General features: G+C 36.1%; 2 protein-coding genes across 2 annotated transcripts; both read left to right on the top strand.

Moving 5' to 3' along the window:
• The first annotated feature begins 28667 nt into the window (after positions 1-28667).
• On the top strand, positions 28668-30251 carry LOC141910314 (uncharacterized). Its single transcript, XM_074801048.1, has one exon. The coding sequence runs from the start codon at positions 28668-28670 to the stop codon at positions 30249-30251; it is 1584 nt and encodes a 527-aa protein (XP_074657149.1).
• Positions 30252-31048: 797 nt separating this feature from the next.
• Positions 31049-31792, top strand: LOC141910313 (uncharacterized). Its single transcript, XM_074801047.1, has one exon. It carries the CDS (start codon positions 31049-31051, stop codon positions 31790-31792), a length of 744 nt encoding a protein of 247 aa, XP_074657148.1.
• Positions 31793-70612: the final 38820 nt, after the last annotated feature.

The following is a 70612-nucleotide window of genomic DNA, read 5'->3' as shown; positions in this document are numbered from 1 at the left end:
CGAATGACTTGCCTAGAAGGAGACCTTTAATTAGATACCAAACATGACATACTTTTTTAAAATTGACTCTCCGATAAATTTCGACGCAAAACAAGATGGCCGCCATTCCTCGAGCCTCAATTTGAGATATCATGATATAGATATTTCATGGGTAAATCTGTTAGGGCCTAGGGATCTCTAAAGAAAAACAAAGGCTTTTCCATTCATTTCAATTTGATTTAATTTCGGAAAACCATGTAGTACGTAGATCTCTTCAACGCTTTTTCCTATTCTTCTGCGGCAAGTGAGTATCTGAAATATAATGATATTATTAGTGTCTTTTATTTCAGAAGGCTTTAAAACATTGAACTTATCCACTAAGATTAGTTATTTCAAATAATAAAGGTCTATAAGGCCATATCGAATCAACTAAATACATTAAAGATGTAGTTAATTAGATTCAAGATGGCCGCCTTGATACTTACCTTATGGTTACCGTGGTAATCGGTATCACCCTGATGCACGATATCTTCGGTATATCATCTCAAAATTGATATTCCATGTCTTAAGTATCATTTATCTTGAGAAATAAACTATAGTATTGCGTGTTAATGGTTATAGAAGTGGGTATTAATTAGATAATTAGTATGCAAATTAGCCTAATTTACATATTTGTGCAATTACTTACATGAATCTAAACAAACTTTGTATAGACAACATACTGACCAAGTTTGGTTTTAAACAGAAAAAAATTCTCGGAGTTATATTGGTTTTAATGTTGAATTTAATTCCTTTATGTGGCTTAAAAGCAGCAAAACCTAGACACTTCCTGTCTGTTACTTTCATTGGAAATGAACTAAAGTGTATTGCGCAATCGAATGACAAAAATACCCCAAATTTCCACCCTTAGATTGCTTATAACTTTTGAACCGCTTGACCAATTTTGATTCTGTAAAGTGCTGTATGCTTATGCTATCCCCTTCTTCATTTTAAGCTATTAGAAAGACACATAGGAAACATAGAAATTTTCAACCTGAAATCCCTATAAATTACACCAATCAATCATTTTCAAGTCGTCGAAGTTTTCCACCCACGCTAGCTCGCCGACGGCCATCGCACTTTCCTACTCGTAAAATTCAAACAATCCATATTTCGGCAACATAATGAAGCGTGTATCTTACTACAAAAATAAAACGAATAACAATTCAAACACGAATATCAAACGACGATTTCTTGTTGAGCGCACAATAATCCTTTCAAGAATTGACAAAGGAAGCCACAATGCATCCGCGAGAGACCGATTAAATTCAACTCAATGGAACGATGCGACAATGAAGTTCGAACCCCACTCCGCGCCGTCTATTTTTGCAAGGTACAATCATGCGATACAACAACATTTTAAAGTATATTTCAATTAAACTAGAAAAATGATATGATGAAAATTATTATTTGATTATTAGGCCCAATTGATATCAGTGTTTTTATTTTTTTTTAAATCAGCGCCATCTTTCTTCATTCGCACACACTACACAGTGCGCTACTCGGAGCAGGCCGTCCACCGAGTTTCTGTTCATGTGTTAGTCGCCGTTAACTTTTCGGTTGTTTCTCTGCAGAAAATCACCTTTCAAGTTGGCTCTTCATTGGAAAAATAAGCACAGGTAAGAATCGGGCGATACGAGTTTGGAGTGAATCGTTAGTTCGAAGATATTGTTTTCAGGAATTTAGCCTGTAGGCCTACTACATAATTCAATTCAAATTCCAACAAAGTTTTATTTAGGTCATTATTTCCACAACTGATACAACAACGCTTGACTTATTCGCCAGCTATTATTCAGTGGAATACTATCATCATCTTCAAGAAATGTTGATAATAAAGACCGGAATAATGCTTCCTCAATCTGGCCGCCATACAAGGCTAAAAATTTGGTCCTGTCAATTGTTTCCCTCATCGCTCTCGCCTGAAAATTCAGCTGATATTTAAACTAGCAATCCTGAAGTTCGAAGATGTTTATAGATATTTCTGAACGCTTTCTGTTATTTTGAATTATAATTATCACGTTTGATTATAGTAGGCCTACTTCCTTAGTCTTGATGAAAAATTTTGAATTTGGCTGTCAAGTTTTGTGTTGAAAATAATGAATGATAAGTGGATTAATGATTATTTTTAGATTCTATGATATATATTTGAGATGTCTCACAAGAAACCAAGAGGACCTTACAAACGTTTCATCGAGCCTCGAAATGAAACTTTACTTGATGTCCCTCTGTCAACAAAGTATCAACGTTCACATGATCTTATGAATTCACAAATTGAGGATGCAGACGATCAATCATTCCATTTTGAATTTCATGAGCAGAATGATATATTACTGGATGCAGGTGGTCATTCATCGGTAAGTTTTCAAATTCTGTTCTAGGCCTATTCACTGAGGGATTGTTGTTTAATGCTGTTTTTATGTTGTTATAGTGTGAAATTGACATGGACAATTCAGCTGGTGAACCTACAGACAATAACCTCATGGATGAATGGGAAAATCACGTAAGTTTAGTAAAGACCCCCAGAAAATCAGATTTCTCTGTCCAGAACTAGATCTGTGTACAAACATTTCTGTTTTGTCTGGAATTTTCTATCTGTTGGAGGGTACATCACATCTTTGAGTTCCAGAAATTTCTGTCCAGAATTTCAGTCACCATTTTTAAACCTTAACCTTCAGGACGCTTAACACTAAACCCAACAACAGTTACCGGCACAATACATTGTTTACTAAAATCTACCATAACTTAAAAAGAGATGTTATATGCTAGAATAATGATCAAAGAAATGCTAGAATTCTTTGATCCTAGTTTAATTGTTTTATTTCATTTATTTTTCAGGTTTTACAAACCAGTCATTTGCATGCGCCGAATGAAATTAATGACAATTCAGAGAATAGTGATATTGAAGTAGGCTAATATGACAAGGCTCTTATAAAAACCATATACGTGTCAAGTTAATTCTATTTCTATTATAAAAAACCCTTATTCATGTCTGCAGTTTGAAAATGAAATCAAAAGTACTGATGGTGAAGAGCCTGGGATTGCAAATCTGACTGATTCTGAAGACGATACTGATGCTGAGCCAATAATCGAAGGACAGGAAAATCCTCTTCATAACATACGTGAGGTAAATCGAGAATATTGAATACATTTTGTCTATTTATGTTGGTACTTTTGAAAAATTCTATATGTTAAGTTAAGGTTTTTTATTTTTGTTTTTCAGGTTGATGGCCTCAACATTGAAAACGCTAATGATCCTCTTTTCAATGATTCAATGATTACACGCGGTGAAAGCATGATACTCACTTTATCATTTGCTTTGCGACATGGTTTAACTGGTAAAGCGATTATTGATCTGTTGCAGTTAATTGATGCACACCTACCAAGGGGTAATACTTTACCCACCACTACTTATTCATTCTTCAAGGCAATGCAAGTGGATAGTTTAGTGTCAGGAGGAACTGAAATACATTATTTCTGCCCACAATGTGACTCGATTGTGAAAACCGAGAACGTTAATGAATGAGAACATTGTGGACATGCCCTCGATAGAAAGCAGCTATATAAGGATGGCTTCTTCTTTCTGTATGTTCCGATCAAACCTCAATTGAAAAAATTATTCGAAAATGAGTCTCTCAACGCAAAATTGAGGTTTACAAAATGTGAAAATGGAGTATATGCTGATATCGTTGATGGGAAACTTCATTGGTCAAATGGTTTGCTTGGAGATTCCATTTCCCAGAATATTTCATTAACATGGTCAACCGATGGTATTCCTGTGTTCAAATCATCAAACTATAGTATCTGGCCCAATCATATGTATCGAAAATGAACTGCCATTTGAAGAACGCCAGAAAAATTCCATTCTAGCTGGTTTATGGTTTGGCAATAGAGCGCCAAACATGCATGGAAATTTCTTGTATCCCTTTGTTCGTGAAATGAGGGATCTTGAGTTGAATGGAGTGGAATGGAATTCAGCCACGGGCATAAAGACCTCAAAAATTGTTAATTTGTCGTGCGTCTGTGACTCGCCTGCATGGAGTAAACTGCAAAACTTTAAGCAGTTTAATGGCGAATATGGTTGGCCAGCTTGCAAGCATCCTGGGCATTGCATGGCTGCGGGAAATCTTGTTTATCCTATGGAAGTCCCATTACCAGCACTTTGTAATCACGCGCAGACAATTCGCTATGCAAGACGAACAATTGATACAAATGAAGCTTGCATTTGTGTGAAAGGCTTAAGCGATCTTATGCTTCTCCCTTCATTTGATATAATTCATAGTTTTACTGGCGAATATCTCCATAATGTGTGTCTAGGGGTCGTTCGTAGGGTCGTTTGGCATTGGTGTGATGATACTAGGTCACCATATTACATTGGAAATAAGATCGACCAGATTTATCACAGACTGAAAGGAATTAAAACACCTTGCGAAATAACCAGAAAACCGAGATCTCTTTCTGTTAGGAAATTTTGGAAAGGAAATCAATGGAATTCTTTTTAATCATTTCGCCAATTGTACTATCAGGAATATTACCAGTGAAATACATGAATCACTGGCTACTATTGTCGAGTGCCATTTATGAACTATTACTTCCTGTGGTTACAGAGGAAAAGCCGAAGTCGATCGATTTGAAGTTGAAGAAATTTGTGTTTGAAATGCAAGACATGTATGGTATCGAAAACTGTACATATAATTCCCATCTGTTATTGCATTTAGTCGAAAGCGTAAGAAATTGTGGTCCTTAATGGGCTTCATCGGCATTCATTTTTGAAGATGAAGGACGGAAACTAAAAGAATTGATAAATGGCACACGTGGTGTACCGAGCCAAGTCGCACGATCATTTCTTTTGCTGAAACATGTAAAGAGCTTGTCTGACAGTATAATCAATGAAAATACATCTTATCGTGTAAAGAATTTATTTGATTGTCTTGCAAGAGGTTTTCCATTAACCAAAAATGTAACTGCTATTGAAGATGGGAATTTCTTTGGTGCTGGGTTCAAACGCCCATTATCTGTAGTTGAGACTCGGGCCATTCAGAATCTGATTGCAGCAAATGATTTTATTGTAGATAACTGTTATCATAAAATGAATCCATGAGTCTAAGACCTTTGACACATATAGCTATAGTGAAAAATATTCTAGGTGTAACTGTTTCTTTTATGATGGGCATTATGTAAGAAAGATAATTTATTTAGTAGGGATTAAAACTAACTGTCAGTGTCAAATGGAATGTACCTGTCAAACAAGAGCATCATCAGACTTCTTGTAAACAATTGATAAATCTGTGGTTCCTTTTAAATATCGCAGCACACGTTTAGCCGCTGTCAGATGCGCATCTGACGGATCACCACAATATTTACTAATAGTGCTCACAGATTGAGCTATATCCGGACGCGTAGCTATGGCGGCGTAAAGCAAACTTCCAACTATCGATTGATACATAATTTTATCCACAGGTTTACTCACACCATCATTTTTAACTAACTTGACATTTATGTCAGCAGGTGTTGAAACAGGATATGCATCACACATTCTGAACTTTTCAAGCATACGTTGGATATATTGCTTTTGATTAAGCTTAATAACTCCGTTTTCCTGAACAACACTTATTCCAAGGATGAAATGCAATTCACCCATATCTTTCATTTGAAAGCGATTTGAAAGATTACCTTTCAAACTATCTAACTCACGCATAACACGCGAGACGATTATAAGATCATCAACATAGACGGCCACTATAAGTAATCCCACATCGGTAAACTTTATAAACACACAGGGATCAGCAGCACTCTGCTGAAAACCCAACGATGCTATATAACGTTTAAATTCGGTATTCCAACACATGGGCGATTGCTTTAATCCATACAAAGATTTTTTAAGTTTACAAACACGATTATCTCCAGGTTGCGCATATCCATCAGGTTGTTGCATATATCTCGTCATTTAAGGTACCATTTAGAAACGCTGTCACGACATCCATCTGGTAGACAAATAATCCCTCCTGAGCTGCAAAAGCTAGCAAAGTTCTTATAGAAGAGAACTTAGCAACAGGGGAGAAAGTTTCTTCGTAATCTATCCCATATTGTTGAGCGAATCCTTTCGCGACCAGACGAGCTTTATACCGATCTACAGCTCCGTCTTCACCAATTTTCGCTTTAAACACCCATTTACAGCCAATTGCTTTTCGACCTTGTGGTAAATCAACTAGATCCCACGTGTCATTATCAATTAGCGATTTAAATTCTGAATCTGCGGCCATTTTCCACTCAGTGGCTTCATCACTTTCCATGGCCTCTTTTAAGCTTGTCGGTTCAAAAACATTAAGAGCCATGTGCTCCCACTCATTAGATTCGAGCGCCAAATCGGCAAAGTCATCAATCATAAACTGCGAAACGGGTTTCCGGTTTCTATTGCTTCTTCTTGGTTTCAACCACCGTTGGTTGATCACATGATTCAGTTTCATTCTCGATGACTGTGGTTTCATCTAACACCTGTTCAGCAGACTGTCCAAAGTCATATTCATTGAAGGCTACGTCACGCCGTTTGTATATTTTCCCATTATTGTCGATCAGGCGGTATCCCTTTGATTCCCGATCGTAACCAACAAAACGAAGTTTCACAGCCTTACAATTGAGTTTTTTACGATGCTTATCTGGTAAAATAGCATAAGCAATACACCCGAACACTTTCACGTGACTCAGGTCTGGTTTGCGGTCGTACCAGAGTTCATATGGAGTTCTATCCCCATTTAAAGACCTGGTTGGTAGTCGATTTTTCAAATACGCGGCGGTGGCGATCGCTTCAGCCCAATACGATTTAGATAATCCAGCATGAGCAACCATTGAACGCGCTTTTTCACAGAGAGTACGATTCAATCTCTCAGCTATGCCATTTTGCTCGGGATTGTGCGGGAGAGAAGGCTCATGGCGTATGCCCTTCTCTTTTAAGTACGCAAGAAATTCGTTAGACATGTAGCGTTTCGTAGTTAGAATACATTAAGAATTTAGCATGTTTCTTCATCCACATAGTACCTGAAAATACTCACCGGGCGAGTGTGTGCACTCACTCGCACCAGAGTCGATCATAGCGGTAGCGTGATCCCCTTATATGTCCTCAGAGTGTATATATGTAAATGTGTACTTATGTAATAGATGTATGTAAAATGGCGCCGCTACAAAGGGTCCGCCTGTGTCACGTAAACAACGGGAAAGATGTTTATGAAGGGGTCTACGACCACCACAGGAAGTTATGTTTGTGTGTAGAATAATAAATGACTCTCAGGCTTAACTCGACCTAGCACACGAGTAAGCAATTCCCGCAACACCGGGTGTAGATTGCTGATAGATCCAGGAACGTAACGACTGGGTCGATTCGAAAACTATCCTCCGGGAACTAAGGATCGGGCCCAACCCTATGTTAGAACCTACAGATAGCGATGCGCACCCTTCTGTTCACCCAATAACATACGACCTCGTAGTTATACATGAACCCGAATCGACCGTATCACACACCACGTCACCCACCCCCGACGTGGAATTTCCTCGCTTGAGCCTAAATTGGATAGCGGAATAAACAGAAACCGCCCGTCACCCGAACGGGATTGCACTACGTTCCGCTGGACTCTACCATTTCCGAGAGTAAGCCTCTATACAGACCATGGACGCTCCGACCAACTCCACGGTTTTACTACCCAACATCTATTACTAAATCGTTAATACCATTACGTGCTGCGACAGCAGCTTTTATTCGTCTATCAGAAACTGACATACGTCATGCTCAAATACAAGACAGGTTCATACTCCACAAATGCTTACATACTTACAAAGGGAAAAGATAATGCGATTGACACATGCTGTTACGCTTCAAACTAATACAACGAACATATAGACCGCGAACATTATACCTATATAAAATTTATTGAAACTTAAAGATACGCGCCTGAAAGCTGGTCTTAAGGACCTATACCACACATACATGAAGGCAGAATAATAGTTTGATAAAGCTATAAGCACAAGTAATGGTCAAACCCGTCTCTATATACTTAAGTATAAACGGGGAGAAACACAAGAACCCAAGGCCTGGTATCAAGAATCCATACCTAATACATAAGTATTGACGGATTATATATAGTTCAACGATCCTAAGGACAAACGAGAAACACAGGGCCCGTCAATAATACATAAGTATGGACGGTAAACGTAATGCCCAATGGCTTATGGCCATAGGTGAGGAAATCGTACTATGATTTTGCCGTAGCTTAATGCTTAACAAAGAGTAATACTCAAGACTAGTAACGTATTTACAGTAAGGGGGATTCTGTGGGCCTAAGGCCCTTAATTTCTAACTCAGAAAGAAGGAACAGAGACGAACGGGTACAAGTCCCGAAACGCCGCCAGGCGGCGCTGTCCCGGACCGACTTACATCTTAAAGACGTTCTCCGAGTAACTAACTGAAAGAGAAAAACTGCGCGCCTTATATTCTGATATTGCCGACTCCGATGTGTTGCATCTTCACTCCGCGTCACTTCACTGGTCGCTCAACAATGGCCGCCCCGTCGGATGTGCTTCCTAGGATTCTTCCGAGCCGCTTTGCTGCTGAACTACGTTGTCTTCTTATCGAAGTAATATACCATTAAAAAGGTTGGAACTTGTACTTTCCGATGATATGAAATTCGTGTCAGATAGTTCGGTCGTAAAGACAAGTGAGGTCCCGAAAGGCTGTCGTCATGCGTGACCGCGTTCGAGATCGCAGGTTTAACCGTCGAATACTCATTAGCTTTAAGGCACGAAGGTGCCGAAATCATCTTCTAGATTTGTAATAATGATAATTATCTAAGAACTTAATTTATGTGACTAAATACTAAGGTGATATGTTATGGTGACAGTAACAAGACGTCATCGTAGAAACTTTAACTCTCCCGCTTATCGAGCGGATCATGTGGCCGGACCGGAAGTAAACAAACCGGCGAAATCGGTTCATCTACCAAACTACAACTCGTGTCGCCTAAAAAAAACGATGACATTAGTAGATGCTTTCACCGAGTCAAGACTTTATAATCCTCTTTCAAACGGTATCGTACATGATGACTTTCGATAATTATTTAGTGTGTAAAAGGCGAGATAAATACAGCGGCGGTACTATTTACCACCGGGAACAATTTCGGGACTAAGGAGCCGCGGGTTATCGCCGGAGTTGGAGGAAGGGGAAATGTATCTTCTGCACGGTCGCTGATAACCAAGGGGATAGAGGTATCTGTCTTGAGAAATGAAATTTTGTTACAGACATATACTCCACGCCATTATCGGATCGTAGGGTGCCTATACGTTCACCACTATCATTACACGCGACCGACTCGAACTCTTTAAACTTTCCGAAAAACCTCAGATTTTTCACGAATGAAGTACACAGCCGAGCATCGACTGTAATCATCGGTAAATGACACAAAATACCATTTTCCTCCGAGGGATTCCGTGCTCATCGATTCCGTGCTCATCGGACCACACACATCACTATGCACAATTTGCATCTTTCTTTTCGACTTTATTCCACTCGAGGATTTAAATGGTTTTCGCGCCATTTTTCCTTTTACACAACCCTCTCAGAATGACGTCAGGGGCCCGGGTTTAGCAACGTGTACCCCTTTAACAAGATCATATTTTACCACAAGCATGAGTAATTGAGGATTGACATGAGCGAGTCTTTGGTGCCATAGTTCCATCTCTTTGTTTACACCATTGACCGCAACAGCTGCACTTTCATCACCAGCGGTAATGTACTGTAGTTCAACCAACTTATCAGATAATAAACCAATGCCTTTCACACATCCGGTATTATCCTCAATTATACATTTTGTATTTTTGAACTCAACAGTTAACCCCTTCTTTATCACGGCGCGCACTGAGAAAAGATTACAGGCCAGGTCTGGTACATAGAGAACATATCCCATGACCTCACTCTAACTGGCTCCATCTTCCAGAAGAGTAGTCAGTCGTACCTTTCCGTGACCTTGGGCACATATCGGTCGTCCATCACCAAGACCTACTCGCTGTGGCTCATCAAATGCTACATAATCCAATAGAATGTTTCTATTCCACGTCATGTGGCTCGAAGCACCGGAATCAATCAGCCATTTGCTGTGTTTCTCATTCGCACTTTTGCCCACTCGAAACGCATGATCCTCTACATGAGGCATAGCCGCTGCCTTTGCCACGTGACCAGTTTTCTTCGAAGATCCACGATACGGAGATACAGGACAATCCCGGTGGAAGTGTCCTCGCTCACCACACCCAAAACACTTGGCTGGTGGTTTCAATATCCCTGGATGCCTATGACCATTCTTGTTTTCGGCTCCCAGTAACGCTGCAGCCTTATTGTTGGCTGTCGGCGTCGCATTGGTCTCCTTAAGCTTCATCTCCTCATGGATGAGAGCTTGCTGAACAGACGACAATTTCAGCTGGTCATTGCGCGCTTCAAGAGCATAACTTCAACCGGACTATTTATAGCTGCTAGCCTATCAGTTAAAAGTTTCATTTCTTTTAAGTGATCCTCAACCGACGTTCCCTCCTTCATTTCCATTCTAAAATACTTCTTTTTTAGTTGACCACCGGTCACACAACTATATCTGTACTTCATATCCCCTGTTTCACTCCGGGCAGGTGTGGTATGTTTGTAAGGGACAATAAATCAAAAAAGCTGAAGAAATTTACCAGCCAAATGGAACAATAGGGTCGATCTCTATTTTAAGATTAATTTAAGAAATTTGTTATTAATATTATAATTACACTTTATTTTCTCATTTCAATTGTATTTAACATTTAATTCGTAGTTAAGCAATGAGATAAATAAGAATACTTGATCCCATAATCTAATTACAAAATGTTGAAGTTAGTTCCTTTTCTTTTGTTCTAACCGGAAAATTATTGCATTCTGGCCATCTACAGGAGACATACTTGGAAGAGCTTGGTTGCGAGGGATATTTTTCTAGAAATCTTGTTTCTGAGGAAATACGTTTTATATTGGAAACATGCTTTGGAAATGTGTTTTATTTTGATCTAAAACATGTTTCGTATTTTGGAAACATGCTTTTGTAAAAACATGTTCTCCAAACGTGTTTATTATCAGAGAAAAATACATTTTTGGACGTAAAAACATGTTTTCATTTAAAACATATTTTTAAACGTGTTTTTATTTGGAGCAAAACCCATTTTCAGACACAGAAACATGTTTTCTGCAGGTAAAAATATGTTTTCCTACTGAAAACATGTTTTTTCACCTGAAAAAACATGTTTTATTTTTTAAGGGTCATGGTCAGGTCTAGACATGATTTATGAATCACTGCCACACCGCCCCCGGTATCACGAGGGTGTCTTTTGGTGCGTGGAACATGTTTCATGTCATAGCCAGTTGGAATAATTTCAGATACACAGTGCTGGTCAACTTCTGATCCCAGCCATGTCTCAGTAATAGCGAAAATGCCAAAGTCACCTGATACTATATAATCCTTGAAAGGCAAAGTCTTGTTTTTGATGGAACGTGCATTTAGACAGCAGATTATGAGTTTTTCAGGATCGGTTGGTTTGCTGTTCATAGTATTTATCACAATCAAATTGTCGGAAATTACACTACGACCTTGGGGTTTGTTGACAAACATTGCCCCACTGCATGACCTCCATTGATCTCTGTCTGTAGTCCTTGCTATTATTGGCCTCCTAAGTCCCTTTCCGGCTCGACAACCACGGCTTGTTGGCCTTTTGACACTGATTCCAAGCTGAACTAATTTGTTGAACAGTTCTCGAGGTAGCTGATTACAGCCATGCTTGGATGCCTGCCTGAGAGTGCTGAATGTATATCCAAACATTATAAATTTAAAATGTCAGTCCATCAGAAATAAATTCACCAATGAATATCACTTAGCTGTTTCATTTAAGATCTTGAAAAGTCCACCTTTGTAATCCAGACACATTCATAGACTATCTAGTCCAAAATTTCTGACACAAGTAGTGAAGATGGTGGTATAAAATGACTTATTCCAGGAGCTTAAATATAGGTGCTGCCACTATGCGCGACATTACAACTTATTTCCCCTGCAATGTCCAGAAATGCTTTGTCTGTCATTAGCCAATGCCATTGTAATTACAGAATAAAAGCACAAAGCACAAAATTTCGATAAGACACATTAATCTTGTAAATTACAATAATTAGAATTACAACAATTAGTAGACTGTTTAGTGCACCCATTATTCCCATGCACCTAAAGGCTATGAAAATCTATGAAAAAGAAGGAAGATCATTCGCCATATAGTGAGAAAGTGGGCTACTTCTCATAGTTAAGCAGCTATAATCTATATAGGAGAGATTCCATTTCCAATGAGTCAAACGATACCAAAATTGTATTCTAAAGTTGAAAAGTAAATCTGTCACAGAATCTCAAACAAAGGGAAAATAACCTATTTTTCGAGTTGAACATTTTTAGTCTTTATGAATTTTTGATGTTTGCTATATCTTAGAATGACTGAATTTTCAATTCTTGGAGTATCCAAGAGTGCATAACTTTTTTATACACAGTTTTCAAGTTGTCAGGTGTGTTTTGATGGTCCAAGATTTAAAACATATCACACAGCTGGAGAGGCAAATAAATAAGTAAAATGTATGAATATCACTTCAGGTGAAACACGATATTTGTTGTTACTTCAATACAAATAAATCAATCTACAATAAATCCAATTCCAAGCGCATTGATGTCATCATCATTGTCCATCTCCCAGTATTCACCCCAATCACTGTCCTCTGATATGAGATTGATCTGAGAAATCACTATCGTCTCCGAGGTTGATAACAAATTGTTCGGTGACATGGTGTCACGAGACATGGCATCAATTAAAAGTAAATATACATCATCCAGCTTAAAGGTTTTATTGTTCGCAGCCATGTATCCTTCGATGTTGGCCCATACCATTTCAATGGGACTCAGTTCACAATGGAATGGGGGCAACCTCAAAACTGAATGGCCATTTTATTCCGCCATAACATCCACTTTGTGCGAAAGATAACGCGGTTTGTGCTGAACAATTAAACTATATAGCACCTGTTTGCCATGACAGTTGACCAAAATATGCTTTTCTGGCTCAACCAGACCTGCATATCCTCTTTCAGCGAATTTGAAGTTGAAAACTTCAAAAAAGTGTAATAAGTGCTGATTTCGACGAAGAAACAATGGCCGCCAGTCACCCATCTTCATTCTGATAGAGCCAGTTTTTGGGCTGAAGATGTATCTAAGGGTAAATACATGTAAAAACCAAGTATCAAAACAATTCCTTGAAGCGCCTTCAAAACTTCCCAAAATAACTGGTTTCTGTCTACGGACAAACAGACGAATAGCGATTAAAGTACTTCAAGAGAATCAAGTACTTTTTTTCTTTAACACCCTCAACCCATTGAGCGCCACGCAGGGCATTATTAGCGGGTTCGATGTTTCTTTTTCCCAACTAAGGGAAGAGAGATTCGACCAGGAAACTCTGTCGCCACCAGGATTCGAACCCACGAATCCTGGATTGACGAGAGACCAGTGACCGGCGGCTTAACCACTCGGCCAACTGCGCCTCTCCTAATCAAGAGAATCAAGTACGTTAACAGCAATCTTTTTCAAATTCAATCGTATGATATCTTTTACTTCAGATTTTAATGTTTTGACCTATTATTCTTTAAAAATAAATGATTGGACCTAAATGAATTTAAATGAAAACAACGATCAACAAACCTTACTAGTAATCAATGCACTAGTAATTCAAAAAAATTTGAGTAATTTACGGTAAGTTATGTACTATCATTAAAAAGTCCAGGAAAAGGAAAATGTAAATTGATAAACCGGGTTATATCGAATGGTCTTAACCCTAATTAATATCCATATGCAAGTGTTAGGTAATAATCAACAAGCAGAAACTATATGTTCAAGAATCAAGCTATATGTCAAGAATCATTCAAATTATCATACATAGGTCGGGTTGTGGGAACATGACCATGACCATATTTCCACACAATAAAATTGTCCATATTTCCTATTTTACTGCTGGTGTCGGGGTTGGAATAATACCTATTCAATCTTTCCTATATTCATATCGATTTTGCCTGGTGGTAATTTTTTTTTCGAAATTGGAAAGATCTTTTCTATCTACCGACTGATGTCGGGTTGTGGGAACATTATGGCTGCATATTCAAGCAGTAAAACCGTCAACATTTTGTATCTTCTAACTGAGTACGGGTTGTGAGAACATGATTTTTATCCTTAATGTACAATGTTATTCTTTACTATGGTCTTAACTGAAAATGGGTTATGGGAACATTAAGCCCATGTGTTTCCCAAATTGTAAAATCTTCAATGTTTCCTATCTACCGACTGAGTTCGGATTGTGGGAACATTATATAGGCCTATGTCGATTTCTTCACAGTAAAATTCTCAATCTTTCCTATCTTCCTAATAATGATTTTTGGGTTATGGGAACATTGTATATCACCCAAATTTTAATATATTCAATATATCACATCTACACGTTGAGGATGGATTATTGGAACATCAAGTCTACTGATGTCAGATTGTGGGAACATAACATAAGTCCAAACAGAAAAATATTCAAAAATATCCCCTATATTCTTATATTCTTGTTTATGGACGGGTAGTGGGAACATTAATGATATGTGCTACCATCTACAAGATTCTTTCCTATCTACCATCTCAGGTCGGGTCATGGGAACATTTCATTAGATATTTCCAAACAGTAAAATGTTTAATCTTCCGTAATATTCTCAATCTTCGAATTATGGCAACATTATTTATAGGCCTATATAGACGTATTCCCAAACTGTACTACATGTACGTCAAATCTTTTTTACCTACCTACTGATGTCAAGTTGTGGGAACATCTTATTACTTACTACAAGTTAAGGGAACATTATAATGTATATCCCCAAATGTACAATCTACAATCTTTTCTATCTACCTACTAAGGTTAGGCTGTGGAAACATAACATATTTTATGACAAACTTGATTCTTATATAACTGACAGACTTCCAAGAGATTATGGAATGTAGGAACATTAAATGATTCCTGAATTGTTAATAAGCAATCTCTTTTATCTTCCTACTGAGGTCAGGTAATGGGGACATTATGCATCCCAAACTGTACTACATGAATGTTTAATTTACTCTTAACTATCTCCCTCCTTAATGATATTAGATTGCGAGAACATCACATACTTCTACACAGTAAAAGCTTTAATCTTTCCTATCTTAATGATTTTAGGGTTATGGGAACATTGTTTGTTAGTTATGAAATCTACCTACGGTTAGATTGTGAGAGGATTACACGGGCCAATTAAAAAACAGTAAAATCTTCAATCATCCTTATCTTCGTAACTGAATGTTTTTGGAGCAATGGGAACATAATGTTTCTAGAATATTCAATATTTCATATCTACCCTCAGAGGTTGGGTTTTGGGAACATTATGAATATCCCAAATCGTACTAAATGTATGTTTAAATTCTTCTATCTACCTAACCTTTTTCAAATTAGAAACATACGTACATCCATTTTGAAACAGTAAAATGTCCAATCTATCCTATCTCCTTAGTATGATTAGGTTCTTATTTAGGATGGTTTGTCGACTTTCAATCTTTCCGATCATCTTACTAAGTATGAATTGTGGTAATATTATCTTTACCGAAAAGTAAAATCTCCAATTCGCTCTATTTACTTATTGCCCACTGGCTATGGGAAAACTACTTCTCCAAATTGTAAAAGTTCAATATGTTCTATCTACCCTCCCTGAGGGTGGGTTATGGGAGCATACTCCCCAAATTATAAAATATTTAATGTTGAATGAGGTGAGACCATTGTATACGCCTATTTCTAATCAGTAAAATCGTCAATTTTTCTATCCTTACTGAATGTTGTTGGGGTTACGGGAACATAATTTTATATGCAATCATGTCGGATCGCTAGAACATTTTTCTTAACAGTAAAATTTTGATTTTCATATTTAGTTAGGGTTATGGTAACATTATACAGGCGTATCCCCAAACTATACAAGGATCAGTTGTGGGGACAAATTATATTTTCAAAGAGTAAAATGGTACTTTTTTACGTTTTTAAATACTATTTGTAATGCATGTTTTATATTTCATTGAACCATAGATGGATTTTGACAGTTTTAGCAACATTCAAATCATGTGGATCTCTTAGTTTTCATTTGCATTCTATGGCTACTTAACTGCAGCGAGTGTATTGTCAGTCACAGTTTTTTCGTTGATGTGACAGTGAAATTACGCGTACTCACGGGGTAAAACCTGGGTCTCGTACATAGAAAGCAAATATATGTATATATAAATAGAACTAGTCCACCAAGCCAGTGGTTATACAGCTTGTCATATAGCATGCGTAACACTATTCTCTGAGGTCAAGTTATGATAATATGCATATATAATCCAACTGTACTACCTAAATGTTTTCCCCATCTACCTACTGATGTCAGATTGTGGGAACATAACATATGTCAAAACAGAAAAATATACAAAAATATTCCGTATATTCTTATATTCTTACTTATTGACGGGTAGTGGGAACATTAACGATATGTGCTACCATCTACAAGATTCTTTCCTAACCGTCTCAGGTCGGTTTGTGGGAACATTTCATTACGGTAGATTTTCCCAAACAGTACTATGTACAATCTTTTCGATCTAACAACTAAGGTTTGGCTCTGGAAACATAACATATTTTTTTTTCATAACGACCTTGATTCTTATATGGCCGGACAGATGGATGAACGGAAGAAGAGTGAATGCAAAAAAGACACTTATAAGCGAGATATACGTACACATCATAAGCCAAAAATATATTCAACCATGGTCAATTCAATAATTCACTTCATAAATGTTTTTTTTTACCTCTCTCCATGTATTTGCCACTGCGTAATCATAGCGCAACTCAGTGTTTGACAATATGTCTCTGGTTTCATAGAACACAATGTGTGGGTCCCCATTGACAACCAGAGTTTTGGGTTTGCAGTTTTGGAATCCACCCCAACCATCATTTATAAGCCGTCCATAGCTACCTATAGTCATCTTCGGTAGAATCAACACTGTAAATCAGGAAAAATGTCAATATTATTTCAATAAATAGAAAAAGTAATCGCTTTAAAACTGTTTGATGGAGAATGTGAGGATGCAAGAGGCATACACTTGGATTACATAAGCCAAATCTACATTTCCTCAGCTTCTTGCGCAACTCACCAAATTGAGTTAAATTCTCTCTACAAAGAAGAAAATATAGGTGTTGTCTGACAATCCATCAAAATTATCTACAGTGGAGATCTTTCCTTTGTACTCTAGAAGGAAATCACCCTTTTGAAATGGCTTCTATGTAAAAACACCTCTGCCTATAGAAAATGAAATATAGGGATCAAAATTAGCGATTCAAATAATACAAAACACAAAACAAAGTACACTCTGTACCTCCAAATGTTACGAAATAAGTTTTAATTTAATATCCCAGATTCTCAAAAATTATATTCCAGCAATAGACCACATGAGTATGAGAGTGTTTGTTTGTCAGACAGTTTTAATTGAGTGTACTGAACAGCTTTTGAGGTAGCTGTAGGTAATTAATATCATAATCGTTTTGACTGACTTTGATTTTTAATTTGTTTGTCTGACTTGTCAAAGTTTGGATTAATTAGTTGTTAAGAATAAGCAGATTAAGTAATCACAGAGAGAAGTATTGGGACTATCTGGGAGTTGTGAGCACTGGATTAATTATTGTGGTGTTCACGCAAAATAATGGGCTTAGGAAGTACCGTACGTCTTATTTGGTGCCGAATTTGCCAGAACCCACGCTTACAGAAATTTAATAGGCCTACTTACCAATTTGCTCATCCACTAACTTCACAAAGAACCAATCAGGATCTTCCCCCAAATTCACCACCTCCTTCGCTACCATCTCTTGACTTTTTCTTCTTGGCATTTTACGCTGAAAAATGTTTAATAAAAAAATTGAAATATAATTTTCAAGTTCATTTTGAACCGCATCCCCTCATGAAAAGATATGCCATGGCGGTTTTTATCATCCTCCCGCGAACCTGATGGTGGGAGACTCGGCACCATACCACAACCCTGCCACATTAGACCGGGTGCGCAGCTTAGATTCATTATAAGCTTACCAGACATCCTGTTTCATTTTAGCCCAGGTTTTTCCACTTATAGGCCTAGCTTATCCTTGAAATTAGTCCCATCAGTTACAACGGGTAATCTGATAGGTGCTGCAAGTTTTTTTGCTGCAATCAGCGCATGTACCAGCACACCAGGTCTTGTGTGTCAGGGTTTCGTACCGTGGCTGAGTCTACCAATGCCATCAGGTTCGAATCCATGCGGGGAAGATGGTTTTTATGAGAAATGTGTGTATTCTTCGAAAGAGAAATGTTACAGTAGACTCCGCTCAACTTGAATTCATTGGGACCAGAAAAAAATCAACGAGAGCGGAGTTGGGGTTTTTTGAAAAAATTGGCCAAAAATTATTAAGAAATTAAACCTCAAAAAACGATTCAGTATCGTTCCTACATGGTTTGTTTGACGATTAGATGCTAAATAAGAATTGCATCAAAAATAAGTTTTTAGCAAAGCTTCTTTTGTCTCTTGTTTACCCCCAAAAAATTACTTGGTGAGAAGACAAAGGAACGATCATAAAATGCGGCTTGAATTATATTACCGTGAACTTTTTTGGTGCGGAAAAAAGTAGACAAAATGAACGTAACAATGCTAACATTCAATGATAGAAAATCGATAAACATGTGTTACGCGCACAGGCTGTTAATTTTCGGGTTTTTTTATGCTAGCCCTGTTGGAGATTGTGTATGTACTGAAAGTCTCCTTGAGGGATGTATTATCTTAATTTGTAGCGCGGATCTACTACTGGTAGCCTTACTAAGCAGTAAACACGCGCATGTTTTTATTCGTTACTTCGTGTTTGCAGCCGGGAGGTCGTTCAGATATTCGAGTTGAGAGGAGTTTGGACGTAGTTTTGGTAAAAAATAGTTGAGTTGAACGATTATTTAAGTAGAGTGAATTTAAATGTATGGTTAAACATAGGAGACAGAAAAAAAATTTCAACATATGCTGAGTTGAAGGGATTTTCGACTTAATAGGATTCGAGTTCAGAGGAGTCTACTGACTGTAGGGCCAACACGGTTTCTACAAATAACATACTGACATGTACTGGTACGCATAAACGTACAGTACAACCCATCAAAACAAACTAAACATTTTGATAGATTTTAGTTTTATCATTTTCAGGTTCAGCTGGCTGCCCTGGCCTACATTTAGCCTACCTATCTAATGTTAGTTGAACAGATATTATATATTTACCAGTATTATTAATGACCTAATTAACAATAGGCCTAAACAATATGTTACATTCCCATTACCCATTCATTCCCATTCAAATTTTCTTTTCCGAGAGTTGTAAAAAAAGATCATTACGGTAGGTACCAATCACCGAGTGCCATAAAAAATGAAATTGAAATATCTAATCGTTTTCACAATGAACTGAATCAGTTTTGAAGTCTTTTTGTATTCAAGAGTGAATATTTTTGCAAGCTACCAAGGTCAATGTTACATTAGAAAGTGTCACGCCATAACTAATTTCCAAATTGAAACATTATATTTTATGGAAGACCTCAGACGACATACGAGATATGAGATATAACATACGAGATATGAGATGCAACATACGAGATACGACATATGACATACGAGATACGACTTATTTACAGTCCGTCCGCTAGCGCCACCGCAGTGTATATTTTTCAACATCTACTCGGCGTTGCGGCGTATACTACGACACGCAGGCAGTGGCGTATACATTAACTATGAATATCAATATGCGAAAAACGTTTCATTATATATATATATATATATATATATATATATATATATATATATATATATATATATATATATATATATATATATATATGCTTACTTCATCCAGGTTTATGAAGCATTACGAAATATTCGTGACAATAGATTCTCGAACACTCAGTCTGTTTGAAGCAAGAGGGTAAAATCGTGCAATTTCGGAACGGTAAGGATTGCATGATGCGGGACTAGATCGTGTTATCTGTCACTGGGAAGGCACCTTCCCTGGGAAAATGACCTGAGTGACCCTGGTGCAGACCATTTAAGCTAAGCTGTGCATTCGAACAATGAAATCAGCAAGCAGACGAACTCGAAGAAAAGTCAAAGGAGATTGTACTGAGAGTGACTTTTATGAGAACTCGACAGGGTTCTGCTAAAATTAACAAACCGAGAATGTAAATTCTGTGGGTATCAGCATGATTTTGATTGTGGAAATACCCAGCATGGCAGGAAGACGTGCAATAATTGTCTGAATGCTGTAATAACTCGTTGCAGATCAAAACAGCCAACAGCCAATTTTGGCTATTTGCATTTCCAAGCCTTTCCTTTACTCTGCGCACCTCGACTTTTTCTTTTACATGGTTTTCATACATCTCCTTTAGGTTTGCTTTAAATTCGTCGTCACTGGAACGATTTGTATTGCACGCGTCCTCTTAAGGGAATTCCAGGTTCTGTGATTTGAAGACTTTATTTTAAAAAGAAAAGACACAGGCGTATTCGTTGAATCGGAGCTGTAGAGTTCAAACATCTTGTTCACTGTTAAATCAGGAGAAAGATTTCTGCAATTATTGGCTTCAGTTCGGAAATAGCGGTCGACATGGGCAAGGACAGCATTATTTTCAGAGCATCTTCATTGGCCAATCAATACTAGCCTTGTTTCTTTCATTCCACGAACAAGGTTGCAAGGACATGCCGCTAATAACAGAAGGACACTTAACAACCAAGCTCTAGGTTTAATTACATATAATGAAACAATTTTTAAAACATCTTTAATGCAGAACAGATGTTTAAATGAGGTTTTTTGCTATTGCGATCCATTTCAATGATTTGCTCACCAGATGCACCCAAAATACAGAAATTGCACCAAAAATTGCCGTATACTTTGACTTGAATATTTCTGATGTTGTCTATCTTAGAAGCAACTAACTTAAGCCTCAAACACTTGCATACCTTCTGGGCATCAAACTGCCTTAAACTGAAAAGTAATTTAACAAATACATTCTAATTATCGTAACTATGTGCATGTATTAGTAGCATGTTTTGAACACTAAGTATTTTTTACCTCTTCATCGTACATGACCTGTGACCAGTCTTATGCAGGGAGGTCTTGCTCCTCAAACTGCGGTGTGTCTTCTAGAGATCCATTTAACAAATTCAATATTGTAAGCCATCCCATCACCATCACCAAGGTGCCCAATTTATTAATGATGCCTACAAACTCGGCTTGTCACTACCTGGAAAATAATATACAGTAATAATTGCCTTCAGCAATAAAAAGAAATGGAGAAGAAAACAGAAATCCGCAGACATCACTCATATAAAAATCATAGCAAATGCCGCCTTTGAGAAATCCAGCTGACACTACCTCATTACCAAGAGCAGAATAAAATCTGTCCAACTGGGCAGCCTTCAAATGGAGTTAAGTCACTCGCTAAAACATATATACCAACATACTTTAATCTTCCAATCGTGAATATTGCATTCATTGATTGAATGGCAGCATACCATTTAATTTAAACAAAATCTTTTTACAAACATTAAATGCTAATATGGCAGCGTAATCTCCACGCAGTACACATGAAAAGTTAAAACTATGATCACATAGTGCATCAAAGTGTAAGTACGGATTTAGGTGTAAAAAGTTCTGATCATGCAAGGTAGCATCCAACATGTCTTCGATCATTGATCTAACCCTTCCCATGGTTCTGAAAAAACAGTTCTTGGAAAAATGTGCACGATTATTATCATTGATTGGTCCAGCCAAATATCAATGTTGCATATTACCTTCAAGCCTGAGCGAAGCATTAGACTTATTCTTACAGTCTTAAGGGCTGAAATTATGTACCCCGTCGGCATATTTCTGGTATCTATAAGATACCGGTACCACAATCTTGACACTTTTTGACATATACCATTACATCTAAAAAAATAGAACGATGGGCCTAAATAAGTTCCTTCATAGAAAAATATATATGTAATAGTACACGAAGTACACGGATGTCAATTAATATACCTTTCTTGTATTGTGGTTATATATCTACACAATTCCCATTCACCGAATACAACAACTCACATAGATTTTTTGAACCGCATGTGCAATGCGTTTCTTTAAGCCTAGATTCCAACATCCTGGTTCTGTACTTGTACTGGAAACAATTTGCTGGCACTACTTTTCTTTCTTGGTCGATATGTAATCAACCATTGCGCGGATGTCACTCGAAGGATATGTCAAGTCAATACCTGTATTTCGCGCATCAGTTGTATCAGGTTCAGCGGTATGAGTAATGCCCGCTTCCTCGAAATACCACTAGGCAACAGTCTTATAAACGCAAGCTCTGCTTACTGAGAAGCACTTACACGTAATCCCTTTTTCCATGACATCGTAGTGCACCATACACCTACCAAAACAAGCCCAATTGTGAATCGTTCCATTATTGACGGACATGAATATATACGTATATCGGTCATTTGGTCTCCTTAAATTTAAAAACAGGATTTTGTTCTTCAATTGTAGCGCCAAATCTTAACCGAGTTGATTTATTTTATTTCATTTTTTTGACGCCTTATAAAACGTTACCATTATGAAACCAAACAATGATAACCATTCAGCGTCATTTTACAAACGACAACCGTAAATCGATGTGCAAAACGTCACAGGTTTATGTGTACACATACAAGCTATTTTGCAAAATATTATTGATAAAGATGTAGAATGGCTCCCTGGGATTATATAATGACCTCTATTTGAACGTCGAAATGTTATATCGCATCGAATATCACGAGAAGACTTATTGTAATAGTAAAGGATGTATGATTATATCAGGAGCGGCAGGGATAAATAGAGATGATAAGTAAATCGGAGTATTCGGTTAAATGGCGGATGTATACACGATTTGGAAGTCTGATATAAAAGTCAGACCCTGACATGGGGATGCTAGTGGAATGACGAAGCTATCTACGATCTGAGTTGGGCCGGCGTGAATTTCATCGGCGGCTACAAGCGGTCTATATAAAAACGTGTAAACATATAATTTCAATATTCAAATGTTTTAGAAAATATGTTCGATATTAGACGTATGCAGGTTTCATGAGATTAGCAATTTATAATAGCATAGCTGTCATATACGGCTCCGCGTCCTCTGATGGCATGTGTATAAGGTGACAATTAAATTCAATACTTTATTGATCCTTATTACATTGAAATTCCGGGATAAAATTCCAAAAATCAATACATTTACAAATTTTAAAATAAGAAAATACAAGACACACGGGTAATTCATACAGAATAACATGAATAAGTTAGTTAAATGACAATGTCTACTTCAACCCAGACTCAAGTCTAGGATATCAAGTGACAGCCAGACCGGGCCCCAGGACCGGGCTGGCTGGCTACACGATATGCTCAAAGTCATGATGAAGCAGACATCAGAAGAGCTCTTTCTTCAACCATGGAGGCAATGAAGTTGCAGACCAGCTTAGAGGCAAAAGTGAATCGAAGTCACAAGTTGACAATTATTTTTTAAATTAGACCAGTCGAAGACTGTATCATCTACCCAATCGCCAAATCTCATAATTCCCGAAATTTCTTTAAACTTCGATTTCAAATTTACAATTCCACATTAGCTTATACCAGAAATTCTACATTTTTTCGCAGGCGTCCAATAATTTATAAAAGTTAATTTTCTTGTTTTCTATTTATTTCCCTGTTCATCGATTCTTACAAATGGATATTATGTAAGCCGATTTGTAAGCCATGTTGGTGCGTCATCTTGAATATAGCGTGTGCCTTGCATGTGAGGGTATTGATAGGTCCGCTTTCTGCCTCTTTTGCTGGAAGCTGCCGTAGTTTGGCCGTTCTCGCTTTCACATTTGAGTAACGCTGTTGATGTTGTCTTAAACTGTACATGCCTTAAGAAAAATAATCTCTGTACGATTGATGCAGAACTCTTCACCTGATGGTAGGAGTTCTCCAGTTCTCTACACACCGCTACATCATTTAGCTTCAGCTTAATACCTGATGCTTTTCCCGAGGGAAGAACAACGTGGATATGACTCTGGTTAGCTGTAAAAATTTCATATCTTATTCAACCTCGATGCTGTGGGACCCACCACTAAATCACAGAGATGCAAAATTTAAATGATAATCCATCTTTTGAGTGTTTCCACCTGACCATAATACATCTAGTTTCTTTTGAAGAATTCGTAATTCGTTTATACTTCTTGTCTTACTTTTCCGTAGGCCATACGGAGTCTATTGACTACTTCCGTCGTGTTTTGGCCACCTAAATAAGGTAAAGGTTCACGAATGACGGGCATCAGGTTTTCATGAGACAAGTGAGCTCTTATAAATCACGAATCAGCATAGCTATCAATGAATTCAAACAGGACTTACCGAATGCGGATTTGATCCCTGATCCCTGAACTAGAGTAGACCTACCTACATTATCTATATCAATATCGAACCCATAGTGAATATCTAGTAACCAGTATCAATAAATGAAAATATTTATGTTGGTGAAAGTTTAATGATAATGATATTGTTAATGCAGATTGTTACAGCCACTTGAAACTAAATGAGATTTCATATTCTTATTCTAGAAGGCTACCTAAAGTAAGTATTAAAATAAGTATCAGTTTACCATCTCCTACTAAAACTAAACATAGTCATGCATAGTTCTAGTTATATAAGAGTTATATCATAGTCTCACCACATTTCCATGCAACCCTTATGTTATTAAGAGGCAAGTAACGTTACTTGCCTCAGGCAAAAAACAAGCACTACAGCAAAAGAAATATTAAGAAAAATACACTGACCTTTTCAATAACAACTTCCACCACGTATTGCCACCATATTGAAAATCTACGGGGTTCACAGGGAAATTGCATTTCATGGCAAGTAGCCAATGAATACACAGCATTTCATGAATGGGGCGTTTGGATTGGTTATTGTTGAAATTAATGCATCAGTGAGCACTAGATGTCACTACCTCCACATGCAGCAATGCACCATGGTTGAAATGTGTCCATGGACATCTGACGTCCTTCATTAACCATTGCATGTCAATCAATGTCCATTAGAATTATGAGGTGAGTTGTGATGACTGTTACACCCAAAAGGTGATATTTTTTGTCCAACCACTGTGTCAATAATTAGGTGCACCTCTCAGTGAAAATTCACCCCATTCTTGCGCGTCGCCCCACTAGTGTTGAGGCGTGAGAACGGACGGACTAACGAAATGCACCATATGTGACTGCTGACCTATGTGGCTAAAAGGCTTATGTGTCTAGACATTCTTGTGTCATTAAAAACTTATCTCACAAAAAGCACCTCACGCAGCTTGATATCCAAATTTCACACAGAAATAATGACACTAACATATTTATCAATGACATCAGGGCTGCCTTTTTGAAACAACCATTCTGCTGTCTGTACGGGAGAATATCACTAGTCCAGTTTTAAAATGGGACAGGATCAATACTGATCATTGGTCAATCAGTGGTAATGGGTGAACGGTGGACAAGCTATTATTTGGCCTCTAGTATTTCGATATTGGACAAAAATGAGTTGTGATCGTAGACCACATGGCCTACATCCTCGCTTGCCAGGGTTTGATTGCCGCTAGCCAAGGCCATGTCGACCAAACCCTGGCCGTAAAGTCTTCATTGGTCTATTTTATCGCCCTAGATTTTTTGGGCATTAGTCTATTTTATTGCCCAAGATTTTTTGGGCAGACAGGTTCCTGCTCAGCACCTATATATCTAGCCAATCAGATGCATGGTTAAAGAGCGAACCTGCTGGTAGAAACAACACATCCAATTGACTTAATTCATAGACTGGTTGGCACCGAGAGAAAGACTGTACAGACACCAATTATAGCCACATATGTGAATTTTTCAAGGGCCCCTTATGTAGAGAGTAAGCATCGTCTGACAATTGCTAAAACAACAATGAATTAAAATTCACTTTTTTTATTTCATCATCACAAATTTCACAAATAGAACATTTCCATACTTGTGAAGGGGACAAAATACTTCTCGTTTTAGAATATCGCCTCAGTATTATTAAGTTGCGAATGCGCATAAAATTACTTTTTAATTTTTGTTAGAGGTACGAATAGCTCATCGAGAGCCTCATCGCGAGTTACGTGTAACAACGAAATCTAGGATGAGAACTTTTGTAGATACAACAAGCGACACGTCGATTCTTTTTAGAGATTAGATTTCATGCAATTAAACGAGTATTTAGGAGAATATATTGGTCAAAAACATGTAAGTTTAACCAGTTAATTTGTATTCTATTATATTTGATAATGAATGCTTTAAATAGGAAATTAATCAAAGATCAGTGTTCAAATTTATTTAAGATCAGAGTTTAAATTCTATATGTTATTAATTTCAGATCAGCATTTTATCATTTCATGTTCGTTATGTCTCGATATTAAAATCCAATATGAATCCTAAAGAAAGGTCTTCTTCACATTAATGGAGCCAACTACACTGATATGTTTTCGAACAGAAGAAGACTGCTGTATGTATACGGATTGGACCTTGAACCACGAACCCATTAGAAAATAAACGTCGAAGAACTGTGAGTAAAGTTTATTACTTTACACACCATCAACTAGAACACCCAGTTACATAATTTCGGGAGCACTACGTGAGGCCTCCAAAGGGTGATATAAATTTAATCATGAGCAACACTGAACACAGTGAGCAGTCAAGATGCTGACAGAGAAATTGAAACCGATGAAAATGAAGATCCAGCATTAATCGTGAGCCCTTCCACTAGTGATGGGAGGCCAACCAGACGAGTGGCGACAAGCAAATTAGACAAAGAAAAAGATATAAAGCAGTTGAAACACAGTCGGTCTGTGTTAACCGGGCGCATTACCGCAAAGAAAAACTTGCTTCAAAGATTAATGGAAACATGTATTGATACAAAAAGAGTCGAACACGAATTAAATAAGTACGACGAACTAGTTGAGAAATTTCTCGAGTGTCACACAAACTACCAACTCGAAGCTATGCTAACCATAAAACAACGCGAAACTGACCAGGAATATTGTGACTCTAGAACTGATGGCTATGAGCAGTTTCGAGCAGAGGTCACAGGTTGGATTGAGTCGATGGCGGAAATGGAAGGTGATATGATTATAGAACTACCACAGAGAAGTGAACTTCATCCAGACGCAGTCCCATTTCTACCAAAATAAATAACTTCAATGCCTACCAATACGTCTACACCCAGAGCTGAGAACATCACAGACAGAGTAGCAGACATAGAAAGGGAGACTTCACCACCGGAGTCATCACCACCAGAAATGACAAGGGTTGAAGGTATATCTGACCTACCATCAGCAGTGACACAACAAGTTGAGTCATTAACTAGAGAGACCACCCGAGCTGAGGCGGTGCCAAGAAATGGCAGAACCGATTACCATAACGTAGCTGTAGACGTCAGCGGATCATCCTACGCTACAACCATGACACAGGCTACTGAATGGGCACTTTCGGCCATTGCAGACACCCAACGAGACTTACAAAGCAGATGCGTCTTCCGAAATCCGAACCAGAGAAATTTAACGGTGATGAAACAAGGTTTCGAGAATTCCTGATTGATTTTGAAGAATATGTAGCGAAATGGACGGACACCAACGGAGAGAGGTTGACACAGTTAAGAGCCTTTACAACTGGTACTCCACATGAACTCGTACGTGGCTGTGTTCACCTATCACCAAATGAAGGTTACAATGAGGCAATGAGACTGTTGGAAGCCAGATATGGCGCTCCATATGACACAAGTCGAGCATACGTAAAAAAGTTGAAAGCCTGGCCTAGACTATCTATGAAAGCGCCAGTCGAGATGGACAGATATGCTATTCTTCTAAGAGATAGCTTCAACGCACTAAAGGGGCTAGGGCGGTTAACAGAGCTAGAACACCCAACAGCAATGAACCAGATTGTTGACAAGTTACCAGATTGCCTACGATATAAATGGATCAGACCGGATACGGATATCTTCAGTAAGACTGGATATCCAGCAAGATACGAAGACTTGGTAACATTTGTTGAGATTGAGGCCAAAGTGGTCTCAAATCCTCGATATGGTTCTAGACCGAACCAAGAAGATGAAGCTAAATCAACATGGAAGAATAAGCGACCAAATCTCAGACCCGTATATAACGTAGCGTCCAATGAACGAAATGAATACTGCCATCACTGCAAGGGAGATCACTTGTTCCAGGAGTGTTGGAAATTGAAGCGATTGACAAGAACTGATCGAAATGAAATTTTGAAGAAATTAGGCCGATGTTACAAGTGCCTAGAACGAGGGAACATGATTGTCCGGTAATGAAGAAACAAGAAAATAGCAAAGTAGAACCAACGAAGCATGGCCTACAAGCGGCACGCGATGCACCTGAACCTGTTAACTCAAGAAGAGTTGGGTCTCAAGGGACTATAGCTATGGCTGTATTACCGGTGAGACTTCTTAGTCTGGACAATGGTGTCGAGATTACTACGAACGCGTTCCTTGATACTGGGGCCGGGGCCAGCTTTATCACTGATGCTTTGGCTAAGAAGATGGGGCTAAGAGGACAAGCCACGACCTTAGATGTGTCTACCATGTTACAGACACGCAGCAAAATTGAAGCAAGAAAGATCCGAAACTTGGAAGTACGAGGCCTAGCAGGAGGGAATTGGGTCAAACTCCACGAGCTCTACACCCATCCCACTGTAGCTATTAACTGGAAGGAAATTCCAACCGTAAAGGATGTCTCGAAGTATCATCAGTTGAGAAACGTCGATTTGAAATTTGTAGACGCTCCAGTCGGATTACTCTTAGGCGCGAACGTACCGGAAGCAATACGACCAATTGAGATGATTCCCACAGAACGAGAAGGACCGTATGCTATGCGAACTGCAATTGGCTGGACACTACTTGGGCCAGTCCATAGGGGTCAGTCGGCGTACAGATCCACCTCAGTCAATAAAATGTCAATAGTTGATCTAAACAAGAACATTAATGCACATTTCTCCCGAGAGTTCAATGACGGACCGCTTGGTGAAGAGATTCAAATCTCTCCAGAAGAAAAACGCTTTATGCAAACAATTGAAGCTGTCACGAACTACACTGGTGACCGATATGAAGTAGGTATACCGCTAAAGAGGCCATTGCCACCTATACCCAATAGTAGATGGATGGCTGAAAGGAGACTGATAGGAGTAATTAAACGAATGAATAGGACTGAAAAATTCAGTGAAGAGTACCACGAGCAGATGAAAGAACTCAAGAAAAAGGGATACACCGAGAGGGTCCCGAACGAAGAAATTGCAATAAGAGAAAAGTGGTATTTACCTCACCATGGAGTATCGAACCAAAACCGCAATTCCAAACTACGGATTGTTTTTGACGGATCAGCGCAGCAAAATGGCATCTCCTTGAATGACCTTCTGATGAAAGGACCTAAACTCACCAACAGACTGGATGGAGTACTGATAAGATTCAGGGAATATCCAGTGGCTGTAAGCAGTAACATTCAGGGAATGTTTCATCAAATTCAAGTTGCCCCTAAAGATCGGAATTGGTACAGACTCTTATGGATAGACGAATTAGGAAATACCGAAGAGTGGAGATGGACAGTACATCCATTTGGATCTAGACCGTCACCAGCAATCGCGTGCCACGTACTAAGACGCGGCTTAGTAGAACAGTCGCGCCATGAAGATAAAGAGATCTGTAAAGCAGCAACCCAGGCATTCTACGTCGACGATAATTTGAATTCATGGACAGATGCACAGAGCGCACAAAAAGAAGTAACGGTTGTTCATGAAACATCCGATTGCTGCGGCTTTCCGTTGAGAAAGTACGCAAGTACACGTCCAGAAGTGTTGGACGATATACCCGAGGATCGAAAAGCTGTTACAGGAAGCGACATAAACGTAGGAAAGGAAGACTCCAGCGAACTCCCCACCCTGGGAATGAAACCACAAACCGACAAACTTACCTATCGAGCACCAGATTTGAAGACCGTTAAGACAAGAAGATAACTAATATCAAATATGACAAAACTATTTGATCCATTAGGGCTAGTATCACCATGGATACTTAATTGTCGAATACTAGCACAGAACCTCTGCAAGCTGAAGCTGACTTGGGACGACCCGATTCCCGATGAACAACTCAAACAGTGGATGACATGGAGAGACGGGACTCGAGCCGTAACTGAGATTGAATTTGAAAGATGCATCACCAGTCACAGTCCACATACTAGTGACACATACCAGCTTCATGTGTTCAGCGATGCATCAGAAAAGGCACACGGAGCTGTCGCTTATATCCGAACCAAAAACACGAACAAAACAGAAGTCAAGCTGTTTTATGCAAGATCGAGGGTAAATCCTCCCAAAGGCGAAACCATACAAAGAGCAGAGCTTGTAGCAGCAGTTCTAACAGAAAAGATCAAGAAAGAACTACGACTACCACTACAGAAAAGCACCAATTGGACGGACAGTAGAATTGTCCTGGATTACTTAAGAAGTGACACCATTAGAACGTCAGTCTTCGTCAGGAACCGAATTGGAAAGATCTTAACACTTACCCATGTCGAAGACTGGAAACATGTGCCAGGAAAGGAAAATCCTGCGGCCAGAGGAGGTAACGCGAAAGAACTAGCTGGTACTCTGTGGCAACAAGGACCAAAATACTTAGCGTTACCGGAAACAGATTTGCCAGTTGAAGAAACGTCTGTACAGCCGACGCTTTATCGCATCATCACGGATGAGCAACCAACGACCGATATTGAAGGCGTCGAAGCCACAATCGAAATATTGAATCGAATATCTGAATGGGAGAAGATCCTTACTTTTTTGAGATTGTGGTAGGAAAGAAATCCTCCGACGGACAAAGTCCTGTGAATATAAGACGGGAGGCTAAACTAGCAGTTATTCGAGCCATTCAACGAAAATACTTTACGAATGAATTGAAAGCGTTAAACCGACAACAACCCGTATCGAAGAGTAGCCCCCTAAGAAAGCTATGCCCCGAGATCGACGAATGTGGCTTCCTACGAGTTGGTGGAAGATTGAATGATAGTTTGCTCCCACACGAGGGTAAACACCCGATTATACTGCCTAGATCAGAGCCGTTGGTCAACAAACTTATCCGTAGAACCCATTGTATGGAAGGTCATGTTGGAAGGATCCATACTATTTCGAAATTGAGAGAGCAGTATTGGATAATTGGCCTGACGAATGTCGTAAGAAAACTCCTAAAAGATTGCGTCACATGTAGAAAATACCAGGCACGCTTAGAGACGCAAAAGATGGGAGTCTTACCAAAAGACCGAACATCTGCTACGCACGCATTCGAAAATTCGGGTATCGACTACTTTGGACCATTGCGCTTGACAATCGGACGGCGTGAAGAGAAGCGGTATGGAGTGTTGTTCTCATGCAATTTTACGAGAGCAATTCACATTGAGTTAGCGCGTAGATTGGATACCCAGTCGTGTTTACTAGCCATAAGTAGATTTGTTAAGAGAAGAGGCAGTTTAATAATAGAAAGTTTGGATAGATGTATTCCTCAGTAACTTTCGGTAGTTCTAGCTAAGACAACTACAAACGCAAGACCCTGTAATTTGACGAAGAGCAGACGATTAAAATATACACAGATTTATTCCTTAAAGCGAGGTTCATCATAAAGTGCCATTAATAGATATGTGATGATATATGAGTATAAATGATACAGATTAAATATAAAACGTGTTTATCTTAATGATTAGTATACTGTCGACTTATTTCATAATACTTAAATACGAAACTAATGTTCTCTGATATCGAGCATATTCTGGCCGTAATTCTCATTGATTACTTGCCAAAAATGGCGGCCAAGTTAATTGAAATAGAACATAACTGCTCAAGAACATCTAACCTATTTAAACACATACTATTGCTCTAGTATAATTGATTAATATTATTTCAACTATTATATTAAAACACCATGTATTCGGCCATACTTAATAAGTAATATTATTAAATAAAGTACATCCTAGGCCTAGTCAATATTTCCATAGAATATGACTTAATAAAATATTATAAAACTTATTACACATACCTGTAATTTGACGAAGAGCAGACGATTAAAATATACACAGATTTATTCCTTAAAGCGAGGTTCATCATAAAGTGACCTCAGCTGCCCTTCGTCCACTATTTATACCTCAAAAATACCATAACCCTGATTGGTCTGTTCCGTGACTTTGCCCACGGTAACTAAGGTTTGGATCACCCTTGTTGGTGGTAACCAATGCCAAACCTGCTAATTGTTGGTACAAACTTGTTAATTACACATTGTTATAAATTATAAATAATTACTCAGAACGACAGATTGTCGATCTCAAGAAATGACAAGTTCGCTTGTTTGCGATACCCTTGACTGGTCATACCTGCCAGGAAGGTAACAGCTTGCATGAACATGTTAATACTCCAATAGGTTCAGACAATATTTTAGTTAATAAAAAAAAACACAAACATATTGATTTATAAAACTTATAATACTTGAATATAAATACAAAATTCAGAATCGCAAGATTCTGTCGATTATTTTGATACCCATTTTTCAATATCTATTTTAGAGCTTAGCTGTCAGATTAGTGTTGCTAAATCCTCACACACTATGGTTGGCTTTTGTCCTCAAAAGCAAAATGAAACCCTACCTTATGGGTAAGAGATATAAAATAATACCAGCAAAACGTAATTACCTACACAAATATAGTTGGTGATACAATCAAATATAAAGAAATATAGTTACATACATGTATAATGTTCCGTGATAGCTTATAGTTACACAACATTCGTAAACATGCAAAAGTTACATACATTTAAAACGTACTTTTTTAATGTACGATATCTTAAAGTTACATAATATTCATAATGTACAAAATCGTAGCATATAAAAAGGAAAACAACGAATTATTCGTTGGTAATAGGGAGTAGTTGTCCATGATTGGAAGTAACACGTGGACCTGGCGCTATAGCTGGGCTCTCCAAAATATAAAATCGATCATGGTGAACTAAAGCAAAATGTATGGTAAATGACAAGGGACAGTTTAATGCACATCGTGCTGCCCTTGCTTGTGCCAGCGATAAGTTAACAGAAGTCGGTACTAGCCAAGATTGTTGACTTAACCTATTGGTTACTCTAAAATTGTCCCATTTTCCTATCAATTTGGGAAAGCAGTGACCTTCAACATCTACATCATCAACTTTACTAGGTATCGAAACCAACAAATGCACTGGGCACAATTGAAAATTCATTAAGGGAATTTGCACGCAACTAACAGAATCAGAGAGCTCAATGACTAAAGTAGAATGAGGAGTAAAGCGGAAGCGTCGATACAATAAATAGATTAAGGTGCAAATGCCTAATAACGTAAAGGTTACGACAAGAGATGACGTTATGTAGCTAATAAGAGGTTCCCATCCGAGTGGCCCAGTCTTGGTTGCCAAGGTAGGACCCACGTAACGAAATTCCGGTGGTATAGTAGCTGCTGAAGCAGAGTGAATATTTTGTAAAATTGCAACTAGACCCGCTAACTTAGTGATACGGTACTGTTGAATAATTATTAAAGCTAACAAGGTACTCGCTAAAATAAGGGCCAGTAACGAAACTAAGTCCCTGTTGCTGGGCCATGACTCGTTAATGGCTACTTCTCCTGCCATTACAGATTCAGAAAGAGTTCTAAATATACGACTATCATTTTTAATTGCAGAAGTTACGCGCTTCAAACTTAAACTATGCTTCTCGTCATCCGCAATAAGACTGTTCATGGAATGATTATAGATATCAAACGAAGGTGGTATCACTTTAACTGGTCTTTCTAAGACTAACCCACTAGAAATAGCTTCATGCGTAGATATATCAAAAAATGACTGTATAACGGCTAGATTTACTGGGTGAATTGTCGTAATATTCTTACCCTGACTACATGAATTTAAACGCGGACTTAATTTTAAACCGGGTGCGCTGACTTGACAGAAACAAGGAATGTGTTTAATACAAAAGGAACAACCCTCGACGTACTTTTCCGAAAGGCCACATTTCAAAGCAATTCTTGGTACGTTATACAAAACTAAAGTGGATGGTTCCAATTCGACAATTTTCGAACGTACTGAATCCAGATTGACTCTAAAATCGCAAAACTTTATAATATTATCTTTATCTCCTAAGTATAAAGCAAGTATACAAGATTTACTAGATGCCGTCGACAAGGCTTGATTAAATGGGCAAAGCCAATGCTTATAATAATGCCGACATTCGGCCACGTCAGATACTGTAAAAGCTGAATAATACTGAGCATCCGCTGATACAATTAGATACGTTGGTAAATTCCCAATTGTGGTCGAGTGCTTCGAAGTGTCATGGACAGGCATAGGGAATGAATTCACCCGAAACATATGAAGTGGAGCCGCTAAGGGCGTAATTAAAAACTTAACCGAAACAAATATTTCTGGTCCTTTCCTAGACATCAAAAGCCTTCCATGGTCATAATAAAATGTGGGTGCTACTTTGACTAATTTGAAATTATGATGTTTCGTAATAAGAACTGCGCTTATCTGGTTCATGGCGTCTTGTAGGACCTGGATAGGAATGAGACTTGGTGATAATTTCCCACGTAATAATTGAGCTACCGACGCTTTAAACTCAGATAAGTGCAGTTCTGCTTCTAAGCTAGTTTCCGCGTAAGTCGCGTAAATTTTGTCAATGCTAGCTGAAGCTGCTATAATATCATTGGTGGTTGCTTGAAATTGCGTATATAAATCCGATATCGCTCTATGGTTCGCCTTTATACCCTTGAACGCCTTATCAGTTCTTTTAAGCATGTTCCTCGTATATGAGGACAAATGATCGCCATGCTGCGTTAAAGCAGTAGCTAATTCTGACGAACGTTGCTGCAAAGCATTGATATGCGAGGCTAAAAGTTCCACGTCATCCATTGTCGCGGTACCAAATAGAGTTTTTGAAAGACTGCCAATGAAGCCTAAAGGGGCTCCGCGGCGACTTCTAGATTTATTTAAGCTGACGTGTTCCGGAATTAAATCGTGAACATACTGGTTAACGTAGCGGACATGAGTATTTAGTCGCGTTTGTAACTCGTTTAGGTGAATAGCTGTTTTGCGTCGCAATACGCATATAGGACTCTGGTCGTGGCAATCGCCGAATTGGGCCACGTTCATTTCTCGAGGCAATACAATACAGAATGTATGTAGCCAATATTCGTTGGACTGACTTACTGTGCCCACTTTTCCGAAAGTTACACCATAATTGATGGGCTGATTCAAAGCGGCGGCTGCGGGTATTAATGAAAACACCGTTAACAAAGCAACTATTATGAGGCAGTGCCCAACTTGAGAAGATTCGCCTACAGGAGAAAAGAAGAAGAGAGGCCAAAATTTAGTATTGATAAGTAAAAGAGGTCCCGGCCGGTGACCCATAGCACAGAAACTTTCAACATAAAATTAAGTTCTGATCTAAATTGCTCCCAAGCGGAGTTGAAATGAGGCGATTGCAATGTTGCAACAAAGATGCTCGAATGACACCTAGCGCCGCGATTTGAAAACTGATTGTCTTTTTCTTTTTCGGCCTGTGCCTTTTCTGGTGTGGGTTTCAAAATATTTGTCGATTGCGAGTTGAGTGACATCGTCCTCATTGACCCATGAGTTTGTTGAGTTTTTGTCTGACCATTGAACTTTGAATACTCTTACATTATTTTTGAATTTCGTGCCTAATATTTTGTCAATTTTGTACATTTTGCCATCTTTCGCAGTGACATTAGTGTTGGGCCTGGCCTGAACTTTGTTGCTGCTAGGTGCAGGGATACTATTGGTATTATCGGTTTGTGGCTTATCCCCATCCGCTGCGGTTTTTCGCAAATGTGGAAATTTTCCACTATCAACATATGGTTTCAGCAGTGATGCATTAAGTGGCGACTTATAAGGTGCATCATCTTCGCAAGAGCGCAATTGATACGTGAAATTCTTACCATACTGAGAAATATAGTATGGCCCTTTATATTTCGTAGTAAATTTCTTGGATTTACCTCTCCCCACTTTATTATTCTTAAGCAATACTTTATCATGTAATTTAAACGTAGGTGTGGCTGATTTCTTATCATGTAAGTTTTTGTTTCGTAATTGTGCGGTCTCATTTTGGGATTTAGCTATATCCTTAACAATAGACAAGCGATCTTTCAATTGATTTATATGGTCCGTGACCGTGGTAGGGAGGTTATCCTTGGGTATTAATGAGGTATCAATAGGTAGGTTCATTTCTTTGCCAAATAACACCTGAAAGGGGGAAAATCCCGTCGATTGGCTAGCTGACGACCTAAGACCCATAAGAACACTCGACAACACGTCGGGCCAATCTGTTTGATCTTCTTTGACGTAAGTGCGGAACATCTGAGCGATGGTTCTATTGGTCCGTTCACAGGTAGAATTTGTTTGAGGATGGTAAGCTGATGTACGAGTACGTGTGACTTGGAACAGCTCACAAACTGCTGTTACCAGTTTGGATAGAAAGTTTGCACCTCGATCTGAAACTAATGCACCTGGTGCACCGTATCGAGCGAATATCTGATCGTACAAAACTTTGGCTACTTCTGAAGCTTCCTGAGTTTTAAGCGCAAAGGCTTCGGGCCACCTAGAGAAACTATCTACGACTAATAAGATATGCTTCTCACCAGTTGGTCCCTCCGGAAGTGGACCGAGGAAATCCATATGCCATCTTGCAAATGTGTCGGTTATAGGCATGTTAGTGAGAGGTGGTGATTTTTGGTGAGTAGGAGCTTTAGCTTTCTGACATAACATACATGAAGAAACATATTGAGTAATATCTCGGTACATATTTTTCCAGTAATACTTTTGCCTCATAGCATCGTATACTTTCTGGATACCGACATGGCCTCCTCCAGCCCTGCAATCATGATACGCGAACAGCACGTCTGGTCTCAAGCTTATCGGTACTACTAGCTGAGTAACCGAAGGTAGACCTCTAGGAGACTGGTTACGCTGATAACTACGGTAAAGCGCTCCTTTGTACATGTGAAAGCATTGAGACGACCATTGCACTTTGATGGCCAACTTCCGATCCTGGGGTAAGATGTCATGCTCCAAATATTGAATGATAGGCGAGCAATCTGAACAAGAACGCTGAGTGGTAGCGATATCTAAATCATCCACTACACAAACAGGAACCTCAGCTTCCATATCGTCTCGTGTACTTTCAGTCTCGCAACCCTTAGTATCGTACTGAAACTCAGCTTGCCGCCATCCATACGATGTATGGTTACCGGCCGGCGGTGATTCACCTGTATCCTTTTGAAACAGATCTGCGAATAGTTCATGTACTCCTGGCGACACTACATCAATAGGCGCCGGGAAGTCGTCATGTTCACTAGTATCAATGACAGTAGGGTATTCGCGTCTAGATAGGCTATCCGCATTATCATTTTTCTTGCCTTGGCGATGTATTATGTCAAATTCATAATTTTGTAACTTTGTTGCCCACCTAGCAACTTTCGTGGTCATATCCTTAGCATTATCTAAGAAAGTCAAGGACTGGTGATCAGTATAAATAGTAAACTTTTTAGGGGCCAAATATTCCCTATATGCGTCTACTCCTAGCACAATAGCTAGACCTTCTTTTTCCCTAGTATCCCAACGACGTTGTTGGGCAGAAAGAGCACGACCGCCATAACAAATAACGCGCTCGCGACCATTATCGTCGCGCTGAGCCAGTATATAACCTACCGCTGTATCAGACGCATCAGTGCAGAGTAAGTATTCTTTATCATTATCAGGATAGGCTAAAATGGGTGGCGATAATAGGCACTCTTTCAATTGTAGAAATGCTTCCTGATGCTCATCAGTCCAAATAAATTTGGATTCTTTCTGTAACAATGGAGTCAATTTAGTAGCGATATGCGAATAATTCCAGACGAAACGGCGATAGAAGTTACACAAGCCCAAGAATGAGCGCAGTTCTTTCACGTTTCTAGGAACTGGGAACGTTTGTACTGCCTGACATTTCGACGGATCTGCTTTTACACCATCTTTGGTGAAAATATATCCCAAATATGGGGCACTGCTTTGAGCAAAGTGACATTTGGACGGCTTCAATGTCATATTAGCTTGTCGTAAACGGTTAAAAACCAGTTGCAAATGCTGTAAATGTTCTGTAAAGTCTCTACTGTATACCAAAATGTCGTCTACATACACTAAGCAAAATTTCCAATGATAGCCACGGAGGACTTCATTCATGGTCATTTGGAATGCCATGGGTGAATTCTTAAGACCAAATGGTAGTCTTTTAAACATGTAGGCGCCATTTTGAGTAACAAAGGTAGACTTATGCATAGTAGCCGGATCTAACTTAATTTGCCAGAAACCGGAGGTCATATCGAGAGTTGTAAATAATTTTGCTTTAGACTCTGCTACGGAGTCAACAACGTCGGCAATTCGTGGTAGTGGGTAAGAAACCGATTTAGTAATAGCATTTAATTTACGATAGTCCACCGCGAAGCGATATTCGCCTGACTTTTTCTTTACCATCACAACAGGTGAATTAAACGGTGAGTTTGATGTAGTTATAACATCGGCTTTGAGCATTTCGTCTATCTGACGATCTTGCTCTTCTCTAATTATCCCATTACAGCGATATGGCCTCTGGCAAACCGGGGGACTATCCCCAGTATCAATAGTATGTTCGTATATGGAAGTATGCCCTAATTCATTCAAGTTGGAAGAAAATCTATCACGATTCCTATGAAGGAAAGCTAGTAACAATTCTTTTTGTTCATTATTTAGATCCGAATTAGATAAGTCAAATTGTAAATCTTCAACTTTTGGAGTGTGTCCCGTAGGAGGGAACTTCATAGCTTCGCTAGTATCATAATCCGGTGTTTCATCATTAATATTATTTACAGAAACAGTTTCTTCTGCGTCAAGTGACATAATTGATGACTCTTTAACATCCGATATATATGCTATAGATTGCCCTTTTGGAATTTTTATAACTGATTTAGTTGGGTTCAATAATCTCATTACTGCTCTACCATTATTAACTGTTACTAAGCAACGGGCACCTGTATAATTCATAGCCATCAATTCTTGTATTGGTGACAAAAGTACCGTTTGTTTATCAAGAGTTTTAGAAACTTTCACAGGAATTTGAAGTTCTGATTTAGCTTTCAATTTGATTGGTTTAATCGTGCGTGCAAACTTAGTATGGATCTCCATGCTCAAAACTTTATCCTCAACACTCGTCATACTAAATACTTTATTGGGTATATCAATTATTACCTGCTTCTCCGTTATGAAATCTAAACCTAGTAAAAGGGGTTGATGAAGATGTTGAAATACATGAAATTTTTGCTCGACTGGCGTCTTTATACCCGGGAAGATTAAGGGCAGGTTTACCGTACCTAGGACCGACAACTTACTTCCACTCACGCCAACTACTTCTTTTATCTCAGGCGCTGACAACGTTTCATTAGCAAATTTAGTTTTGTTCAGACATGACAATGATATACAAGAAATACCAGCACCTGTGTCAAGCAATGCGTTAATTCTGTGCCCCGACACAAATACTGTGGCAACATTTTTCTCTAATGTCGCCAGGAACGCAACTTCAACCTTCGGGTGCCCGTCCATAGTTGGATTCTCTTGGACAGGCTCGCACCCCTATTTCTGACCTGAGTTCGGACAATTTCGAGATATATGACCTGGGGTATTGCATGTATAACATAATGGAACCCGTTTACCTGAATTGTTTTGTCCATTTGGCTGCGACCATTGATTTCTCCTATTGCTGTTCCCTCTATGCCGCTGGTGTCCCCTGTAGTGCTGTTGCCGGAACTGCTGCTGTTGGAACTGCTGCTGCTGCTGCTGGAACTGCGGCTGTTGGAACTGCTGCTGCTGCTGCTGCTGCTGCTGGAACTGCGGCTGCTGGAATTGCTGCTGCTGCTGGAACTGCGGCTGCTGGAAATGCGGTTGCTGGAACTGCGGCTGATGTTGTGGCGCCCAAAACTGCTGCTGCGGCCAAAACTGTTGTGGCTGTGGCACGAATTGAGGAGACCAGGACTGTTGTTGTTGTTGATGCGTTTGATAATTCTGTCTATTCGCATAATTAAATCCATTGTCACTTTTACTATCGGTTATCGCGTTTACTTGACATGCACACACCTTATTGTCCGGTCGCAATTGTACATTTTCCAAATGACTAGTTAGTTTGTCGACCGCTGTGGTGAGACTACAAGTCGCAGTAATTTTACCCCCTGCTGCTGATTCTGCGTTCATTGCAATTTTCCTTAATTTATCAAATGTATCAGGGCAATGAGTTGCGACCAAAGGTTTAATAGAGTCGTTTAGGCAATCTATGGCCTGTTCGATAGCACATGTCAACGTAAATTCTGACTGGCTAGCTGCCCTTTCTACTCGGTCCATGTACGCCTGTACGGACTCGCCTGCTTGTTGTTTATCTAGACCTCTCATTGGGTCTCTTATAGGTTTAAATTTATTTTCCAAGCATTTTTTTACTTCCTCCAAATCGTTCTGTTGTTCGAGAGTCAATGTATCTATGGCGGATCTGGAGGAACCAGATAAACGCAGTATTAGGGCTGTGGTTTGCTGCTCGAGCGGTATATTTGTCGCTTGGACCCAACGGTCAAAGTCATTCAGCCAACTTTTGATAGGCCGACTGTGGTCGTAACCCGGAAGGTCGAGTTTATAAGGCATGTTACCCTCTAGGTTTTCGTTAATGTCTATACCGTTATCCACCTGGTCGATTTCTGCCAGATGTACCTCCTCGTCCTCCTCGCGAACTACAATTTGTCGAATATCTCTCGGCGGCTCGTATAGCGGAATCAATACTGGGTTTTCAACGTTTTGCCGAACTTGGTTCGTTTGTTGTCTTGTTACGATCGTACGGTAGTTAGATGGTTGTGGCATCGGTATTCGAAGCTGGGTTCTCCACCATTTTAATAATAGAAAGTTTGGATAGATGTATTCCTCAGTAACTTTCGGTAGTTCTAGCTAAGACAACTACAAACGCAAGACCCTGTAATTTGACGAAGAGCAGACGATTAAAATATACACAGATTTATTCCTTAAAGCGAGGTTCATCATAAAGTGCCATTAATAGATATGTGATGATATATGAGTATAAATGATACAGATTAAATATAAAACGTGTTTATCTTAATGATTAGTATACTGTCGACTTATTTCATAATACTTAAATACGAAACTAATGTTCTCTGATATCGAGCATATTCTGGCCGTAATTCTCATTGATTACTTGCCAAAAATGGCGGCCAAGTTAATTGAAATAGAACATAACTGCTCAAGAACATCTAACCTATTTAAACACATACTATTGCTCTAGTATAATTGATTAATATTATTTCAACTATTATATTAAAACACCATGTATTCGGCCATACTTAATAAGTAATATTATTAAATAAAGTACATCCTAGGCCTAGTCAATATTTCCATAGAATATGACTTAATAAAATATTATAAAACTTATTACACATACCTGTAATTTGACGAAGAGCAGACGATTAAAATATACACAGATTTATTCCTTAAAGCGAGGTTCATCATAAAGTGACCTCAGCTGCCCTTCGTCCACTATTTATACCTCAAAAATACCATAACCCTGATTGGTCTGTTCCGTGACTTTGCCCACGGTAACTAAGGTTTGGATCACCCTTGTTGGTGGTAACCAATGCCAAACCTGCTAATTGTTGGTACAAACTTGTTAATTACACATTGTTATAAATTATAAATAATTACTCAGAACGACAGATTGTCGATCTCAAGAAATGACAAGTTCGCTTGTTTGCGATACCCTTGACTGGTCATACCTGCCAGGAAGGTAACAGCTTGCATGAACATGTTAATACTCCAATAGGTTCAGACAATATTTTAGTTAATAAAAAAAAACACAAACATATTGATTTATAAAACTTATAATACTTGAATATAAATACAAAATTCAGAATCGCAAGATTCTGTCGATTATTTTGATACCCATTTTTCAATATCTATTTTAGAGCTTAGCTGTCAGATTAGTGTTGCTAAATCCTCACACACTATGGTTGGCTTTTGTCCTCAAAAGCAAAATGAAACCCTACCTTATGGGTAAGAGATATAAAATAATACCAGCAAAACGTAATTACCTACACAAATATAGTTGGTGATACAATCAAATATAAAGAAATATAGTTACATACATGTATAATGTTCCGTGATAGCTTATAGTTACACAACATTCGTAAACATGCAAAAGTTACATACATTTAAAACGTACTTTTTTAATGTACGATATCTTAAAGTTACATAATATTCATAATGTACAAAATCGTAGCATATAAAAAGGAAAACAACGAATTATTCGTTGGTAATAGGGAGTAGTTGTCCATGATTGGAAGTAACACGTGGACCTGGCGCTATAGCTGGGCTCTCCAAAATATAAAATCGATCATGGTGAACTAAAGCAAAATGTATGGTAAATGACAAGGGACAGTTTAATGCACATCGTGCTGCCCTTGCTTGTGCCAGCGATAAGTTAACAGAAGTCGGTACTAGCCAAGATTGTTGACTTAACCTATTGGTTACTCTAAAATTGTCCCATTTTCCTATCAATTTGGGAAAGCAGTGACCTTCAACATCTACATCATCAACTTTACTAGGTATCGAAACCAACAAATGCACTGGGCACAATTGAAAATTCATTAAGGGAATTTGCACGCAACTAACAGAATCAGAGAGCTCAATGACTAAAGTAGAATGAGGAGTAAAGCGGAAGCGTCGATACAATAAATAGATTAAGGTGCAAATGCCTAATAACGTAAAGGTTACGACAAGAGATGACGTTATGTAGCTAATAAGAGGTTCCCATCCGAGTGGCCCAGTCTTGGTTGCCAAGGTAGGACCCACGTAACGAAATTCCGGTGGTATAGTAGCTGCTGAAGCAGAGTGAATATTTTGTAAAATTGCAACTAGACCCGCTAACTTAGTGATACGGTACTGTTGAATAATTATTAAAGCTAACAAGGTACTCGCTAAAATAAGGGCCAGTAACGAAACTAAGTCCCTGTTGCTGGGCCATGACTCGTTAATGGCTACTTCTCCTGCCATTACAGATTCAGAAAGAGTTCTAAATATACGACTATCATTTTTAATTGCAGAAGTTACGCGCTTCAAACTTAAACTATGCTTCTCGTCATCCGCAATAAGACTGTTCATGGAATGATTATAGATATCAAACGAAGGTGGTATCACTTTAACTGGTCTTTCTAAGACTAACCCACTAGAAATAGCTTCATGCGTAGATATATCAAAAAATGACTGTATAACGGCTAGATTTACTGGGTGAATTGTCGTAATATTCTTACCCTGACTACATGAATTTAAACGCGGACTTAATTTTAAACCGGGTGCGCTGACTTGACAGAAACAAGGAATGTGTTTAATACAAAAGGAACAACCCTCGACGTACTTTTCCGAAAGGCCACATTTCAAAGCAATTCTTGGTACGTTATACAAAACTAAAGTGGATGGTTCCAATTCGACAATTTTCGAACGTACTGAATCCAGATTGACTCTAAAATCGCAAAACTTTATAATATTATCTTTATCTCCTAAGTATAAAGCAAGTATACAAGATTTACTAGATGCCGTCGACAAGGCTTGATTAAATGGGCAAAGCCAATGCTTATAATAATGCCGACATTCGGCCACGTCAGATACTGTAAAAGCTGAATAATACTGAGCATCCGCTGATACAATTAGATACGTTGGTAAATTCCCAATTGTGGTCGAGTGCTTCGAAGTGTCATGGACAGGCATAGGGAATGAATTCACCCGAAACATATGAAGTGGAGCCGCTAAGGGCGTAATTAAAAACTTAACCGAAACAAATATTTCTGGTCCTTTCCTAGACATCAAAAGCCTTCCATGGTCATAATAAAATGTGGGTGCTACTTTGACTAATTTGAAATTATGATGTTTCGTAATAAGAACTGCGCTTATCTGGTTCATGGCGTCTTGTAGGACCTGGATAGGAATGAGACTTGGTGATAATTTCCCACGTAATAATTGAGCTACCGACGCTTTAAACTCAGATAAGTGCAGTTCTGCTTCTAAGCTAGTTTCCGCGTAAGTCGCGTAAATTTTGTCAATGCTAGCTGAAGCTGCTATAATATCATTGGTGGTTGCTTGAAATTGCGTATATAAATCCGATATCGCTCTATGGTTCGCCTTTATACCCTTGAACGCCTTATCAGTTCTTTTAAGCATGTTCCTCGTATATGAGGACAAATGATCGCCATGCTGCGTTAAAGCAGTAGCTAATTCTGACGAACGTTGCTGCAAAGCATTGATATGCGAGGCTAAAAGTTCCACGTCATCCATTGTCGCGGTACCAAATAGAGTTTTTGAAAGACTGCCAATGAAGCCTAAAGGGGCTCCGCGGCGACTTCTAGATTTATTTAAGCTGACGTGTTCCGGAATTAAATCGTGAACATACTGGTTAACGTAGCGGACATGAGTATTTAGTCGCGTTTGTAACTCGTTTAGGTGAATAGCTGTTTTGCGTCGCAATACGCATATAGGACTCTGGTCGTGGCAATCGCCGAATTGGGCCACGTTCATTTCTCGAGGCAATACAATACAGAATGTATGTAGCCAATATTCGTTGGACTGACTTACTGTGCCCACTTTTCCGAAAGTTACACCATAATTGATGGGCTGATTCAAAGCGGCGGCTGCGGGTATTAATGAAAACACCGTTAACAAAGCAACTATTATGAGGCAGTGCCCAACTTGAGAAGATTCGCCTACAGGAGAAAAGAAGAAGAGAGGCCAAAATTTAGTATTGATAAGTAAAAGAGGTCCCGGCCGGTGACCCATAGCACAGAAACTTTCAACATAAAATTAAGTTCTGATCTAAATTGCTCCCAAGCGGAGTTGAAATGAGGCGATTGCAATGTTGCAACAAAGATGCTCGAATGACACCTAGCGCCGCGATTTGAAAACTGATTGTCTTTTTCTTTTTCGGCCTGTGCCTTTTCTGGTGTGGGTTTCAAAATATTTGTCGATTGCGAGTTGAGTGACATCGTCCTCATTGACCCATGAGTTTGTTGAGTTTTTGTCTGACCATTGAACTTTGAATACTCTTACATTATTTTTGAATTTCGTGCCTAATATTTTGTCAATTTTGTACATTTTGCCATCTTTCGCAGTGACATTAGTGTTGGGCCTGGCCTGAACTTTGTTGCTGCTAGGTGCAGGGATACTATTGGTATTATCGGTTTGTGGCTTATCCCCATCCGCTGCGGTTTTTCGCAAATGTGGAAATTTTCCACTATCAACATATGGTTTCAGCAGTGATGCATTAAGTGGCGACTTATAAGGTGCATCATCTTCGCAAGAGCGCAATTGATACGTGAAATTCTTACCATACTGAGAAATATAGTATGGCCCTTTATATTTCGTAGTAAATTTCTTGGATTTACCTCTCCCCACTTTATTATTCTTAAGCAATACTTTATCATGTAATTTAAACGTAGGTGTGGCTGATTTCTTATCATGTAAGTTTTTGTTTCGTAATTGTGCGGTCTCATTTTGGGATTTAGCTATATCCTTAACAATAGACAAGCGATCTTTCAATTGATTTATATGGTCCGTGACCGTGGTAGGGAGGTTATCCTTGGGTATTAATGAGGTATCAATAGGTAGGTTCATTTCTTTGCCAAATAACACCTGAAAGGGGGAAAATCCCGTCGATTGGCTAGCTGACGACCTAAGACCCATAAGAACACTCGACAACACGTCGGGCCAATCTGTTTGATCTTCTTTGACGTAAGTGCGGAACATCTGAGCGATGGTTCTATTGGTCCGTTCACAGGTAGAATTTGTTTGAGGATGGTAAGCTGATGTACGAGTACGTGTGACTTGGAACAGCTCACAAACTGCTGTTACCAGTTTGGATAGAAAGTTTGCACCTCGATCTGAAACTAATGCACCTGGTGCACCGTATCGAGCGAATATCTGATCGTACAAAACTTTGGCTACTTCTGAAGCTTCCTGAGTTTTAAGCGCAAAGGCTTCGGGCCACCTAGAGAAACTATCTACGACTAATAAGATATGCTTCTCACCAGTTGGTCCCTCCGGAAGTGGACCGAGGAAATCCATATGCCATCTTGCAAATGTGTCGGTTATAGGCATGTTAGTGAGAGGTGGTGATTTTTGGTGAGTAGGAGCTTTAGCTTTCTGACATAACATACATGAAGAAACATATTGAGTAATATCTCGGTACATATTTTTCCAGTAATACTTTTGCCTCATAGCATCGTATACTTTCTGGATACCGACATGGCCTCCTCCAGCCCTGCAATCATGATACGCGAACAGCACGTCTGGTCTCAAGCTTATCGGTACTACTAGCTGAGTAACCGAAGGTAGACCTCTAGGAGACTGGTTACGCTGATAACTACGGTAAAGCGCTCCTTTGTACATGTGAAAGCATTGAGACGACCATTGCACTTTGATGGCCAACTTCCGATCCTGGGGTAAGATGTCATGCTCCAAATATTGAATGATAGGCGAGCAATCTGAACAAGAACGCTGAGTGGTAGCGATATCTAAATCATCCACTACACAAACAGGAACCTCAGCTTCCATATCGTCTCGTGTACTTTCAGTCTCGCAACCCTTAGTATCGTACTGAAACTCAGCTTGCCGCCATCCATACGATGTATGGTTACCGGCCGGCGGTGATTCACCTGTATCCTTTTGAAACAGATCTGCGAATAGTTCATGTACTCCTGGCGACACTACATCAATAGGCGCCGGGAAGTCGTCATGTTCACTAGTATCAATGACAGTAGGGTATTCGCGTCTAGATAGGCTATCCGCATTATCATTTTTCTTGCCTTGGCGATGTATTATGTCAAATTCATAATTTTGTAACTTTGTTGCCCACCTAGCAACTTTCGTGGTCATATCCTTAGCATTATCTAAGAAAGTCAAGGACTGGTGATCAGTATAAATAGTAAACTTTTTAGGGGCCAAATATTCCCTATATGCGTCTACTCCTAGCACAATAGCTAGACCTTCTTTTTCCCTAGTATCCCAACGACGTTGTTGGGCAGAAAGAGCACGACCGCCATAACAAATAACGCGCTCGCGACCATTATCGTCGCGCTGAGCCAGTATATAACCTACCGCTGTATCAGACGCATCAGTGCAGAGTAAGTATTCTTTATCATTATCAGGATAGGCTAAAATGGGTGGCGATAATAGGCACTCTTTCAATTGTAGAAATGCTTCCTGATGCTCATCAGTCCAAATAAATTTGGATTCTTTCTGTAACAATGGAGTCAATTTAGTAGCGATATGCGAATAATTCCAGACGAAACGGCGATAGAAGTTACACAAGCCCAAGAATGAGCGCAGTTCTTTCACGTTTCTAGGAACTGGGAACGTTTGTACTGCCTGACATTTCGACGGATCTGCTTTTACACCATCTTTGGTGAAAATATATCCCAAATATGGGGCACTGCTTTGAGCAAAGTGACATTTGGACGGCTTCAATGTCATATTAGCTTGTCGTAAACGGTTAAAAACCAGTTGCAAATGCTGTAAATGTTCTGTAAAGTCTCTACTGTATACCAAAATGTCGTCTACATACACTAAGCAAAATTTCCAATGATAGCCACGGAGGACTTCATTCATGGTCATTTGGAATGCCATGGGTGAATTCTTAAGACCAAATGGTAGTCTTTTAAACATGTAGGCGCCATTTTGAGTAACAAAGGTAGACTTATGCATAGTAGCCGGATCTAACTTAATTTGCCAGAAACCGGAGGTCATATCGAGAGTTGTAAATAATTTTGCTTTAGACTCTGCTACGGAGTCAACAACGTCGGCAATTCGTGGTAGTGGGTAAGAAACCGATTTAGTAATAGCATTTAATTTACGATAGTCCACCGCGAAGCGATATTCGCCTGACTTTTTCTTTACCATCACAACAGGTGAATTAAACGGTGAGTTTGATGTAGTTATAACATCGGCTTTGAGCATTTCGTCTATCTGACGATCTTGCTCTTCTCTAATTATCCCATTACAGCGATATGGCCTCTGGCAAACCGGGGGACTATCCCCAGTATCAATAGTATGTTCGTATATGGAAGTATGCCCTAATTCATTCAAGTTGGAAGAAAATCTATCACGATTCCTATGAAGGAAAGCTAGTAACAATTCTTTTTGTTCATTATTTAGATCCGAATTAGATAAGTCAAATTGTAAATCTTCAACTTTTGGAGTGTGTCCCGTAGGAGGGAACTTCATAGCTTCGCTAGTATCATAATCCGGTGTTTCATCATTAATATTATTTACAGAAACAGTTTCTTCTGCGTCAAGTGACATAATTGATGACTCTTTAACATCCGATATATATGCTATAGATTGCCCTTTTGGAATTTTTATAACTGATTTAGTTGGGTTCAATAATCTCATTACTGCTCTACCATTATTAACTGTTACTAAGCAACGGGCACCTGTATAATTCATAGCCATCAATTCTTGTATTGGTGACAAAAGTACCGTTTGTTTATCAAGAGTTTTAGAAACTTTCACAGGAATTTGAAGTTCTGATTTAGCTTTCAATTTGATTGGTTTAATCGTGCGTGCAAACTTAGTATGGATCTCCATGCTCAAAACTTTATCCTCAACACTCGTCATACTAAATACTTTATTGGGTATATCAATTATTACCTGCTTCTCCGTTATGAAATCTAAACCTAGTAAAAGGGGTTGATGAAGATGTTGAAATACATGAAATTTTTGCTCGACTGGCGTCTTTATACCCGGGAAGATTAAGGGCAGGTTTACCGTACCTAGGACCGACAACTTACTTCCACTCACGCCAACTACTTCTTTTATCTCAGGCGCTGACAACGTTTCATTAGCAAATTTAGTTTTGTTCAGACATGACAATGATATACAAGAAATACCAGCACCTGTGTCAAGCAATGCGTTAATTCTGTGCCCCGACACAAATACTGTGGCAACATTTTTCTCTAATGTCGCCAGGAACGCAACTTCAACCTTCGGGTGCCCGTCCATAGTTGGATTCTCTTGGACAGGCTCGCACCCCTATTTCTGACCTGAGTTCGGACAATTTCGAGATATATGACCTGGGGTATTGCATGTATAACATAATGGAACCCGTTTACCTGAATTGTTTTGTCCATTTGGCTGCGACCATTGATTTCTCCTATTGCTGTTCCCTCTATGCCGCTGGTGTCCCCTGTAGTGCTGTTGCCGGAACTGCTGCTGTTGGAACTGCTGCTGCTGCTGCTGGAACTGCGGCTGTTGGAACTGCTGCTGCTGCTGCTGCTGCTGCTGGAACTGCGGCTGCTGGAATTGCTGCTGCTGCTGGAACTGCGGCTGCTGGAAATGCGGTTGCTGGAACTGCGGCTGATGTTGTGGCGCCCAAAACTGCTGCTGCGGCCAAAACTGTTGTGGCTGTGGCACGAATTGAGGAGACCAGGACTGTTGTTGTTGTTGATGCGTTTGATAATTCTGTCTATTCGCATAATTAAATCCATTGTCACTTTTACTATCGGTTATCGCGTTTACTTGACATGCACACACCTTATTGTCCGGTCGCAATTGTACATTTTCCAAATGACTAGTTAGTTTGTCGACCGCTGTGGTGAGACTACAAGTCGCAGTAATTTTACCCCCTGCTGCTGATTCTGCGTTCATTGCAATTTTCCTTAATTTATCAAATGTATCAGGGCAATGAGTTGCGACCAAAGGTTTAATAGAGTCGTTTAGGCAATCTATGGCCTGTTCGATAGCACATGTCAACGTAAATTCTGACTGGCTAGCTGCCCTTTCTACTCGGTCCATGTACGCCTGTACGGACTCGCCTGCTTGTTGTTTATCTAGACCTCTCATTGGGTCTCTTATAGGTTTAAATTTATTTTCCAAGCATTTTTTTACTTCCTCCAAATCGTTCTGTTGTTCGAGAGTCAATGTATCTATGGCGGATCTGGAGGAACCAGATAAACGCAGTATTAGGGCTGTGGTTTGCTGCTCGAGCGGTATATTTGTCGCTTGGACCCAACGGTCAAAGTCATTCAGCCAACTTTTGATAGGCCGACTGTGGTCGTAACCCGGAAGGTCGAGTTTATAAGGCATGTTACCCTCTAGGTTTTCGTTAATGTCTATACCGTTATCCACCTGGTCGATTTCTGCCAGATGTACCTCCTCGTCCTCCTCGCGAACTACAATTTGTCGAATATCTCTCGGCGGCTCGTATAGCGGAATCAATACTGGGTTTTCAACGTTTTGCCGAACTTGGTTCGTTTGTTGTCTTGTTACGATCGTACGGTAGTTAGATGGTTGTGGCATCGGTATTCGAAGCTGGGTTCTCCACCATTTTAATAATAGAAAGTTTGGATAGATGTATTCCTCAGTAACTTTCGGTAGTTCTAGCTAAGACAACTACAAACGCAAGACCCTGTAATTTGACGAAGAGCAGACGATTAAAATATACACAGATTTATTCCTTAAAGCGAGGTTCATCATAAAGTGCCATTAATAGATATGTGATGATATATGAGTATAAATGATACAGATTAAATATAAAACGTGTTTATCTTAATGATTAGTATACTGTCGACTTATTTCATAATACTTAAATACGAAACTAATGTTCTCTGATATCGAGCATATTCTGGCCGTAATTCTCATTGATTACTTGCCAAAAATGGCGGCCAAGTTAATTGAAATAGAACATAACTGCTCAAGAACATCTAACCTATTTAAACACATACTATTGCTCTAGTATAATTGATTAATATTATTTCAACTATTATATTAAAACACCATGTATTCGGCCATACTTAATAAGTAATATTATTAAATAAAGTACATCCTAGGCCTAGTCAATATTTCCATAGAATATGACTTAATAAAATATTATAAAACTTATTACACATACCTGTAATTTGACGAAGAGCAGACGATTAAAATATACACAGATTTATTCCTTAAAGCGAGGTTCATCATAAAGTGACCTCAGCTGCCCTTCGTCCACTATTTATACCTCAAAAATACCATAACCCTGATTGGTCTGTTCCGTGACTTTGCCCACGGTAACTAAGGTTTGGATCACCCTTGTTGGTGGTAACCAATGCCAAACCTGCTAATTGTTGGTACAAACTTGTTAATTACACATTGTTATAAATTATAAATAATTACTCAGAACGACAGATTGTCGATCTCAAGAAATGACAAGTTCGCTTGTTTGCGATACCCTTGACTGGTCATACCTGCCAGGAAGGTAACAGCTTGCATGAAAATGTTAATACTCCAATAGGTTCAGACAATATTTTAGTTAATAAAAAAAAACACAAACATATTGATTTATAAAACTTATAATACTTGAATATAAATACAAAATTCAGAATCGCAAGATTCTGTCGATTATTTTGATACCCATTTCTCAATATCTATTTTAGAGCTTAGCTGTCAGATTAGTGTTGCTAAAGCAGACCGAAAATATTACGGTCCGACAATGATACAAACTTGATCGGAGCGTGTAAAGAAATGCGAAAAGACTTACTTGAAATGAACAAGCAGTTACTCATTGAAGAAAAATTGACAAAAGATGACATAGAATGGAAATTTAATCCACCGTTGTCTAGTCACATGGGAGGTCACTACGAGAGACAAATCAGGTCTGTACGAAAGATTATGTACGGACTGATAAATAGACAGACACTATCTGAAGAAGAGCTGAGAAGCGTTCTTGTCAAAGTAGAATGGATAATGAACAGCCGACCACTGACCGCATCGTCATGTGAAGACACAACAGTAGTTGCCATTACCCCGAATCATTTAATGGGTTTAACTACGGTTGAAACCGACACAAGCTTAACGACCGAAAATGATATCTATAGAGGTCGATGGAAAAGAGTAAATTTCGTCACTGAACAAGTGTGGAAGTACTTCCACAAGCTATATATTACTCGTTTACAGGAAAGATCAAAGTGGCAACATCAGAATCCTGACATACAGGTAGGAGATATCGTCGTTGTTCAAGATACCAGCGTTGGACGAGCTTACTGGCCGTATGGGAGAATCTTGAAGGTTGAAACGAGTCGCGATGGTCGAACCAGGTCATGCCACGTAAAGACACAAAATGGAACTCACGTGAGACCCATCACCAAATTAGCTAGGCTTATTGAGTCGGAGAACGATATTTGAATTGATAAATTAAGAATGTTATGCATAAGTTGAATGGTATCATTAGAAGTTTAGTTTAAGTAGTTGTTAAATCTAGAAGTAGTATGAATCAATTAAATTTCGAAGCATTGGAAATTTATGGGGCCGGTGTTAGAGGTACGCATAGCTCATCGAGAGCCTCATCACGAGTTACGTGTAACAACGAAATCTAGGATGAGAACTTTTGTAGATACAACGAGCGACACGTCGATTCTTTTTAGAGATCAGATTTCATGCAATTAAACGAGTATTTAGGAGAATATATTGGTCAAAAACATGTAAGTTTAACCAGTTAATTTGTATTCTATTATATTTGATAATGAATGCTTAAAATAGGAAATTAATCAAAGATCAGTGTTCAAATTTATTTTAGATCAGAGTTTAAATTCTATATGTTATTAATTTTAGATCAGCATTTCATCATTTCATGTTCGTTATGTCTCGATATTAAAATCCAATATAAATCCTAAAGAAAGGTCTTCTTCACATTAATGGAGCCAACTACATTTTTGAAAGATTGCCTTTTTGTTACGTCCATGTTGCGTATTTTCTTTATGATAAGGTGACTGCCTTAAATGCAACTCACCATCATTGGCTTTACTAAGCTTTTTAGCTTTTTCACATGCAAATGTGTCTGGAGCGATTACACTCTCGAGATATTTAACAAAATATTTCTTTTTTTCATTGAGTTTTTTCAACGACAACTTGTGTCGTGTGCTTTTTCGTTTCACTCCCTTTTTCAGGTCAACTGGTTCCTGCAACTGTTCACTGTCAATGTCATTACTATCGTTATCACGGTCATCTTGATCACCATCTTCATCTTTATTACCACTGAACACAACGGCTTCATCGGCATCAACGTCTGCGCTATCATTGATTTCACTGTAAGAATTAATTTGATAGGCTTCTCAATATCAAAGTTCAAAGAACCTCAACATAGATGCGTAAAGGAACCTGGCGCTACAATACCAATACAAAAATTTGATGGCAACATACTTCTGTAGCGTTTCGTAGTTAGTATACATTAAAACTCTGGCATGTCTCTGCATCTACATGGTACTTACCGGACGAGCGTGTGCACTCGCTCGTACCAGGTTCAATCATCGTGGTAGCGTGATCCTCTTTTGTATCCTCAGATTATATATATGTGTGTGTGTGTGCGTGTGCGTGTGTGTGCGCGTGCGCGTGCGTAAACGTGTACGTATGTAATAATGTATGTAAAATGGCGTCGCTACTAAGGGTTCGCCTGCGTCGCGTAAACAACGGGAGGGATGCTTATGAAGGGGTAAACGACCACCACAGGAAGATATGTTGGAGGGATGCTTATGAAGGGGTAAACGACCACCACAGGAAGATATGTTTGTGTGTAGAATAACAAATGGCTTTCGGGCTTAACTCGACCTAACACACGAGTAAGCATTTCCCGCAATCCCGGGTGTAGATTGCTGATAGATCCAGGAACGTAACGACTGGGCCAACTCGAAACTACCCTCCGGGAACTAAGGATCGGGCCCAACCCTATATTAGAACCTACGGATAGCGATGCGCACCCTTCTGTCCACCCAATAACTCACGATCTCGTGGTTATACATGGACCCGAGTCGACCCGTAAAACACACCACGTCACCCACCCCCCGACGTGGAATTTCCTCGCTTGAGCCTAAATTGGATAACGGAATAAACGGACACCGCCCGTCACCCGAACGGGATTGCACTACGTTCCGCTGGACTCCGTTCCGAGAGCGAGCCTCTACGCAGACCATGGACGCATGGACCAAATCCACGGTTTTAATACCCAACATACTCATACGAAATCGTTGATATAATTTCACGTACTGCGACAGCAGCTTTTATTTAACCACAAGAAATCAACATACGTCGCAAATGCTTACATACTTACAAAAGGGACAAGACTATGCGATTGACACTTGCTAACCCCACACAACGAACACATATAGACCGCGGACATTACATAACCTTAAGGGTTACCTATATGAATTTCATTTAAACTTAAGTACGCACACATAGAAACTGGTCTTGGAGGCCTATGATAAAAACGACAACGAAGACGACAATATCTTATAATGATATCAAGAGCAAACGATTATTAGACCCGTGTTTAATACTTATATTCTCATATATATGCTCATTTAATACTTATATATTTTATACTTATATCTTATACTTATTATAAGTATGAACGGGGATAGAAGAAAAGACTTAATACATAACGATACGAATCAATCCGTCTCTAATACATAAGTATTGACGGACTATAGTTCAAAGATCCTATAGCCGAAATAGAAACACAACCAAAACCCGTCTGTAATACATAAGTATGGACGGGAGCTATAATGCTTAAAGCTTAAGGCTTACGGCCATATATATATATATACACAATAAACAGTAATTGAATTCGCCGTAATACATAAGTATTAGCGAATAATAACGCGTAGGCTAATAACGTATTTACAATAGGAGGGATTCTGTGGGCTTAAGGCCCTTGATTTTTTTCTCGGAAGGAAGGAACAGAGACGAACGGGTACAAGACCCGAAGAGCGATTTTAGAGCATTTCGGATAAAAACTATGTTCCTGATTCTAACCAGGAAATAGACAATCAATTTGTTCAGTGAGGAATTCGCATTCAGAAATATACAACAATTTTCACTAAAGTTGTTTTTGTTTTCATTTATGAGCGATAGTTTACTCAGCATACGCTCGCGTAATGCTGAAAAATCCGCTCCGCGGACGTTCGTAAACATTACAGTGACGTCATCACCCGCTCATTAGCATAACAAAATACAGTAGGTGGCGCCACGTGACGGGCCATAAAAGCGGTTTTTCAGCATTACGCGAGCGTTAACTATCGCTGATAGAAGAAAACACAAACAAATCTATGCCAGTTCATGATTTATTTCTGAATGCAAATTCCTTACTGAACAAATTGATGCATAATATTTACAGATCAACCGATTATTAACGAAGAGCATGTGTGACAGACAGTAAGACTCATCTGTAAGAAGGATGCCGATTGGTCAGCGCGAGTTGGATCACAACGACAGACAGCAGATTCTAATCCCACCATCATTCCTCAGCGATTTTGATAAAAATTCCAGCTGAACATTTATTGAACTAAAAGATAATACACAATACGAATGAACGGAAAGTCCGAGAAGTAGGCCTACAGTTAGGCTAGTTCTTTTTCAGCTTTTTCGCCAGTTCTTCCAACACTCTCGCCCTACTTTTTCCTTTCTGGGCTTTGATGTGTATTTCACGTGCTCTTTTTGCGGCTTCCTGGCATTTAACTTTTTGTGTCTTTTTTGTTTCGAGATTTCTCTTCTTTATTGTGGGTAGTTTTTCTCTGTTTTCTTTTGCCTCTTAGCTCTTTCAGCTCATTTCTGTAAATCCGCGAAGAATTCTGTATGTTTGTTGCAACTAGCTGAGGAGCATTTCTGAAGAATTCTATTGCCGTTTTTTCACGAGAACGAAGGCGATATTTTATTGCTTGATAGGCAGCATACGTGCGTATACAAGTGTTACTGGCCTTGCTGTGTAAAATGTCACCAATAATATTAAAGCTGGACTCGACCTACGGTAGAAATAAAATTGAATTAGATTTCGTACAATGACTTTGTTAGTAGCAGTTATTCATGGAATGAAATTAAATGTTAAACTCACCTGTGGTCCGTGGAATATAGACAACAGAGTAGTTGCCATCTTGCAAAGTGTTGGATACTTCGACCGATCTACCATTCCCCACCATACATCCGCTCTCATAGTTGGTTTTCCAGTTTTTTCATCGATCTTATATAACGGCAAAGACTTGTCAACCAGAAACCTTTCAAAATAAAAACATCGGGAATACTCATCTATTAAAAATACATAGACCCAGGACAAGGATACAAATTATTTCTTTTTAAATTGGCATCAAAGCTCACGTAAAAATAGTTATAGATGTACACGTATAATTAATTTACCTTCGCACTTCAAGGTCGTACTGTTCAAGTTCCGACTCTTCCAGAATGCCAACCAAATTCTTCAGCTGTAAGAGGCAATTCATCGTGGCGTGGTGCTTTGGGCATGCCGGGTCTATGGCTGAAACTGCCATTAGGAATTAATTTTGTAATGGTCACTTCCTCTGTAGTGTTTTTCCACACTCTACATATGCCGTCTCAGTGTTGGCCAGAAACTCCGTGACCACGGAGTCACGACCGTGGTCTTTTACTACATAAGTGTTTTTTTCACCAACGAAAAACTCTTTCCTCGGTAAGCGTGAGCTACTTTCATCCAAATCCATGGATTTCAGCTGATTGACGTCTGCATCAATGATTTCTTCTTGTTTCACAAAACATGATAGAAGTTCTCTAAACAGTTCTTCGATTTTATCATGAAGTACATGAATGAGAGGATCCGATCCCTGGAACAACTTTACGTACTTGGATAACAACGGATAAACCGATATATACAAGTTGATGATTAACTTCGTTTCCTTCGGCTTAAACAATAATTTATCGACGATTCGTTTCTTACGCTGTTTGCCATCGTCGGTCAGCTTTTTGGCTTTAATTCGCAACTCTTCCCAAATGGATTTGATACGAGCTCTTGCCTCTACACTAGTGCCGCGTTTACGGAACATACTCAATATCATATCTGTATATGTGGCCGTTTCAGACGCTAAAAATGCGTAGTAGAAAACTACGAAGGCATCCCACATTTTAATCGTAGAAATAGCGCAGTCATAAGCCGACAGCCATCTATGACTGACAAATCTTTCTGGAACAGTATACGGTACATCTAATAAGAAACAAATCTCTTTGAGCCAGTCATTGAGGTCTGCAGACCATTTAAAATCGTTATGGACGTCACTGAAAAGTCCCTCAACATTTCCTCCAAATGGTTTAGCAAACTGTTTCGCAGCAATATGCAGATGGTGGCAGATGTCCCCATCTACATCAAGAAGCAACGGATTCTTTTCCTGACGTATTTTAACCTCGAGACCATTTTTCGAACCTCTCATCACAGAGCACGAATCCATAAGAATTGCAAGAAGGTTGCTCCAGGGAATTGACAGTTTTTCAAACAAGCTGTCTAAACCACCAAAGTAATAGGGATAATAGGCTTTCAAGCCAAAGGTCGAACGGTCGAGCTCATTAAAAAACAAAACATTAAAAGTAATTTAAAACTATAATATATTTTCATAACCGTGCGTATTTTATATTATAACTAAATATTTATTCTAAGATATCAATAATTTAAAAAGCATATTGTATTAAATCAATTGGTCGCTCCGCTTCGCTACCGCTCCGCTCCGCGACCAATTGATTTATTTACAATACACAAATTCATATAATCAAATATATTTTAATAATAATTATTATTCTATTATTCAACTGAAATACACACGGTTATGAAAATATATTATAGTTTTAAATTACTTTTAATATTTGTTTTTAATGAACTCGACCATTCAACCTTTAACCTGAAAGCCCATTATCCCTATTACTCTTAAAATATTCATGTAAATGAATAACATTTAAATTGACAGATTATTCAATATAAAAGTATATATTTACAACATTATTTCAATATTCATATTTGTGTGAGTTAGATTTTTAAACATTAAAAGTGTTAGTAAAGTGTGATTGAAATAATACATATTTAAATCACTGAACTTCTAAAATCAATTTTAATAAAAAATTTGATATCAAAATGGAAGCAAATAAGTACTACAGCCCAACATGTAATATCAATATAGATAAATCCCAAAAAGCAAGACACAATAAAACTAAAACACATTTAGAGAATAAATTGAAATTAGAATATGAAGATGATATATTAGAAACTAAATTAGATGAATTAAAGAATGAAAAAGAAACATACAAATGTGATACATGTAATCAATCATTCAGTGATAAAAGATATTATAATGAACATTTAAAATCTAAAAGTCATATTAGAAATATGAATAACGATATTTTAGGTGAAGATTATTTTGATAAAGATAATGATAAGAAACAGAAGACAATTAAAAGCATAAAAAGTAAATTAAACAATAAAAGACCATACATGGAAGATGTAAGAAATTATATTAATTCATTAGATAATAAAAAAGATATAGAAATAACAGAAGCATTTAAAAGTGATATTGGCCCAGCTGCTATTGAGTATAAATTTCATAAAGGAAAAACATTAGAAGAAAATAAAAAACATTTAGAAAATATGAAAGAAATAATAAAAATAATAACTGATGTTGAATATCCTAAAATAAGTATTTCATCAAAAGTTAAATTTATAAAATCTGAAGCTACCAATATATAATATAAATTCTCATTCACAACATATTATATATAAACAACATATAGATGATAAATTAGATAAATGTTATAATGAAGTAAAAACTAAAATAGAAGAGAAATATTTTGAAGGATCTGGTTTAATATTTGATGAAATAATATTTATGACTTTACATGTTTATAACACAAAATATAATAAGTTAACTAAATCAAAACCAATTGATGAAAATAATGTATCATATTATAAAGAACCAGATATTGAAGCATCGAGTTATATTAAACTACCATTTAAAACTAATGCTGTTATAAATGTACAAAATGAAGATGATAAATGTTTTCTATGGGCTATAATAAGTTGTTTGCACCCAGTTGAAGATTATAAACAACATAGTTTTAGATTAACTCATTATAAACAATTTGAAAATAATTATAAGATAGATAGGTATCCTGTTAGAATTAAAAACATCCCAAAAATAGAAAGAGATAATAATATAAAGATAAATGTATTTGATTTAATCAAATTACCAAATACAAAAGGTATCAACATAAAACATTATACATTAGAACCTTTATATTTATCAAAAGATTATGATTCAAATGATGTTATAGATATACTATATTATGAGAATCTATATTAATACTATAGAATGAGAATGTGGATTAAACAAATAGATTTATTTTTTAAATCAGAAAGTGATCACCATAATAAAATATATCTATGTAGAAAATGTTTACATAGATTCAGTAATGAAAATACATTATTAAATCATAAACAATTATGTGAAAGTCATGATTATTGTAAATTAGTTTAACCAAATGAAAAGGATAAAATATTAGAATTCAAAAAATATGATTACAAAAATAAAGTACCATTTGTAATATATGGAGATTTCGAATCATTAAAATAAGAAACAGAAGACAATTAAAAGCATAAAAAGTAAATTAAACAATAAAAGACCATACATGGAAGATGTAAGAAATTATATTAATTCATTAGATAATAAAAAAGATATAGAAATAACAGAAGCATTTAAAAGTGATATTGGCCCAGCTGCTATTGAGTATAAATTTCATTAAGGAAAAACATTAGAAGAAAATAAAAAACATTTAGAAAATATGAAAGAAATAATAAAAATAATAACTGATGTTGAATATCCTAAAATAAGTATTTCATCAAAAGTTAAATTTATAAAATCTGAAGCTACCAATATATAATATAAATTCTCATTCACAACATATTATATATAAACAACATATAGATGATAAATTAGATAAATGTTATAATGAAGTAAAAACTAAAATAGAAGAGAAATATTTTGAAGGATCTGGTTTAATATTTGATGAAATAATATTTATGACTTTACATGTTTATAACACAAAATATAATAAGTTAACTAAATCAAAACCAATTGATGAAAATAATGTATCATATTATAAAGAACCAGATATTGAAGCATCGAGTTATATTAAACTACCATTTAAAACTAATGCTGTTATAAATGTACAAAATGAAGATGATAAATGTTTTCTATGGGCTATAATAAGTTGTTTGCACCCAGTTGAAGATTATAAACAACATAGTTTTAGATTAACTCATTATAAACAATTTGAAAATAATTATAAGATAGATAAGTATCCTGTTAGAATTAAAAACATCCCAAAAATAGAAAGAGATAATAATATAAAGATAAATGTATTTGATTTAATCAAATTACCAAATACAAAAGGTATCAACATAAAACATTATACATTAGAACCTTTATATTTATCAAAAGATTATGATTCAAATGATGTTATAGATATACTATATTATGAGAATCTATATTAATACTATAGAATGAGAATGTGGATTAAACAAATAGATTTATTTTTTAAATCAGAAAGTGATCACCATAATAAAATATATCTATGTAGAAAATGTTTACATAGATTCAGTAATGAAAATACATTATTAAATCATAAACAATTATGTGAAAGTCATGATTATTGTAAATTAGTTTAACCAAATGAAAAGGATAAAATATTAGAATTCAAAAAATATGATTACAAAAATAAAGTACCATTTGTAATATATGGAGATTTCGAATCATTAAAATAAGAAACAGAAGACAATTAAAAGCATAAAAAGTAAATTAAACAATAAAAGACCATACATGGAAGATGTAAGAAATTATATTAATTCATTAGATAATAAAAAAGATATAGAAATAACAGAAGCATTTAAAAGTGATATTGGCCCAGCTGCTATTGAGTATAAATTTCATTAAGGAAAAACATTAGAAGAAAATAAAAAACATTTAGAAAATATGAAAGAAATAATAAAAATAATAACTGATGTTGAATATCCTAAAATAAGTATTTCATCAAAAGTTAAATTTATGAAATCTGAAGCTACCAATATATAATATAAATTCTCATTCACAACATATTATATATAAACAACATATAGATGATAAATTAGATAAATGTTATAATGAAGTAAAAACTAAAATAGAAGAGAAATATTTTGAAGGATCTGGTTTAATATTTGATGAAATAATATTTATGACTTTACATGTTTATAACACAAAATATAATAAGTTAACTAAATCAAAACCAATTGATGAAAATAATGTATCATATTATAAAGAACCAGATATTGAAGCATCGAGTTATATTAAACTACCATTTAAAACTAATGCTGTTATAAATGTACAAAATGAAGATGATAAATGTTTTCTATGGGCTATAATAAGTTGTTTGCACCCAGTTGAAGATTATAAACAACATAGTTTTAGATTAACTCATTATAAACAATTTGAAAATAATTATAAGATAGATAAGTATCCTGTTAGAATTAAAAACATCCCAAAAATAGAAAGAGATAATAATATAAAGATAAATGTATTTGATTTAATCAAATTACCAAATACAAAAGGTATCAACATAAAACATTATACATTAGAACCTTTATATTTATCAAAAGATTATGATTCAAATGATGTTATAGATATACTATATTATGAGAATCTATATTAATACTATAGAATGAGAATGTGGATTAAACAAATAGATTTATTTTTTAAATCAGAAAGTGATCACCATAATAAAATATATCTATGTAGAAAATGTTTACATAGATTCAGTAATGCAAATACATTATTAAATCATAAACAATTATGTGAAAGTCATGATTATTGTAAATTAGTTTAACCAAATGAAAAGGATAAAATATTAGAATTCAAAAAATATGATTACAAAAATAAAGTACCATTTGTAATATATGGAGATTTTGAATCATTAAATAAAGAATTAACTGATCAAGATAGAAAAGAAATATATTATAAAAGAAAGAAATTAAATTCTAATGAAAATGATTTTTCAGATGAACCGCCAAAAACAAATACAATTAAAAAGATTCATCAATCAGCTGCAGCTTTCGGGTTATATATAAAATCTGATTATCCAGAACTAATTGAAAGTGAATATTATCATTATAGAAATGAAAATGTTATCAATCATTTTTGTGACTTATTAATTGAATATGAAATAAGATTTAATGAAAAGTTAAATAAAAATATAGAAATTATAATGACAGAAGAAGATAAAGAAGCATTTGAGTTTGCAGATAAAGATAAAAAAGTAAGAGACCATGATCATTTGAACGGAAAGTTTAGAGGCGCTGCACAAGAGAATTGTAACTTACAAGCTAAGAAAATTAATTTTGTACCAGTTATATTACATAATCTATCAGGATATGATGCACATTTTTTCATCAAACAGTTATGCCATAAAATAGAAGAAATCAATAATGAAATAGAAAGATTAAATTCAAATAGATCAAAAGATAAAATACCAACTTATAAATTTAAAATGTTAGCTAAAACATCTGAGAATTATATATCATTCCAATTTGGTTGCCTAAGATTTATAGATTCATATAGATTTTTAAATAGTTCATTAGATAACTTATCAAAATCATTAGTTGATGATGAATTAAAGATATTAAAAGAATATTACCCAAATATTGATGATTTTAAATTAATGAGATATAAAGGAGCAATTCCATATTCTTTCTATAAAAATCATAATGATTTCAATATAACTGAATTATTAAAAGAACAATTCTATGATGAATTAAAAAATGAATATGTTAAAGATGAAGTATATAATAGAACATTGAATATTTGGAATCATTTCAAAATAGAAAATCACGGGCAATTAGTAGATATATATTTAAAATCAGATGTATTATTATTATCGGATATATTAGAAAGGTTTAGAGATGTAAACCTAAAATATTTCAATATTGATCCTTGTCATTGTTATTCAAGTCCAGGTTTAACATGGGATTGTGGATTAAAATTTACAGATATAAAAATGGATTTGTTAACAAATATAGATCAATTATTATTATTTGAAAAATCTATAAGAGGAGTTTCAGGTGTATTAGGTGATAGATATTTCAATGTAAATGATAACCCTGGATATAAGTTATTATATATAGATGCAAATAATTTGTATGGTTGGGCAATGATGGAACCACAACCTTATGGAGTATTTGAAATAAGTTTTACAGAATGAAAAGTAATGATAAATTTGATTGGAAGAAAAGAATTCTAGATATTGCAGATGATTCAGAGACTGGTTAGTTTTTTGTTGTAGACTTAGAATATCCTGAAGATAAAAAATTTAAATCTAGAAATCTAGCTTACTGCCCCGAACATAAAACTGTAACTCATGAAGAATTATCAAATTACCAAATTACCAAAAAAGAATTAAACCCGAAAATCATATTCATATAGAAAAGTTAATGGTAACTCAAGAAGATAAATATAATTATGTAGTACATTATAGAATGTTAAAGTTTTATTTGAATCAAGGAATGGTTCTAAAAAAAGTACATAGATATATTTCATTTAGTCAATCTAAGTGGTTAGAAAAATATATAGATTATAACACCAAACAGAGAACTGAAGCTAAAACTGATTTCGAGAAAGATTTCTTCAAGTTAATGAACAATGCATTCTATGGTAAGACTTGTGTAAATATTAGAAATAGAAATGATATTGAGTTAGTCAGTAATGGTAAAAGAATTAGACATTTACAATCATACCCTAAGTTCATTGGTAACAGAATATTTGATGAAAATTTAGCCGCAGTTAAAATGAGAAGAACATCAATGAAATTTAATAAACCAATCTATGTTGGCGCTTCAGTTTTAGAATTATCAAAATTACTAATGTATGAATTCTATTATAATGTATTACAACCACTTTTTGGAGAAAAACATATAGAAATATTATATTTTGATACCGACAGTTACATATTAAAGATAAAAACTGATAACATAACAGATGATTTAAAAACATTAAAACATCATTTTGATTTTAGTAACTATCCTAAAGATCATGAATTGTTAAGCAATGATAATAAAAAAGTTCCAGGGAAGTTTAAGGATGAATTAGGCGGTGAAGAAATGATAGAGTTCATAGGTATTAGATCTAAAATGTATTCATATAAAACTAAAGAACATGAAGCTAAAAAGTTAAAAGGAATAACCAAAAATGTAGTAGAAAAGAATATTCATTACAAAGATTACATCAATTCTATATTCAATGAAGAAGTTAGAAAACATAAGGTGAGATGTTTAAGATCTAAAGATCATGAAATGTTTATTGAAGAAATTGAAAAGATAAGTCTAAACCCATTTGATGATAAAAGATATATTTTAGATGATGGAATTCATACAGTTGCTTATGGTTGCAATTTAGATGAATACTTAAAATTTAAAAGAGAAGAAACAAAAGAGAACGAGATAATGAAAAGAATTCTAACGTGTTAATCAAATTTTAATAAAAATATGTATTATAAGTGGAGAGTAAACAAACACACAGTGAGAACAACAAATTATTTCTAGATAGAATAAAAGATATAACAAATGTAAAATCTATAGATTATAAATTCAAAAAGTTAACGGAATTAACAATCCATAAGAAATATCTAATTACAAATATTGATACAGTTACTAATAACTATGGAGATAAATTAGTTATACACTTAGAATATGAAGGATTAAAAGGAAAAACACATAAATTCAGAACATATTTACCAGATAGATTTCATAGATTATCAAGTGAAGATCTAGAAGAATTATGTTCTGGAGATTTCTATTTCGTATACAAAGGTAAGAATGAAAAAGGGCACCAGGAAATAGATTTCGAATAAGAAAATATGTAAAATAAATGGTAGAATTAAAAGAATACAGAATATTTGTTGATTCAAGAAAACTTACAAATTATAAATCTCATAATTTACTAGTACAATTAGATAGAGAATTCAAGAATTGTGTAGATTTAAAATTAGTTAATATAAGTTTATGTAATTCTTTTTATAATATAACGAATAAAACTATTGAAGATAATAATGTTTTAATTCATATTAGAAATGTAGATAAATGGTTTAATCTAATTTTATAACCAGGATTATATAATTTAGATACATTAGCTCAAGAAATTAATCGTAGAGCACGGTTGAAAATTAGAAGAGAAGATAAATTCTTAATTAGATTTATAAAAAGTGATAGCACAAATAAAATTAAAATAAAGGTATATGATGAAAGTCAACATGCATTTATGGTAAAAAAACCCATAGCTAAACTGTTAGGAATTGCACCAGATACCGTTACAGGAAACGTAGATGGTAATTCAAATATAATACCTTTTACACACTTTTATATTTATTGCAATTTAATTGATCCTACAAAAACTTTCGAAGCAACTAAAGAAACAATTTGTAGTTCTAGTATACTAAATATTTTACCGCTAAAAAATGTTACACAATTTGGAACTCAAATAAATTATAATTTAACAGAATGTGTTTTCAAACCTTGTATTCCTAAATTTAATAATTTTAAATTAGAAATAAGAAATCATAATGGGTATTTAATTGATTTGAATAACTTTCCTGTAATTTATGAATTAGTTATAAGATGTAAAGAGTAATTTTTTCACTATATAAATGAATATAACTGTTGGGCCGAGTATATGTTTTTAAACATGAGAAAGAAATGAAATTTAACGTTAATGGTGTAATTACACATATTAAAAATATTGCATTTTCTAATGAAACAACATTTGAGTATGAAACAACAATAGATAAAGAAACTTTTAATGTAGAAAAGATTACTAATTTAATTAGAGAATCTTTAAGATTTTATGAATTCGATGAAGATTTTATCATCGATGATATTAAAAAAATAATAATCGAAATATATACAAATGAAACTAGTAATGAAATAAATTTTGAATTAATCATAAATAAGATAACTAAATATTTAGAAGATAGTAATTTTTTTTGATAAATAAATGAGTGATAATAAGTGGATAATAACTGGATTATATAATGGCGCATTACTATCAGTTGGAACTGCTGGTTATTCAATGGTATTAAAAAAGTATTCAAGATGGGAAGTGTTAATGTTGATAGATTTGATATAAATGATATTTTAAAATTAACATTAGCAGTTACTTTATCTAATTTAACTATTGATTATTTGGAAAAACAAAAATATATTCCTCCCATATAAATACATAATTATTTTACTAAATAAATGGCTTCTGCAATTATAACTATTATAGGATCGGCAATTGTTAACGCTTTAGCATTTACTGGGGGTGGTTATTTATTCAAGCATATTGATAAAAATGGTTCATTAACAGAACAAAAAAGACATAACTTAGTATTAGAGAAATATAATAAAGCAGCAGAAGAATATAGAGAAAAGAGACAAAACTATATGGATTACATCAATAAAGAATTATATGATCAGAAGATTTCACACAGAGATTTTCAATCAGTTGATGATGCAATGAGTTTATATAACGCGGTAACCAATAAAGAAAAATTACATCTATACAAACCTAAATTATCAGATTATTATACCCCAAGTAAAGAACAACAGAAATATGAAATAATATGGATTTTAGGTGGAACAGTTATTGTTATATTTGTTGCTTATAAATTTACTAATTAGTAATTTTTATTCTAAATAAATGGAAGATAAAGTTGATAGTATTGATATTATTCCTCATGATATAAATAAAACTAAATTAAAAACATATTTAGAAAAACAAATATTAGAATTTGAAAGTGACTTAAAGATAAAAAAGAAAAAATATTTAAAAAGTAAAATTATATATTATCTTATTATCAGTGGTTCGGTTACAATTAGTTCTGTAATAACATTTCTAGCAATATTCAGTCCATTAACACCTTTAGCTATATCAATTGGTGTATTAGGATTAAGTTCAAGTGTTTTAACCGGTATCAGTTCAAAATTAAATATAAAAAGTTATAAAGAAAAAATTAAAACTAATAGAAATTAATAAATTAAAGAATACACTAGATTATATAATAAGTTTAAATGGCCATATAACAGTTGAAGAACAAGATAAATTATTAAAAGAATTAATAAGTTATTAATTTTTTAATTATATAAATGGTAGATAGTTTTCCAAAAGCTTTCCAATATAATAAATCAATTAAATATAATATTCCAGCAATAGATTTTAATAAAGATATTACATATAGAAATGAAGTTTTAAATTCATTAATTGATTTATATATTTATGTTACTGAAAGTAATAATTTTCATGTAAAGATGGAAAATATATTCAATGTTTATGAAATTAATTTTGAAAAAGAATTAAGTAAAGCAAAATTATGGATGTTAAAATCAAATATGCAATTCTGGCAAAACCAATTAAATTTTGCTGCTTATTGCGCAACAACAGGATGCGGAATAAGTTGGAATGATCATTTAAATAAACCAAGTTTACCATTAATATTATCACTCTTTAGATTTCATACATACTTTCAAATAAGATTAATATTAAATGAATTAGAGTGTCCTTTACCAGGGTCTAGATATTTTAAAGAATTAGATAATAACATTAATTTATCAAAGTATTATAAAATATGTAATGAATTTAATATAGATATAAATAATTCTGATTTTAGATCAAAGATGGGAACAGTTACAGGGGGAGATTTATCTAAAGTAGAGAAAGCTTTGGATGCAATGAATAATTCATCATTTCCAATCGGAGGTTTTGCTGTCCCTTATACTAAAAAATATAGAAAAGAAATAAAAAATACAAACTCAAAAACGTTTAAATGGAATGAAATACCAAAATATTATATTTATATCAAACAACAACAAAATAATGATGGTTGGGTTAATTTTATTTTAGAAAATAGTGAAGGTTTCACTAAAGCTGGTATACAACGAATAAATCAATATATTAGAACTTATTTGATATGTATTTTAGGTGCGCAAGTTGAAACAAGATCCCCAATAATTGGAAATTTAAATACATCATTTGATACACAGAAACAATTCAAAGTATTATTTGAAGATTCCATTCATAATGATAAAAATAGATCGATTCCAGAAAACATTGTAAGATCTCAAAATTATTTAGATAAATCACATATTAGATTAAATTATTGTATAGGCCCTAATCTATTAATTATTTCTAATGATTTAGTACTAAAGATGGGAAACATAATTGGTTATAATAATCTAATTTAAACTGCAACAATAAATAATTCATTTGGATTGAATGATATAAATAAAAAGATTATTACTGCTCCAAAATTAATGGAAGGTGAAAAAAATAAAAAACATATTCAATCAACTGAAACTAAAACTGATAATATTAAATTAAATAATGATTCTAAAATAAAAGATTATAATACATCAGAAGATATAAAAACTGATAATATTAGACATGAAATAATTAAACTAAATGATGATAATAAATCCCATGAAAATACTAAATTAGCTATAACTTGTATAGGAATTGTAATCGGAGGAATACTATATTTTAAATTTTAATTTTTTTATTATGTAAATGGATGTAGAAGGTGGAGAAGATTACGAAATGGGAGAAATGGGAAATAATAATGAAGGATTTATACCTGATGAACCACAACCTGATTTTAATGAAACTAATATTGATAATGATGATGAATCAGCATATAATTCTAATTTAGCAGATAGTGGTTCTAAAGCCCCATCAACAGATGAATTTGATAGAAGAACTAGATCGAGAATACCTCTTGAAAATGAAAATCCAGATTTAGTAAGACAAAATTTAGAAAATATTGAATTTATGTATGATTTTCAACGTGTATTTAAAGATTCTGGATATAATATAAATGATAGAGGCGCTAGACTTTTAGTACAAGAATTAAAGTTTTTAGATGGTGAATAATATTATCGTTTGAAAGATGATTATTATATTGATATCTCTTATAAAAAACAAGAAAAAATATTTGCAGAATCAACTTTGGAAAAATTAGAACCAGATAGAATTAAAAGAATAAGTTATAATAGTAATGAAATAGAAGATGTAACACAAGAAGAAATAAATCAAAATAAAAGAGTATTTAAACAAAGAATTAATGACTTATTTGAAACAATCGATAATAATTTAGAACCGGAAACAACTTCTGAACAGAATAAAACTTCCAAAACTAGTAAACTTAAATCAAACGAAGTTCAAACTGAAAAACTTTTACCGAATGGATTACTTGATGCAACAGATCAAGAAATAGAAGCTATAAGTATGTTTTCTAAAAAAAACAATTAGAGAAATAATAAGTATACGAAATGAAGCTGATAAAATTGCGCGCGAAAAAACTATTAGATATAATAAAATTAAACCTTTAAAAAATGAATTATTTGACACCAGAAAAGAATTAGAACAATTAAAATTAGATAGAGAATTTAAAGTTATTGAAGAAATTTAATTCATAAAAAGAAATGCATATTTAGAAAAAGAAATTGATGATTTAGAATATAACATAGAATTTCAGAAAGAAAAAATGAAATTATTATTAAAATCATATGATTATTGTGTTAATAGATTAAAAGTTGTTGTTAAAGAGTTAATACTAAAACCAAATTCTGACATATCACTAAAAGATAGAATAAAATTATTATTTAAGTTTGAAGGAATAACAATTCTTTCAATTCTAACAGCTGTAACTATGTTATTTACAACAATTGGTTTAGCTATATCAAATTCACTGAAATCTACTCCTACTCCAAATAAACCGGATAAACCCCCGAATGATAATAATTCTATACAAGATAAAGTTAAGGATGGTTTAAAGAAATTAGCAAAATATTTATGGGAACTATCTAAAAAATCTGCTGCAGCATTACCAGGAATTATTGCATCAATTGTTGGTTTTATATTGAAATCTGCAGGAAACATTATTAACTTTGCTGCTGAACATATTATTTTATTTTTAATTACAGTTGTAAGTGCAATTTTTTTTGGGTTAGTGAACATGATCAAAAATAAATAATTAATTTTTTGTTAAATAAATGAGTGGGAGTTATATAAGTTCTTCTAAGATTTCTAGAATATCTAATGCTATTAAAGCAGAAAGATCACATCATATAATTAATTACTCATAACCCTTCTAATATTAATCCCGATGAAACTTTATATGTTAGAATTCCTCGATTAACACATAATACTTTTTACGTTCCAAATAGTATTTATTCATCAGCCGATATAAAAGTAATCGGTAATAATAATAATTATGTTGTTGATAATGTTGGAAGGTATTTGATTAAAAAATTAACTACAAAGATTGGTCCAGAAACAGTTTTCTCATTAGATGATTATAATTTATTTATGCATTATAAAGATTTATGGTTAACTAAAGAAAATAGAAATAATATG

The sequence above is a fragment of the Tubulanus polymorphus genome, chromosome 8 (assembly GCF_964204645.1).
Source record: "Tubulanus polymorphus chromosome 8, tnTubPoly1.2, whole genome shotgun sequence".
NCBI classification, from domain to species: Eukaryota; Metazoa; Nemertea; class Palaeonemertea; order Tubulaniformes; family Tubulanidae; genus Tubulanus; species Tubulanus polymorphus.
Note: the sequence above shows the minus strand (reverse complement) of the source record. Positions and strands in the feature narration are given on the sequence as shown.

Excerpts from the sequence above, each read along its gene's own strand:
- LOC141910314 (XM_074801048.1), top strand. The coding sequence starts at position 28,668 with ATGGCTGTATTACCGGTGAGACTTCTTAGTCTGGACAATGGTGTCGAG.
- LOC141910313 (XM_074801047.1), top strand. The coding sequence starts at position 31,049 with ATGGGAGAAGATCCTTACTTTTTTGAGATTGTGGTAGGAAAGAAATCC.